This window comes from Mus musculus, chromosome 6 (genome assembly GCF_000001635.26).
Source record: "Mus musculus strain C57BL/6J chromosome 6, GRCm38.p6 C57BL/6J".
In the NCBI taxonomy this organism is placed as follows: domain Eukaryota; kingdom Metazoa; phylum Chordata; class Mammalia; order Rodentia; family Muridae; genus Mus; species Mus musculus.
The window spans coordinates 143,591,763-143,663,851 of record NC_000072.6 but is presented as its reverse complement, the minus strand read 5'-3'; the positions used below and the strand labels follow the sequence as shown (position 1 = coordinate 143,663,851).

Below are 72,089 nucleotides of genomic sequence, written 5' to 3'. Positions count from 1 at the left end.
AATTTATAAACTGAATAAAAGGGGCCAGTGTCCTGACATCTCTTGAACACCCACGACTTGTTTCTAAAATAGTAAACACAAAACATTCTAATTAAGAGCCGCAATGCAATCCTGTTACTTGAGAGATTTTTTTTTCAGGTTGACAGCGGCGAGTGCACCACCTCACAGAGCAGAGCCTTACAGTACAGCAGATCTGCTCCATGAGTAAAAAGCAGAGATCGCCACATATAAACCTGGGTGTGTGCGTAATTGAAAGATACAGAACTGAAAATTGGGAGGGGAGGAATAAGCGGTTCCTGGAATTGATGCCCATTGAATCTCTGCCCATTTCTAAAAAAGAACTTCAGGGAAAAAAATCCTGGCAAAATCCTGGTTTCCATTGCTCTTCATTCCCTTGCCAGGATGAGAACCAGATGTTCTGTGATATCGCACAGTCTGTCCTACCGGCATTTTTGGTTGTATTAACTTCAGCAACTACTGGAAATTTTATGTGAGAAGATTCACAGGTGAGAATGATCCAAATTTCCTGAGACATCAGGGGCTTTTATGGGGTTGGACAAGAACCGTAAACGTGTCCAGACCTTTCTGTGACGTGCTCCCATTCAGATGGGAGCCGTGTGCTCCTGTAACTCAGATCAACTCACATGAAACCAAGCCACTGAAGACCATGTGAAAACGCCCACCCCCAGTCCTACCTCAGGACCTCCACCACTACCTCAGGGCCCCCACCACTACCTCAGGACCCCCACCACTACCTCAGGACCCCCACCACTACCTCAGGACCCCCACTAGTGCTCCCAACACCCCCCCACACCAAGGAAAGCAATTTTTATTGTTAACAAAATTTAGTCAGGGCTTAAGATGGGTGTTAGATCTGACGTGGTAAAAATAATCTACAAATGAGAATGGAAATTGGGGTGGAGGGGCTAGAGACACAGCCACTAGTAAAGAACACCCACTGCTCTTGCAGAGGACATGAGTTCTATTCCCTGCACCTGCTTCAGGTGGCTCACAAGCTCCAAGGGGTCAGATGCTCTCTTCTGGTTTGCTTGACTGTTTGACACCTAAGTTGATGATTCACACTTAAGCACCGAAGTGAAGTAGAGAAGTCAGGTGGAACCTAACATCTCCCACAAGATGACTCAAGCAAATACAATTTAAACGGGGGCGGCAGCGGGGGGGGGGAAGTGGCATGTATCAGAGAGGATGCTCACATTCATCCATGGTGTCAGATTCCACAAGAAGTGCAAAGTAATAGCATCACGTGACCATAGTGACCACGCCCCTCCCTTAGGTGCTATACCACCTAAACCCAGAGTCCAACAGAAGTCTGGGGGGGCAGGAGCAATACTAGTAAGTACCCAGGTTAGTATGACACACGCAGTATCTAAGTAATCAGTTGGAGAAGAAAATATAACTGCGAATATCCTTATTACCTAAGCTTTTCAAAGTTTATACCGATATATTTATTAATAACTCTCTTGGGTCTGGGGCTCTAGCTTGGTTGTCAGTGTGCTTGGCTGTCAGGAGCTAAGCACTGCGTTCAATCCCCTGCACAGGCTGGGGTGAATTCTATAAGCCCAGCACTTGGAAGGTGGAGGCAGGAGGATTAGAAGTTCAAAGTCACTCTGGGATACAGAGGACTCTGTGTCTCTAACACTCATTATAGAAGGGAGACCTTAGGTCGGCAAATCAACCACCGAGCCTAAATCAGACGATACACCTCAGTTTAGCCAAGATGGAGACAAGAGTTCAGCTCACATGGGTCTTTCCAGTGCTCTGTTCTTTTAAGTCAGACAGCCAGTCCTGAAGCCTAGCAGTTTTGGTAAGCCCACAGCGGACTGCCGACTCCGTTCAAATACATTCCTTTATAAATGTATCCAAATAAAACGTATTGACTGAGCAACGGCTTATTGCCGCTCTCTAATTGATAGAAATGAGGAAGAGAAAATATAGACTCTCTGGCCTTTTAGAGTTTTGCATTCAAGGAGCATCTTCTCCTTGCTCCCTTGGGACTTTTGAAACTCTTTGGTTTTTCTTCTGAAGCTTCTTGTTTGTAGAAATGAAGAAGACCTGAGAAAAGGACTGTCATGCTACACACTGACAGACTACTTCAAATTCACAAGAGCCATACTTAATGATTGGGGATTACTCTGATTTGATTTGAAGTGTCTCCCACAAGTTTATGATATAAATGTTTGGGCCTCACCTCATTGTGCTATTTTGACAGATCGTGGAGTGGCGCTGGTAGCCATAGGTCATTCACGGAAGGCTTCTGCAGGTGACAGCCTGACCTCTGTTTCCTGCCTCCCCCTCTGCTTCTTCTCTTCACTGATGTGAACAGACTCTACCACATGTACTCCTTCTAACCATGTCTGTGGGCTTAGATCTTTGTAAGGCTACTTTTAATAAGGGTTTTCAAACTCTTCAACCCCCTTCAAGGCCACCATCCAAAGGTAGAGGGGAAAAGATGATAAATAGGAAAAGGGGGTGTGGATCTGTTTAGAAGTAGTTCCTTGGGACCATTCCAGTCTTCACTGTCAAGATACCAGCAGTGCAATTCAATGGTGTCAGGACACCAAACATGAATCAGCAGCAGTGGCGTGATGTAGCAGAAATAGCCAGGCTTCTGCCCAATCAGCACAAAGCACAAGTCAGGGAGCAACCAGGATCAGCTGGGATGCCGAGAGAGGTTCTCTGCCATGCCTCTCTCAAAGAAGTAAAGATCAGCAAAGACATGAGACCAACCAAGTATTGCAAGGCTAGCTGTGAAAACATGATGTCACTTTCCATGGAGTCCTATTTATAGACTCTCCAAATATCAGATGTCCTCCCATGGGTCTTGCCTCAGCAAAACATCATGTGAGTCTGCATCAATCACGTGACACATCCAGAAACTTCCACTTTACACGTCTTCTCTGGGATGACAAACTGAAACCCTCTGAAAACAGGAACCCAAATACATCTTTTCTCTCTCTGGTTGTCTCTTCCAAGTCCAGTGGTCACAGGAGTGGAAGCACAGCAAACATGCACAGTGCAGTGCAACGACCTCTCAGGTCTGCTTGTAACTAGCAATGCTGCTCTGCGTTGGGACAGTAAAACATAATTGTAACATGATTTTGCTCTACCAGAGAACATTTGCCACATGGCATGGAATCAGATAAGCATCAGCAAAGAGCCAAATCCCAATGTGTTCAAAGTTTGTTTCTGGTACCTGTCCTTTGACATCTGGGTCCCGTGATTTACTTATTTCCCCAGTAGTTACTGTATATATATCTCTTTATGCCTATTCCTAAATAGCTCCCTGCTTTACTAGTTGTTAAGCCTACATCCTCTCCTTGATATAACTATGTGTTAAGGACAAATAAGAAGACAGGTCCACTAAGTTACCTTCTTCAGCCCCTCCCCCCACATGCATGGCTGCATTCATGTATCTCCATGCACATAACATGCACACGTGTGCATCACAAGCATGTTAATAAATGAAGAGATTATTTTAATGTATGGTGAGATTTGAGATGTTTGTTTGTTTGTTTGTTTGTTTTTCAAGACAGGGTTTCTCTGTATAGCCCTGGCTGTCTTGGAACTCACTCTGTAGACCAGGCTGGCCTTGAACTCAGAAATCCATCTGCTTTTGCCTCTCAAGTGCTATGATTAAATGTGTGTGCAACCAGTGCCCGGTGAGATTTGAGATTTTTTAAGTACGTTAGACCATGTGCTTGGGCTGAAACTAGACTTTTAGGAAGGAAAAAAAGTCTACTAAAGTTTGAATCCAGCTACTACTAATATTGGGATGTCAATCAGAGTTTGGCAGGAGAGTTAGATGAGGGATCACAGGGCTATGTGTAGCCTTCAGGGCATCTCTCTATGTCTGAATTTGGGACCAACATTACTAATGCCTTTTTTATGTTATAAAATAGTGATTTTATTACACTGATACTATATTATAAAATATGAATTGGTATGAAATATATATTAAGGTATAACTTTTCACTTTTGATGTTTTGGTAGATCTTTTGACTTTTTGGTAGATCCTTAATTAATACTTGCTCATCCCTTTGGAAAATGTCAATGCCAAAATTAAATTTCTGCTACACAATTATACGTGGATTTTGTAAAGTTTTCTAAAAACACCACAACCTGGACCTAGGTACTTGGTCTCGACTTTAGATCTTGTGAACATCCTCACCAACTCCAGTTTTACAAACCGAGAGATGGGCTGGTGAGAGGGCTCAAGGGGTGAAGGTGTCTGCGGCCAAGCCTGGTACTCCAGGCTTGATCTTCAGGATCAAAGGTAAGCAGAGAGAACAGACTCTCACAAGATGTCCTCTGACCGCCACACAGATGCTGTGAGACATCTGTGTATCCACTCCTAGCATACATAAATTAATGTAACAAAACAATTGTATAGCAGGAGCTGAAGACCAAAGACTCAAGAATGTGGATGACAATAGAGAAAGATAAACATGAGTCAGAACTCTGGAGACATGCCAGCAGAGGTACAGCCAGCAGAGGTACAGCCAGCAGAGGTACAGCCAGCAGAGGTACAGCCAGCAGAGGTACAGCCAGCAGAGGTACAGCCAGCAGAGGTACAGCCGATGAAACCCGAGTTGAGAAAGGCCACACCCAGCGTCTGCTGTCGAACAGATGTTCCTGGGGCAGCTAAAGGTGCTTTGGGCCTCACTGACTTAGTACTAGCAGCTATGCTGACTAAACCCTCCACCTGAGGAGGTGACCAATACTCTTCCTACCTGGCTTTTCCATCTTAGTTATTCACATCCTCTCTTGTTAACAATCTGCCAAAGCCACAGGACAGTAAATTTAAAATAACCTTGCTTTGCAGCCTGATACACACTTCCTACAAGCAAAGTGTGTCAAGTCAAATAAAAATTAAAAGGAGCCCAGAGCTGTGCCAGCTCTGAGGAGTAGCATTTTACATGCCCCGCGTATTATTAAACAACATATTCACACCTTCCAAAAATATATATTAAGTGAGTTCTAGGCAAGTCAACTGGAATCTCAGCTAAAAAGAAAAACAAAAGAACCCCGATCCCATACTTTAGGAAAGCCAGACTCTCAAGTTCATTGGTAAGTAGGAAGTTTGGAGACACCTTGCTGTGTGTGTTGTGTACCTCTGTGTGTAAGTATGTCTGTGAGCGTGTTTATACAAGTGTTTGTGTGTGTATATAACTGTGTGTAAGTGCACATTGTATAAGTGTGTGCATCAGTGTGTGTGTGTGTGTGTGTGTATATATATGTGTGTGTATGTGTGTGTGTGTGTAAGTATGTATGTGTGAGTGTAGAAACAATAACTTTGCAAAACTGAACTAGTCAATGGGATAGTTTCCAGATGCACACGAATGGAGAAAGCAACCATCCTTCGACAACCTGAGACAGCACAATGCAGAGGGGCAGAGCAGAAAATGAGCCCTTAGTGAACACAGCTTAAAACATCCTTATGTACCAGAGAGAAAGGATAAAGGCATGAACATAAGAGGTTTGGACTCCTGTGAATACAGGTTAAAGTTTAATCAGAAGACAGACATTTGAACAAGGAGTAGAAATGGGAGACCCTTTGGTCATGGTCAGAAACACAGCTGAAGAAGAGCCCCTGGACTAGAAGTGACTGACATTAGCCAGTGCATAGCTTTCCCACATCTTCCCTGAAACCCTGGAAGAACCCACCATTAAACATTTCCAAAAGAAGTACTGCAAATTCAAAGATCATGAAGACCCTTCACCTGCTGCTCATGCCGCACCTTGAGATAGAGCTTTTCATGTGTGGTCTGCATCCAGAGAGCTGGGTAGAGATTCCTATGTAGCCTCAGAGAGCTGTTCTCTCTGGTGAGAAAGAAAAAAAATTACACGAGAACATCAAAAATGCAACGCTTTCTACACAATTTTGTTAGAGATGCAAACAATTCAGAAATAAAATTTTAAAAAAATGATAAATTTTTTTTGAACACACATTGAACAATTAAGCCAAACGCAGGTTTATTTTAAATGACATGTATTTAAGCTTGAAGTAAATGTCACATGTCTAAATTCTTCTGAAAGGAGCATAATATAGAATGATAATAAATAACAGTCCCTTGATCTTGATACAAACATGCCCAAGAACAGGTCTCAGGCTCCATCAGATCTGAAGCTGCTAAATGTAAAGTAAACCCAGAAAACTAACAAAAACCCCAGGTATGTATCAGGAAGCCACAAACTGTGCAATGGTTTCTCTGGAGTGTTCTAGCATTCTCCTGCTAGGGAAACTATAACATACAACATATCGGAGCTCTTAAAGTTCGTTCATTTATGTACTAAAAGTCAAAATTCAAAATGTTTGAAACTTAAAATGTTCATCTTCATCATTTTAAAAATAGTCTAAAACAATTTGTAGAAAAGCAAAATGAAGCAAAATTTATTGTCCCTCATAAAGCAGGTACTACAGTGATATTGAAAATAGGCTGAAGCGCAGTACACAGTTGCATAGGAATTAGCAGAATTACATAACAATAACAAGGAAATCAGATATAAATAAAGTACATTTTACCTAGCAGATAATACATGGATGATTAGACAAATGAATCTAATTAGTTAAGTATTTGAGAAAAACGTACATTACACTTGTGTCGGAAACTAAAACATACTCCAGGTTAATTAAAGTTCAATGATAAAAAAGAGAGCCATATTAGGTGAAAAGAGACCTAATTATAGTAAAAGGGTAAAAACGAACCAAACGTAAAAACAACTAAGATGAAGGGAACTTTTACCAGGGAAGGAAAAGAGCGCTGTTCACTCCTATATCAAATATGGGAATATCTTGATTTTAATATGGTTATCTAGCTTTGGTCGCCCTAAAAGGAAATCTGTTTAGCCCATGTTCTAAGAATAAGTCGTCCTGTGTGCTCCAGTGGTGCACACCGGCACGCCAGGCATTTATGAGGACCTCATTTCCCTCTGTCTATTTTAAATTATTTTGTGCAGAATCCCTCTCCTCCTGCATGGAGGTTCTGTCTAGTGGAAACAAATTACGAAAAGAAAGAAGAAAAAAAAATGTAACAAAGGTTTTCCTCACAGCTGTGGTGGCCAGATGGCAGGTTTCAGCTTCTGGGAACAGTGGAAAAACCTTTTAAATCTAGTTCAGGCAAATATGTCCTGGGATCTTTGCAAGGCATTTTCTATAGAGAAATCACTACTTTCTACAGCTCTCCTGTCCTGAACTCCCGGGGTCTGTCTGGCACTCTGGCTGCCATCTTGACACCATGCTCTAAGCTGAGCACACTAGCTAGGCTATCCTGCTTATTCCTCTCCATGTTCGTACTCCTTATACTAACTGTGGTGCTTTTCAGAGAACCTGCTAAGCTGCAGTTCCCTGTGTCCTTAGTGAAACAATGTATACAGAGACTAATGGAAACAGCTTAAGTCCAGATATTGTTCCAGACAGTCTGGGCTTTTTAGGGGTTTGAAAACAGTGGGCCCTTTCTTCTGGACAAGCATTGATTGAGTTTCTCTCACATAGATACCAAGAACTAAAAGAATCTAAGCATGTGATTATAGGATAATTATCATCATAATGTGTCATCTTTACTAAAACCAGTAAACAGTTGCTGGGGAGAGGAGACCCTTCAATGGATCTGCCTACATATTATGCAGGAGTTCCCAAGGGTACAGCTTTCGTGAGTCACCTGTGCTGCAGTGGGCTTTGTAGTCATGTTACTATCTTTGAGGCCTCCATGCTCCATGTTTCTGTGAATAGCCCTTTATCCATTCTCTTATAAGTAACACCCATTAATGTGATGGCTTACCATGTTTGTCTTAGATGGCATTATAGTCCAGGACTGTTACTGCCATTTTTATCTAGGGTGAATAGGTGCTTCTTATGTATGTCTCTAGGAAAAGTAATATAACAAGAGGCTGAGGCAGGAGGATTGTGAGTTCAAGGCCAGCCTGAGCTACATAGCAAGACCCTGTCACCACACCTTTCCCAAGACAGTGACCTAAATAAATCTTTGGTCTGAATGAAAGTAAGATGCCTCACAAGCTCTTGCCATGTCAGTCTGACAACCAAAGATCCACCTCTGGGACCCATGTCAAATTAGAAGGAGAGAATTAGCTGGGCAGAATTGGTTTGTGATATCTCTCTCTGTGTTGCATAGCAGGTGTGGGTGTGAACAAACTCATGCATGTGCCTGTGTGTGCTCATATAATACACATTCACACCACAATATAATAACGGATGTAGTAAATGGTGAACATAGAAAGGATGCTGCCTCACCCATGTCTTTGTAGAGATAGAGAGTTAGGGTACCACCACTTTCCATCACAGTGGCCCTTTGCCCTTCAGAGTGACTATTTCTTACAAGTCATCACATCACCTTTGCCTTTTGACCTTTATTCTCCCCCAGCACGTTCCCCATGAAAGCAGGAATATCTGAGCAACAGAACAGCTAGCATAGTGTGGAATGAGGAAACATGAGCTCGGTGATGGAAATGGAAGCCCTTGCCCATGACGCTACCAACCACACATACGTCAGGACTGCTATAAGATATGAATGGGAAGGAAAAGCCAGAATGGAGCATTCTCTCTGTGTGAAGGAAAATCTCAAACACTCCCTGTGCATCTAATCTCATGCCTATAGATATCTTATATATTGCTCACCCAAGTGTGCATGCTCATTTTCATACAAAATGAGAGACCAATCAGGTTGTGGTCCTGTTCACTCTCATCTAAGTGCCAAGCCTGGATTTGACTGTACAGCCTATGCTCTTTATTTTAACTGCTGTAGTCACTCAGGACATGTCATAAATTAGTTGTTTCTCCTGTACTCTTGGTGTACTTGTAATATTTTTGAGTTGCTAGATGTTTGAAAAAATTACCCTTTCCAAAGTATGAAGTTCTTAAACCACCCTTTATATAGTCTCACTTTTTAAATTCTGCAACTCTAGCAACATGTCTTATACAGAGAAATGTGTTTTATTAAAGGAAAATTATGTAACATTCCACGATCTTACCTCACTTGAAGGTTGAACTTCCCAGGTAGCTTTCTGAAAAAAGTTTTCCAAGCTGGCTTCTCAGTCTGGGTTGCCTGAACATCATGTTTCTTTTAAGAGATTGACTGAGTGCCAATGATGGATGTATTTTAGTGTTGCATTTATTGTGAGCTCATCTCTGGAAATTATATAAGTAAAATTACTTAAAAAATAATCTACCTTGAGACAAACACTGTCCTTGGCTTCCTGTTTTAGTTAGGGTTTCTATCACTGTGAAGGGAAACTATGACCACAGCAACTCTTACAAAGGAAAACTCAGGGTTAGTCCATTGTCATTATGGGAATATGGCAACATGCTGGCAGACATTGTACTGAAAAAGTAGCTGAGGGCTCTACATCTGCAATGAAATGCAGCAGGAAGAGAGCTTGCCACTGAGCCTGAACAGAGCATCTGGAACCTCAAAGCCCATCCTCCCCGGTAACACACTTCCTTCAATGAGACACCTCTTCCTAATAGTGGTATTCCCCATGAACCTACAGGGGTCAAACCGAAACACAGAAAGGCAAGCAAAACCAAGTTAGAAAGAGTCTCAGGAAAGCAATGTGGTATATGGGTAAAAAGGAAGATCTGCATGGTTCTCAAGAGGGATGGGTAGACTTTCTTAACTTCAGGAAGCCCTGCTGATGTCTAGTAGACCAGATCCTGAGACTATGTCTGATACTATGACAGCCAATATTTAGCCATGGCCTCTCATTCTGAGACCCGGGTTTGGAATCCAGGTTTTAACTTAATAATCCTACTGTGACTTGCAGCTATTTTTTATTAGGCAAGCTATAATCTGAAAGCATTAATTTTGTATAATACATTCCACTCCTACTAATAACATACTAGATTTTATTAAAACTCAGGCAGAAAGCTCTCATATGCCTTCAGTAATAGAAACAGAAGTGAATAGTCTGTGTGGTAACTCCAAAACTATGTCTTACCAAGTCCTGCGTGGTCATGGAAATTTCAGTGTAACACAGTTCCTGCCCCTGAAACAAAGCCAGAAGATCAAGGTCTCCATGAGTGTTGATACGGGCATAAGGCTTGTGTGTGTGTGAGTGTGTGTGTGTGTGTGTGTGTTTTAACTTAATGTTTCTCTTTCAGAAAATATTCTCTCTGCCAAGGTTATAAGGAATGTCCTCTCTGACAAGATTAATGACTCTGAGATAATCAGAGTCGGCAGGAGTTCAGGAGGCAAGGGTATGTCTAATGTCTTAGCAAAATTGGCAAGTGCCATGACCTTCAGGACAACCCTTAAGGCTGTGGGAAATAACTCTGAAAACATGAGTTCAAAAATATATAATTTCTCAACCATGCAAAATATAAGAATGTAATATGAATTGTATAAGTGGCTTCATAGACCTAAAAGAACACAGGCAGCTGCACTGTGAGCTGGCTCATCAGAAAGACACAAAGGCAGTCAGATTCCTGAGTTCAAGGTCAGCCTTGGACAGAGCAAATTTAGTCTAGGTGTGGTCAGAATGGTAATCTCAGAATGGGATCCCACCCAGCTAAGTTTATTGTTTGTACTTACAAAGCCAGGCAGATCTCAGATCTCTGAATTCATTTGCCATGTAACAAAAAAAAAAAAAGTGCTTGCCTTTTCTGTGAATCAGAGGTCTAGCATCATAAAACACTGATTTCTAGAATAATCAAAAGGGAACCTGGAGTAAATGACTGAATTGATATGTAAACAAAAGACTGGGCCTTGATCTTTAAGAGCTGAGCTATCTCATTGAGCTGTCTGTAGAGCTCCAGAGAAAGCTGTCTCAAGCAGAATAGAGACTGTCAGCTCATACCCCATGACTGAATGTGAGGCTATTCCTCTCAGGAACCCCTCATTAAGCCAAGGCTGGTCCTTGGCATAGTATCTACTTGCCAACAATACCATCATTGTCCTTAACTCATTGTGGGGCTTATACAGGGTCTTATACTGCCTAATATACTACTTCAATATGATAATGATCATTGAACCTATGAAAATGGAAGAAATTGAGCAGTACAACTGACAGAATCATTTATATCCATTAAGGTTATTAAGGAATGAATTGAACTTTTTGGAATATTATAGTAATGCTACAACTCAAGTATTACTATTTAAGTTTTCCTTGACAATTTTTATATTTATTGTGTGTGTGTGTGTGTGTGTGTGTGTGTGTGTATGTGTACGTGCACGTGCGTGTTCACGTATGTATATGTGTGTCTATACATGTGCCACAACACATATACATTGAAGTCAAGGGACAACTTAAAGGGTTAGGTTCTCTCTTGCCACCATGTGTGTTTGGGGGAATCAAACTCAAGTGGCCAGACTTGGCAACAAGCACTCTTTACCACTACGCTGTCTAGCTGGCCTTATGACAGTTTCACATATCTCTAAAACACTCTCTGATCACTCTCCCCAGTCTTTGTCTTACCTTTCTCCTACCCTGTTAACAGCTATTCCCCTCTAACAAGTTCATAACATTTGGTCTTGCTCTGTGAGCCATTTAGTTTAACCAAGGACATCTGTAGAACTTGGCATTGAACCGTCCTCTAGAGTTTGACACTCCAACGGAAGGATGCATCAAAATGATCAAACATACAAAAATAAGAAAATAAGTGTATATAATTTATATATTACATAATTATGTATATATAATTTATACCTTTAAAGATTGAGATGAATAAGTGTAACAGCATATTATAGTAAATTCTACAATCAAGCATTTTTGATAGAACTTTTATATCTTGAACATCTAGCCTCATTATTCACTGACAATCATTGATGATTAACTTTGCAATTACTATGGTGGAGTATGGCAGTGGTTTGAACATGCTTGGTCCAAGGGAAGTGGCATTATTAAGAGGCATGACCTTGTTGAAGGAAGTGTGTCTCATTGTGTAGGCAGACTTTGAGGATTTCTAGTGCTCAGGCTTTGCTCTGTTTATAGAGTAAGTATCCTCTTGGCTGCCTTTGGGTCAAGGTGTAGAACTCTAGGCTCCTCCAAGACCAAGCTACAATGCTTCCCACCTTGATGATAATGGACTAGACCTCTGAAACTATAAGCCAGCCCCAAATAAATGTTTGTCTTTATAAGAGTTGCCTTGGTCATGGAGTCTCTTTACAGCAATGGAAACTGTAACTAAGACAGAGTCTGAGATGCTAATTAATCACGCTAACTTCCTTTTTGGTAGCTAGGTTTCCTCAATGAACGTGGCAGCAGACTCTTTAATCTGCTTAAAATAAAAATCCCAAATATTTTCTGACACTTCAGCTGTCAGAGGTGGCCCTGAAAAAACCTCAAATACAAATAGCTTTTGTTGCTTGTGTGATTTATGCAATTCTACAGATATCTGTTCACAGATTATACCCCTCACTGGTCACATAGGACATGTGTTTGACTCCCTCCAAGGCTCAGAGGAAGACTATACAGGAGTGTGTAGGCTGTATGAAAGAGCCAGAGGGATGGAAATGGTGAACACTTTCTGCTATTATGACATGGCCACCCTGTGGTCACCTGCACAAGATCTGCATGAGACTGAGCCTGTCAGTATCCCATCTTAAATGGCAAGTGGGCTTCGGAAGCCCTATATCTGCCTGAGGAACCACTGACAGGTATGGCTACCAGGGGAGGAGATGGTTTCTTCAGGGGCACAGCCATTGCTTAGTTCTTCATTTTTCAACAAGTAAACCAACTCAGCCCTCATGATCATGAAGAAGGAGGTGGGACTCAAGAAGAAGAAACTTAGTGGGAGTAGAAAGAGAATAAAAAAGTAATGGGAGTTTGTCTGTTCAAAATGCATAGTATTCAGGGGCAAGTTCCCAAAGTATAAATAAGTACCTCCAAAAGTCTTTCTCTTTTTCTTACCATCACGTTCTTCTGAAAGAAGTGTTTTTCCAGAAGTAAGTGTGTAGTTGCCAGGTCACGAGAAAAATGCTTTGCTGGATTTCTGGTTTTTAGTTGGTGTTCCATGCCAGCAGATAATTCCTAAAGGTTTTGAGACATGGCATCATGGGAGAGTGGCACGTGAGCTTCTTTGTGATGTGTCCACTGATCCTAAATAAAGGCAGACTTACTCTAGTCTCATGGCCTCTATCTACGATTATTTTAGTTACCTAATGTCCTTCATACAAACCAGCTTGATACTATAAAATGATGCCCACTTCTGTCTCTTTAAATCAGCTATGAATTCGTTGAATTCTGTTGGTTTGGACTGATGTATATTTAGTTTTACTTTGGGTATTTTTTTCTTTTGTTTGTTTGTTTTACTTTGAGTTTTTTTTGTTTGTTTGTCTATCTGTTTGCCAATTTGGTTTTTGAGACTTTGCCCTGTAGCCCAAACTGATCTTGAACTCCATGAACCCCTACCCCCACCTTTTAGTAGCCACATCTAGCTTGTTTCACTGGGTTGTTGAGACTTTGGGTTGTTGCCAGCCTTACTGTCTGTTGCCCAGGCTATACTGAAGTTGCAGCAATCTTTTTGACTCTGTTCCCCAAGTGTCCTGTAAGGACTTCTAGATAAGGCTACAGTGCTCCATGATATATATACAAATAACTTGCAACATTTTAACACTTCTGTATTAATGATAGGTACATAGTTAAACTCAACCTATGACCATTTGTACTTCAAGGAGAGATAAGGACAAGTCTTCCTGCTTGAGCAGCAAGAATGTCACCAGCTGACACTTCTTTTCAGGACATGTCCTATATGTCTTAGTGCTGTTGCTTTGTTTGGTTTTTGAGACAGGGCCTCATGTAGCCTAAGCTGGCTTTGAGCTGCCATGTAGTCAAGGATAACGGTAACCTCTTGATCTTCCTGCCTCTACCTATAAATGCTGGGATGATAGGCATGTATTACCACATTTAGCTTCTCCCATTTTTAATGAGGAATTCTCAATATATCCATAATTGTCCTAGTTAGCTTTCACTGTCAACTTGACACAGCTTGAATCACCTGAAAAGGAATCTCGGCTGATCCTAGGTCATACTAGCCAGTGGGCTCCTGTTGAGGTATTGTTGTGGTTGTTAACTTATATACGAGGGCCCAGCCCACTGTGGGTGACACCATTCCTCATGCAGGTAGTCCTGGATTGTATAAGAAAACATTTCTTCATGATTCCTACCTCCAAGGTCTTGCTTGAGCTCCTCACTTCCTGTGGTGATGGACTGTGACCTGTGAGCTGAAACCCTTTCCTCCCCTAAATTCATGGTGTTTGTCACATCATGAGAAAGAAACATAGAGCAACATTTAAACATTCCCTCAGCTTCCAAGGGCACACAAAGGATTCAGCTGCCCTATCCTATTCAGATTAGAATATTGAGGTAATCATGTGGGAAGTTTGGCCTGGATGCGATGAGTTCTTCATGAGAACTCCATCGTGGGTAACACAGCAGAGCTGAGTGAGTGTGCATGCAAATTCAGTTCCATGATTGGAAAAGCAGAGCCTGCCTAACCCAGCTAATGATGGCCCTGACTATGCTGTGTGAGTGCTGGGCCAATGCCACCTTCCCTCTCTTTATCTGTGTTATCCATCAGATGGCCCATGAGGGAATGCTGGAGAACAGGGTCACTCTCTGTAATAAGCCCTACCACTAATGAGGCATAACAAATTTAGCCAGTATCATGGATAATCTTGATCTCTCATTGACACTATTACCCCTATTGATTGTGTGCTGCTGTTTGTTATCTGCCTGACACAGATGAAGCAGGAGGGTAGACCCCAGGTACTTCCTTCCCCAGTTAAATATTTAACAAATTGCCATCCTCCAAGACAAACAAACAAACAAACAAAAACCAAAAAACAAAAAACTTGCCAGTCTGATCTGCTCCTATTGCCCCTGCCTCTCGGCAGGACCGCCTGGCAGGTTTTGCAGAAGGCCAGCCAGAGTCTGTGTTTCTCACAGTCTCACTTTCCTCCTGGGATCAAGAGTCTAATATATTCCTGTAACACACCAACAGATCCCAAGATAAACAAGTGCTGGGAGAAGCAGGGCCCTAGCATAGTCTCTCTAGAGTTCAACGATTTAGATGTCAGATGTCTGCAGTGATCCTTGTCTGCGGAAATGGCTGAGCATTGGACAGCAGAAGGGGATTGTGGTAGGGCCATGCATCAGTGAGCCATTAGAGATTAAACTAATGGCAGTTGTTATAGAGGCTGTGTGTATGTGTCCTCTGTATAAGAGGTTGAAAAAGGTCAAATCATTACCCTCCCAGTGACTGCTTGGGAGGAGCCAACACTTAGCTCCAGTTTATATGTCAAAGTGTTTCCTAGTCTAGTCCTCACAGAACGGCCATGTGCACATCCTAAAACCCTGTGTAAAAGAAACCAGCCCTAAGTATAAGCACGAATGTACATGAGAAAAACATACAGTGTATATAAAAAGTCAATTCCTGGTGCTCCTATCTGATACGACCTTTACAAATATATCTATGATGAAGCTGGGGAGACATCTTGGGGGTTACAAGCATGAGTTGCTCTCGCAGAGGACCAGGGTTCAGCTCCCAACACCTACAAAGTGGCCCACAACTGCCTGTCACTCCAGTTTCAAGGGGGCTGATGCCCTCTTCTGACCTCCTTGGGCACCATGCATGCAAATAGAACACTTGCATAATGCAGAAAAATACTAGACACATAGACATATGGACAGATGGACAGACAGATATTTTATAAATGAGACTTGTGGGGGAAAAAAGAGAAAACAATCTATGTTTTTTCATAATATATATTATGCCCCGTGCAGTATTCTGTGTAGGTTCAGATAGGCATGACATATATGGAACCTACCTGATCATATGGCATGAAAGAGCCTGAAGGAAGGTAGACCAGTACAGTATACTTTGAGGGTTAATTTTGATTGTCAGCTCCATGGGATTCAGAGTCTCCATGGAAACAAATCTCTAGGGGAAGAAGAAAGGGATAATCTGGAGCTACTTAACTGACTTGTGAAGACCCTCCCTGTAAATGTGGGTGGCACTACCCCACAGGCGGAGGTTGTAGACTGAGGAGAAGGATCGAGCCCAGCATTCAAACATGGTCTTCCCTTCCATGATATTCTCTGGCACCGTGAGCCTAAATAAATTCCTCCTTAAGTTGATGTCATCGGGCATTTTGCTACAGCTATAGAATAAGAAACACGTGTATCAGGACAGGAGAGGCAGGAAGGGAAATCCAGTTAGCTGCAGTTCCCCATGGCAGGCAAGATCTCTGTACCCAGCAAAATCCCTCAAATTTGTTTGTGATGGTTTGATTGAAATATTTAAAATACTCATAAATGATGCCTGGACTTTGTTGCTGTACCCAGTAGATGTACTCCCTCGCAGTATCACTTTCCTGCTAGCCCCTCCCCCAGGATGCAACCTGGTCTGGTCTCATCCTCAGTGCTAGGGTTGGAGGTTGGCACCACCGTACTGGTTCTCAAGTCTGATCTTACCACAAAAGAATAAAAAAGATAACGGGTTTTGAATAAATCAGTTGACCATGTTGGATTCTTAGAAATGAAGTTCTCATGAGTCATGGCTCTCCTCCACAGAGCATCACCAGCTGCCACAAGTCTCCGGGTCTTTTAGTCAGTACATCTTCCAGATTTGTGGGGGCCTACTATGTGCCAGGGTTCTAAAGAGTTCCTCTAGTGGATTCAGTGAGTAAGATGAAATGTTTGGGCATGTAATGACAGAGGCTGGTGAAAATAAAGATTTTAAAATAAGAGAGGGGCTAGGGAGGTGGCTCAGTGGTTGAAAACACTGGCCACTCTTCCAGAGAATCTGGGTTCAATTCCCACCATACACAGAGTGGCTCACAACCATGTGTAACTCCTTTGCAGGTGGTCTACCCCAGCCTCCAAAAGTATCAGGCACAGACATGGTACACATACATACACGGAGCCAAACTACTCATGCATAGAAAATAAATAAATAAATCATTTTTAAACTAAGAAAAAACTCCATCAGCTGAAAGAGATTTTGTAGTTTTCTATGTCCCGGTGTATAATCTCACTGTTAGTTTTGTTGCATTTAGCAAGCCTTCCTGTCATTGCACTAAACTATGTTTCTACCTGGTGTGTTTATTTAGGAATGGTCTGCTGGCTGGGTGTGTATTCCTAAGGGAAAAACAGGTGAGATTAGTGAACTAAACAAACAGGAGCACAAGTTTTCAAAGCCCAAACATTAAGGCAAGCCTGACTTTTACATAGGCTTATCACCTCCTGCCTGTTTGTTTTAACGTCTATTTAATGATTATTTTTTTTTAATATTTTATAGCTGAGACATGTTGGCTAGAGTAAACTCCCCTGCCAGCTACAAACTGACAGACTTGAAGATCTAATTATTTGCTTAACTATTAAAGAACATTTGATATTTTAAAATTAAGTTTATTTTTACTTTAAATTATATTATATGTAGGGGTATTTATGTCTGTGTATGTGCATGTACATGTGTAGGGGTGTATGTATATGTGTGTGTGTGTGTGTATGTGTGTGTGTGTGTGTGTGTGTGTGTGTGTGTGTGTGTGTGTGTATGTACATGTGGGGGAACATGTGGACACACGATGACAGAGCCTGAGGGCAAAGGCATCAGATACCCCTGTAGCTGGAGTTTACAGGAGCTGGGAGTCGCCAGATGTGTGTGCAGGGAATCAAAGTTGGGTCTCCTGCCAGAGCAGCAGAGCCTTCTCCTCCAGCAGAGCCAGTTTTCCAGCCCTATCATACACTTTATATGGCTGAGAAGACGCTCGCTCCTCCTCTTTGATGCTATGATAAGCTTTTGGTTCAGAAATAGTTTTAGGTTTAACTTGGAGATTTTAAAATGGATTAACAGAAATTCAATTAAAGTTGTTTCAAAGAGCATGGAATCTTAAATTTTCAGATTGCAAATGTTTATCAAAACACTATTAATCCTTAATTAGAACCAGAAGGCCCCCATGTTTGAAAATGAATGAACGTAACTTTTCATAAAACATACAGCCATATAATTTAAAGTGTACAGCCAACTATAACTGAATAGATTAATTCTTTTCAAATGAAAGTATTATTTTTTTAAAGGCTGGGCTTTTTCTGAAAAAAAAAGGTCTCTTAAAATACATAGCTAATACTGTTTTGGGGAAAATACATTAAGAAAGGAAAGAATAGGAATATTATTTAAGAGTGGCTAATTCTTGGGGTTTGGGTTTATATTAATGGAAATTGATTCCATGTTAATTTTTGTGAACTATCAAGTGGCCTATTTCGAAGAATTATCTGAAAACGGTTCAAGAATGTACTTACAGAGAACTGAGTATCGCTGGATTCAGATTTGTTTTTTAAATCCCTGAACAGTTTGCGTACATTGAAACCAACATTAGCTTTCATTCTACAAAGGCATCCTGATTTATTTCAGCTCTGCTTCGCACATGATCATTCGATACGTTCTACTTTATGACCATTTGTAAAAAGGGCCCATTTTAGAAATTTAAAAATGTCTTACATTCTTTGTATTAATTAGGGGACAGGGTGTTTACTCATGTCTGGGAATCCAAGAACAACAGTGATATTGTTAAAAATAATATCTCAACATAGCTGATAGATTTATAAGCCCCAGTTCACTTATTTTTAAACAGAATGCAGTTAAATAGAATTCTCGTATGTTTATAAAATTTTGTCAGTCTTTTGTTCTTGGGTAGAAGAGAACACAAAACTTGGCATCAGAAATGTAGGAAAATTGTGCAGATCCTGCAACTAAGTAATTCTGCAATCTCTTTGTGGACTCTACAGCCGAGATTTCTGGGCTCTCTGAGAGTATGGTGTTGGGGTTGGCAGGCAAGTGCTAACTCAGGGCAGCTTCTCCACTCCATAGTGATAGACTTTGCTGCCCTATGTAGGTGTAGTGAACGTGAAACAATTCTAAGATGGTGGGCTGGCCTGCAGTTCGAGAAAGGATGGCCAGCGTACTATCAGAGGGGATCTTTAGTGGAGGAATATTACATTCTCAGGAGCATTGTGCTGGGAGGGACATTTGCAGGCCCTTGGGTGTGATGTGACTTCTGCTTGGGCTAATGTATCACCTTCGTGTGGGACACAGACAGGGTCTATGTGACAGGAACGCTAATGCTACACCTGCTCTGTCATGAAGACCGCTGAACTCTCTTCAGAAATGCTGGCCTCTTTCTGTAATTCTAGAGCATGTGGGGGCTCATCCTACTGTTTGCGCGTGCATCTCACGTTTCAGTTTGGATCTGTTGCATTTGAAGTTTGTTTAAAATAGCAGTTGTGGCTTTTTTCGAAGGGTGGCTTTCATGTCTGTGTGAATACCTGGATAGCTAACGTTTCCTTTACTGTTCATTGTTGAACCAATAAAGGCTGGTGAACCTTAGGGAAAAAAAATAACAGTTGTAGGCTGGTGAGATGGCCCTGTGGATAGTGGTTCTTGAGAAAATGAGTTTGATACCTGGGACCCACATGGTGAAAGGAGAGAATACATACATACATACATACATACATACATACATACATACATACATACATACACACACACACACACTCACACCACACACGCACCCATGCACACACACACAAACACACTACACACACATACATACGCACACATACACACATGCGCGCACACACACATACACACACCACACACCCAATTACACACACCACACACATACACACACATATAAACACCACACACACACACACACACACACACACACACACACACACACACACACACAGCTGAGCATGCATTGCTCTCCCAGAGAACCTAGTCAGTCACCGGCAAACACTGAGCTGATAACAAACACTGAGCCGATAACTCTAGCTCTAATGAGCATTCACGTGGCATGTGTACACACAAGCACACATACAGACACACTTAAGAAATGTAATTATCAGTAACAGTAGTTGTCCTATCACCTACCCTTGAATTGTCTTTTGCTTTCCCATAATCCCCAGGTTTGAACTTTTCTCCTTTCACAAGATAAGATGGTTAAAGATTACAGCACCTGGATTGCCTTTGAATCCTAACACACTACTGTTATTCAATTAAAAAATATGTTTATAGAAGAGTTATCTTACTCAGGATGATTGTTGTTGTGATTAAACATCATGACCAAACCAACTTAAGGAGGAAAAGATTTATTTGGCTTCCCCTTCCACAGCACCGTTCATCATCAAAAGAAATCAGGACAGGAACTCACACAGGGCAGGAACCTGGAGGCAGGAGCTGATGCACAGGCCATGGAGGGGAGCTGCTTACTGGCTTGCTCCTCATGGCTTGCTCAGCCTGCTTCCCTATATAGTTGACATAAAACTAGCCACCACAAGAATAACTCATCCTGACTATATCTTAACACAGACACTATGCCACATCTCTCTTGAGATAGAAGCTTCTAGATTGACATGAATTTACAGAAGTGTTTATTTTATAGAGTCCCTAGTTGTCAAGTTGAGCTCAGGAGACACCCTGTCAGATACCTAACTAGAATGACTAGACCGAACCTGCCTGTGGCTCCTGATTGCCCCACAATCCAGAGCCTAGATAGAGGCTCATTCTGGAAAGAATGGTGTCAACCCCTAGCCATCCTCAGAGTCCGAATATTTGTGTACAAAATGGCACACGTTTGAGCATGGCAGGAGTCAGTCCGGCTCACAGAATCCTCTCCACATCTATTCTGCTCTCTGTGTGTCCCTTTGATTCTGGATAGAGGGAAATCTTCTGAGAAAGGACTGGAATTGCACTCTGGTGAACAAAGTTGAGGATGGTGGTGATGTGGGAAGAACAACAGAGACTTAGAACAGGAAAGTAACCTAGGAACCAGCAACAGCACAAGGGCAGGGAGACACAAAAGAAAGCGTGGTTTCACCAGGACCTGGGAGCATGGAGAGGTCTTGTGCTTCACCAGCGCTGGACCCTGCAGGAACGGCCAGAGAGAGCAGCTCAGCAAAGTAGAGGAAGAACCTTAGGATCAGCCAGGATCAGCCAGGGGCCACCAGACGAGAGAAAACAGAAGATAGCTCTGCCCGGAGCTTCCGACACTCGATCAGCAAGGCACAGCTAGTGGACAATCAGCAGGGGATTGTTTTCACATTCCACCCAACGTGCCAAAGCTCACCAAGGCGAGCAGAAGACCATGAAAAAAATAGGTGAGAAAGGACAACCATATCTTCTTATCTTCTAGTTGTATAGTTAAATAGTGTCTGCCATTTTGCTTTTTTGGTGGTCTTAGGCGTGTGTGTGTGTGTGTGTGTGTGTGTGTGTGTGTGTGTGTGTGTGTGTATCAGTGTGTGATGACATTAAAAGAAAAGCGTTAGTGAATGTGGTTGTGCAAGCAATCTCTCTGACTGCTGTCACAGTCTGCCATTTTGACAGCATCAAGGGTCAAATTCAAGGCAGGATTCTGTCTGTAGACTTACTTATTCTGAGTGAGCCTGGAAGTCTATATGACTTCCCTATATGATGGGGTATACTTTTGAATCCATCTGCTCAGGTGCAGTCTGGGATGAGAGTGGGGGTGGTAGAAGACAGTACTTGACACTAATAACATTAAACAGCGAACATCCAGAGTCTGACTCATCTGACCTCACATTTCTTGTCTAACTAACGTCATGCTTAAGCAATGACCTGGGAGGACTCAGAACATGTGCTCTGAGTATGTCTGCCTCACGTTTCTTTTTTGTGATAGTTTTGTGTCTTTGGATAGTGACTCAAACCTCCCTGAAATTCTTAGGAGATGTTAATCTAAGTACATAGAAATCACTGCTGAACAATGTAGAGTGGTCCACACAACCTCAGGAAAAACAGCAGCTAAAATTTGACCTTAAAATAAGTGAATGAAGTAAGCGCCCCTCCCCAAAACTCAGAGTGTAATGAACATAGTGTCTCCCATTCTAGGAGCTAGGAGTGATTTCCATCTCATGAGCTCTCTCTCTCTCTCTCTCTCTCTCTCTCTATATATATATATATATATATATATATATGAAGAAAACTGTTTCCTGCTGATCTTAACTTCTTGCCCACAATTGGTGGGCCATTTCTTAAGCAACTGCTTAAGAAAATCTTAAGAAAACATATGGACTTCCATAGGATCTCTAAGACTTTCAGATGCACCTCCCCCTGCCTCGGCCCCTTCTCCCTGTGCTAGACTGAAGGCACTGTCTTCCCGTCCCCTGCCACCCACCATTTGGGATAAGCCACAACCTGCAACTGGTCTTATGTTTGCTTGAGCCACAAGTGATACGGGTCACACCACATTAGTAAAGTCATCCTCAGAAGATGCTGCACACTCCTCATCCATCCTGCTTCTTCAACGCACATGCACGGAAGTGGTCCATCACACCAACCATGCCTCCACCCACCCTGGTTGTCTTTGTCATCATCTCAGACATATCCGCAGACACAACGGTTCTAGACGTAATTCTGAGGCTTTTTCTTAAAGCCTCATGAACTCTATCAAGTTCACGTTTATATTCAAATAACTTCTAATTCAGTCAAGACCAGCTGTCAGTGCAAGTGAATACAGATCATCAGGCACATCTGGAGATGAGACTCTTCCTGAAGAATTCCACCGCTTCACATGGATGCATTCAGTTCAGATCAAGTTCCTCAACAACGTAACCCCTTCGTTATAGTTAACTCACAGGAGAAGTCAAACTTTTATACCTGAAGGAAAGTACGGATAGATTCTTCTGTTTGATGACCTGTGTTTGCAGCAGTCCTTTCTCCTGGGCCAGATTTTTAGAGGAACGGATAGAACCAGTCTCAATAAATCAACAGGTACATATTTTATTCCTGAGATTAACAGCTGTGGGTTCTGATTGGGAAACTCACCAGGAATCTACCTCTACTACTTCCCTGCCACTAGGGCCAGTTTGGGCCACTCTGGCCTGCTCCTGGCTTCCTCCTGGGCTGTGGACACTGGTGAACAAATATTGCCTGCTTGGACGTGAGGCTGGCTTTGGACTTCTCGCCCCATGGTGCTTCTGACTCAGTCTGACCTTACAGATTCTTGGCCTGAGTTTGTTTGACCTCGGGAACACGCTTATTCATTTCTTTGTTGAGCAACATCTTGGTTTCCAGAGCCTCTGCTGCTGTGACTCACTGCTGGGTGAGAATTCCCGGGAGCCTGGCCACATTTCCAGATACTGCTGACATTGGGCTGATCTATGCTATTTAACCAGCAGCCTCACTTTCCATTCAGTCCCTGCCTGGCTCCACCAGGGTTCTTCAGGGTGTTTCAGTGCAGCTTCCATGCCTGAGAATGTGGACAGGCACCCTGGGGCAAGGGAGCGGTGTCAGGGGTTGATTGGTGGGTCAGGTTTGTTTGCCCTGTGACTTCCCTGGACCTGGAGGGGCTGCCATTTGACTCGTTTTATCTGCTCTCAGAGACAGTGTTTCAGTCTGTATTTCCCTTGTTTAGATGACTTTTGCTCTCCTTTTAGATCACCGATTTTGGTATCGACTTACCTTTATATTTCACCAATTTGCTTATGGATTAATTATACTCCCCTTTCAGGTGTTTGCTTTTTGTTTGCAATTCCCCTTAGCATTAGCAACAGGTCTTGTAGTTTGCTTGCCAGCCTGTAACTTTTTCTTCATCATTACACCTTGGGTGCACATTTTAATTCCCAGGAACTCAATATTCCCACCCATAGAAAGGGAAAATGGCAAAACTCCTTCCCTAACCATCACTTCAGGGTAACAATGGCTGCTGTTAGGATCACGATCAGGATTCAATATTTCCCTGCAGCAAGTTATGATGATTTGGTTTAAAAACATGTGAGTTGGAGAGTTGTCTCAGTGGTTAAGAGCACTGACTGCTCTACCAAAGGTCTTGAGTTCAATTCCCAGCAATCACTTGGTGGCTCGCAACCATCTGTAATGAGATCCCATGCCCTCTTCTGGTGTGTCTGAAGACAGCTACATTGTACTCATATACATAAAATAAATCTTTAAAAATAAAACCAAACATGTTAGTAATCATCATTAAGTCAGTTTATTTAGTCCATACCTGGTGTTTATATTACACACCTACGTGCATTTTGAGATGAGCTTTTTAGGTTTGAGCAGCTTCCCAATAGATTCCATGGTCCACAGAAGGATGTCAAAGCAGGCCTCACAGAGGGACAGAACAACAGGCCGTGAGGAATGAGCACCCAATAGAACGTCTGTCTCATACTTTTTCCTCAGTAGTACATGAAAAAGAAACTCTCTTTTTCCAAACTATCGAATTGTGCATTCTCAAACCTGCTTTAACTGGAATCCTAAGTCTAAATTTTTGATGCATGAGTGCATTCTTGTTTTCTCCAGAAATGAATGTAGCAGGAGCTGGGTGTGGCATTTGGGGGCCATTTTGTTGCAGTAAATCTCCAACCCAAATAAGCCAAGGCAAGGAAAACACAACTCAATTAATATGAATACAAGCTGCAAGCCTAGATTGGGTAGATCTCCCACTACACTACCATCTTCCCCATCTATGAGATCCCTTTTAACTTGCGGTTTCTCCGGGCCATGTGCTTCTGCTCCACTTTCCTTCCACCTCCTCCTCCATCTCTTCTTGATTCCCATCCCTATAAAGCTGTCATTTCAAGGACATGACTCAATCCCCTTTAACAGCAAATGCTCCCAATGGGAAGAGAAAGCTAGTCTGACGGCTTGTTTACCTTTGAAAGTAACTTCTTCACTTTTCCGGAAGCCTAAAGCAATTTTCTCTTGGTGTTTAGACATGAAGAATTCTGCAGGTGCATAAATGTTGTCACCAGTTCCTCTGGAATACTGAAGGCTTTTCGGCCTCCTTGCTTTTTCCTCAGATTTGGATGATTTTCTTTTATTATTTTGATTAACTATTTCTGTACTTTTTCTTTACCTTTTTAGAATCCAATCACCTTCTTGTAATATTTCTTGAAACTGTCTTCAGGTTTTCTAAGTTTTTCCTCTAATAATGTGGACTCATACTTTGCTCTGTGTTTGTGATTATTGCTGCATTAATTTAGCCTCAATACTGATCATCAGCTAAGTTTCCACTCTAGCTAGAATACTGCTCTTCTTTTCTACCTTTGTATTTGATCATGTAAATTAGTGAAAAATAGGTGTTATAAATGAGAGATTTCAGAAAAAATAATTTAGAGGGGATACATTTAATGTTCCAGGAAGACATATACAACTTCAAAAGATAAGAAATTCCAGAATGAGTAGATCAGGAGTTGGGACAAAACAGAGAAAAGAGTCAGTGGAATGAAAATCATGTGAATACAAGTCATTGACTGGCAAAACAATGAGGACAAACAGTGAGAAAAAGAAGCCTTCCAAAGCATTGCAGACTCACGGGAAAATGTCAGAGAGCTTCATTCACTCAGACTGACAAAGGGAAGAACACCGGGAACAAAAGAGAAGAAAAGCTCTGGAGAAATAGCACCCAAGAATTTCCAAAATTAATGAAAGACAACAAAACATAGGTCTAAGAATCTCAGTCACAACGCTGGGGACACGTAGAGGAAGATCAGACCTGCTATTTAGATTGCTTGGAATTATTAAAGATTGAAGTTCTGGAATTCAATAAAGGAAAATACGTCAAATTGAGGGCAAGTCAGCATCAAGCTACAAGAGAAGTATATTCAGAAAATAACAATGGAAGTGGAAGACAGCCAGAAGGTTCTATTTATCTGGATTCACACACACACACACACACACACACACACACACACAAACACACACACACAGAATACACACACTCATGCACATACACTCACATGCACACACATACACTCACATATACACACTCCTGTACACACACACTCATGCACACACGTACACTCATACACAAACACTCATGCACACCCAAGACTTTATCCACTAAGAGAGTCTTTAATAATTGAGATGTTAGAATAAAGTCAGACAAAAGGTAACAGGATTTGTCTCCAGAAAATCTACGTTATGGTGTAGGATTAAAGACCGAAGGTATTCAGAAAGAGCAAACTATTAAATTAAAATCGTGAATCTAAAGAAAGAAATGTCAAAGCATGAACAAGCACTAGGTCAGCACACATACGATTTGTCTTCATATTATCCCAGCATATATAGAATGTAGACATAAGATATACTGCAGATGCATGATTAAATCTCCCTGTGCAACTATTGGCTATTTAAAGTAAGAATTTAAATACCTAAGCCCAAGTTTTACTGTACATACAGACTACAATATATTATAACTAGAATATAAAGAATTGTACTGTAGTAATTGCATAAATGCTTGTGTAAGTTCTAATTTATATGACATAATAAAATACTTGCCAGTGTGGAAGGAATGTTTTAAAGTAAATAAGGAAACAGGAAACCGTGTGTGCGTGTGTATGTGTGTGTGTGTGTGTGTGTGTGTGTGTGTGTGTGTGTATGTGTGTGTGTATGTGTGTGTGCATGTGCGTGTGTGTGTGTGTGCATGTGTGCGTGTGTGTGTGTGTGTATGTGTGCACACACACACACAGTGCTGAAATCAGATGGCATCTAATCAGGCTGGGTAAGGCTCATCCCGCAGACTGTATGTGTCTGCCTAGTTGTTGACTCTACCTGACAATTCTCAATGGGAATTATTAATCAAATGACCTCTCCTTATGACTTAGCCAGCATGACATAGGTGATGTCGTTTAGGACCAAAAATTTATTCGGGTATAGGGGGGCGGGCATACACTTCTAACCTCAGCAAATGGGAGGCTGAGGCAAGAGGCTGGTAAATAACAAACCAGCTTTAGCTACATAGTGAGTTCTGGTCTAGCCCAGGCTATATAGTGAGACATTGTCTCAAAAACAAAAAATGGAAGGAGAATGACAGTACAGGATGGAGGCCATTATAATTGTCTCCCTTCTTCCCTCCCTCCCTCCCTTCCCTCCCTCCCTCCCTGCCCTCCCTCCCTTCCTTCCTTCCTTTCTTTCTTCCTTCCTTTTTGTTTGTTTATATTGTGAGACAGGGTCTCAATATAACCTAAGCTGCTATCAAACTTGGCAGTTGTGTCTTTCTGCTTCAGCCTCCAACGTGCTGGTATTTCTGACTGACAGAACACCTGCTTGCCTCTCTCTCTTGATAGAAGGATTAAGAGGTGGGGAGAGTGTCTTAAGGACCCTTTCTGCAGCATAACTTGGAAAGATACCAAATAGGAAACAGAACAAGGAAGAGAAAGAAACAGGAATCACATATTCTCAAAAATCCCCAGACCTAGGATCTAAAAGCACCAAGGACACCCCCAGGGTCCCACCGTAAGGATTCTCAGGGGCTCCTCTTCCCCTTCCTTGCCCTGGGTGCAGGAGGACAGCAGTACTGGGACCCTCTATGGACTGTGTATTCCAACTCCGTGTCGGGGCCTCTCATCTGTTTCTCACTGTCCGGTGTTCTGGACCTCTGCTGCCCTGTGATCCTCTTAACTCCTTGGATCTGAGATAACTAAGCATCTCTGGGGAGGAGATGAGCCTGCCCACCAGCCAGCCATCTTTCTGGCCATTTCTAGTCAGGAATATTTCACTTCATCCTTTCCCAGTACCCATGCAGTGGAGGCTCGTGGACACAGCCACCAGGCTGCCAGCTCATTTTGCCATTCTCACTCATCAGTACTAATTGTTTTAAAGACAAAAGTCCCGACATGAGCCCAAGTTCGTGTCTTGGATTCTGCTGCTGCCAACATTTGCCTGCCCTGTGCTCTGCCTGCTCTGTATGCCAACCACCTGAAGCCCAGACCTCCAGTTTTGACCTGTTGCCAGAGCCCTGAGACAGCCATGCTGCCATCCTGTTGGCCTTCTCCAGATGCTGGGAACATCTCCAAATCTGCTTCTCTCCTGCTGTATCCATTTTCTCCTTCTTCCAAGGACCAAAGGCCATTTACTTTTCCCTCTGATGGCCTCGGACTCCAATGATCTAAACCTGATGAGTTCCACAAGCTCACTTACCAAAAAAAGGGAACAATTCTCTTCCGCCATAGGTCTGATGTGGCCAATTTGTTTAAAAATCCTACTTGACGGCTATCTTCATTGTCAGCTCTGGTAGAGAGTAGAGAGTGGGGCGGTTAGCATCAGTGTAGAATTCTACCAATGCTTGACAGAGATCTACCAACACATCCTTCCCAAAAGGTTAACAGAGGGGGGAAAGCCCACCCTGGCAATAACATCCTATGGCCCAGCCTGCGTTCCTCTCTGCTTTCTAAAACGGATGCAATGGGACCTCCCGCCACCATGTCTACACACTATGACAGACTATGCCCCAGGACTGTGAACCAAAATGCTCCCCTTGGGCTGCATTTTCAGACATTTGGTTACATGGGTGACAGACACAACTAATACCTATGGCTTGATTTGCCCGTCACATAATGCTGTATTCTTTCAAGACACCATGTTGAACATAACATATACATTGTGTGTGTGTGAGTGAGTGAATTCAAGTTTACATAATTTTACAAAATATGTGGTCACTCCCTTTCAACCTCTCTATTGTTTAACATCGAAGAACACCCCAATCTGTCCCAGCCTTCCTCAACAAACTCCCATGAGCCATGAGCCTCTTTTTTTTTTTTTGGCTTGCTCTTGGCTACCAAGACCTGCTAACTCTATGCATATGGCTGGGTGCCCTGGATTGCAAATCTTAGCTTCTCCCACATTTTAGCAATTCTCTAGCCCTCGACACTTAGCCTTCATCTTGCACACTCAGCTCTTTGGTCCCTGCCTGGCCAGGCTGCCAAGCTGCCACCCACATCTGGTGGGGCTTTCTTGTCACACCTGGAGGAATGGGGAGAGAGCTGGATCACTCAGCTGCTGCAGTGTAACCTCATTTTGTTAGTCACTATCCATACTGCCGATTTTCAAATGTGTAGCAGACAATAGAACATTTGCTAAATTTCCCTTGACCTCTGCTTCCCTCAACAGAAGCTCGAGACTCGACTCTGGGTTTGCGATATGTTGCTTTCTATTCCCCGAGACTGCTCAATACTGGCATGCATTTTGATGGAGAGGAGAAAATGGTGAGTGTGCTTATAAATTAACAGTCAAGGATGTGTTCAAACCCTGAATTATTCCCACAGGAAACAAGTCACTGGCTCCAACATCCCTTCTCTTTCTTACGTTGCCAGAAACAGATGTTGACAGCTCCCTCATTTGGGAATCGATGCGGAAAGATAGTTATTACCCAGGAGAAACAAGCTATACTGCACATGACTCCTTAGAAGCAAGAAGCAGTTTATTTAAACTTAGAGAAAGTCCACGCTGACAACCTGCGTGCAGAAGCGAATGAAACTCACACCGAAAATCTCACGGTTTCATAGACGGTTTTTGAGGCTAGTTAAAAGTTGACAGAAAGCTTAGAGAGCTGCGGGGCAAAGTCAGATCTGAGACCAAAGTCCCCTCTCTACACAAAGCCACTGAAAAATATCAATCACTCAGCTGGCTATTGGGCCCATATCGCTCAAAGGAATTCAATTTTCTAAACACATTTTTAGAAGAAAAAAAGCCATAATTAATGTTTTCACTTAAAAGGCATCTATATGTCACATATATGAAACCTTATATAGGCTATACTCGTATGTGTGCACATAATGGCAGGTGAATGTTGTTTCAAAGAGACTTCAGAATGAAAGTTATTAGATTCTGGGGGAAAAAGAACTCTGGAAAATACTCATAATATTCTCATAACTTGCCCGCTGGTACCTGCCCATAGACTAATTGTGAAACATTCTTAGGGTAGGTGCCTTTTGTTTTCTCTTTGCTTTTTCTCTGCAAGTGGCATTCCTGAGTCTGCTGAGGGCTGCATCTCTGACATGTAGCCCTGAGGAATGTATGTGTTGTTGAATGAATGGAGCTGAATATGGGGGTGAGGGCAGATGCTCCAATGGATGGGGAAAGGGCTGAAGCAGGCAGAACCCACAGTACGTAGCAATCAGCGCTGGGATGAGTCTCTTTCAACAAAAATGTCATGCTGACCTGGTAGGGAGGGTGGCAGGATAGAAGCCCTGCAAGTGGGATCTGGCAGCCGCTATCAGAGGGACAGAGTCAATATATAATCAGGGTGACCTGAAACCGCCAATCACACTCCCTGTCTTCAGAGACACAGGCTCGGGAAGTTTCAAATGTGCAAGACTGCCCTTTTCTGTTCATCGTGCTGAAGGAGCCAAGACCTCCTGAGGTCACCAGGCCTCAGCACACAGCTGGTTCAGGGACACGATACCACTGGTCCATGTGGCTTTGATGCCTGTGGATGGAACCCTACCTGACATTTGATGGTCTGGTCATTAAGACCTGTGTCATGTTTGTTCCAAATATACCATATATTGAGAGCTCAAGGCCCTCTCTGCTCAAAAGTTTTGACAACTTTATTGCCTTAGAGAGAATGGACTAAGAATCTGATCCAGTTAATGTTCATATGTCTGTCACTTATCTTGGGGTCACCAGTGAGTCTATTTTGTTAACTGCACCTGTCAAAATATACAGTAAACAAGATAACCTTATTTTACAAACTCATGCATCTAACTTCAACCAGTAAGTCTGTGTTTTATGAATTGTTCATCATTTAGTGAAATCTCATGTAAAAACAAAAAGAAAGAGAAAACAAACAAAACAAATAAATAAGAACCACACACAGTTTGTGAAAACAAGATGCTGGTGGCAAATAAAAAGTCCTACAAATTGGAAATATGAGGGGATGTCTTTACAATAATGACTTTAAGCTATACCATGAGTCTTCCAGGAGTGTGGTCTACACCACAGTGGTGACCGTGGGACCGAAGCAACACTCTAGACTTTCAGGATTTATAGGAACTGGATTTTAATCACTTGGGGCAGAAACCTAACTTTAAACAACATAGCTAAATCTAAAGAAACTGCCAACCAAAAAGGGCAGCAGGAACCCATTTGGGCCTTAGGAACGCACCTTGGCTACGATGCCTGTCTAATGACCGTGTTTGCTCGGTGTGACTTATTTCTCAGTGCCCATTTCTCACAGGCAGTCTGGGTCTACTCATGGCTCCCTTTCCACTAAACTGGAACTATTCCTTCACATAACTGCAGTTTCCCCATCTATACAGAATTTACTCTCAGAATTGTTTGTTTATCTGCTGTCTTCTCGGTGTTAGATACCAGACCTAGTGCCTCAGATGTCTAAGGCAAGGCCTCTTCCACTGCAATGTTTCTGGATTTGCTTCGAAATCCCATCCTCTCATTTATTTCCCATTTTCCTTGGACTTCCCCTCCTTTCCTTCCTTTCCTTTAAAGATTAGTTTTAGTGTAAATTTAGATCCTCAGTCCCATGACTGTGGTATCACTTTGTTCTCAGTAGCTCCTGAGTTTGCAACTCATAGCTTTAAATTCTCACTGTCAGTGTTTGGAAAGTATCTTTTATTGTGGATAATATACGAACCTTTAATGTGTGTGTGTATATATGTATATGTGTATGCGTATGCGTATATGTATGTGTATGTGTATGCGTATGCGCATGCGTATGCGTATGCGTATGTGTATGTATATATATGTATGTATATAAGTATATATATTTTTACTGCATGTTGTTATATATATTTCACTGTATGTTGTACTACAGTCACACGGGTAACATGTGTGCTTGCTCCTACCCTATTCGATATCACTGTTCATTTTGTTACATATAGTAATTGTCTTTTAAGTTTTGGGGGGAAATCCCTTTGATATTTACCAATATATTTGCTGTTTCTCGTTTTTATATCTTGCGCTGAGTTGCACTCCCATCTGATCCATTTTTTCTCAGCAGATTTTCTTTGAACATTTATGGTAGTGCTCATAGATGCTCATAGATGCTCATAGATGCACCCTCTCAACATTTTCCGAGTAAAAAATGTGATGTCTTTTGCTTTCACTTTCGGCAGATGCTTTTATTAGACATATAATTCCAGGTTGATAGTTATGCCTTGCATTCACAGTAAATTGCCGCTCTATTGTCCTGTGGCCCGCATTGTTCACAAGTTCACATCAACAGTCCCTGCCTTTGCCACTCTGTGTGTCATGCCTTGTTCCCTTAGAGAGTGTTGTTATTGTTAAATCACTGCAGTCTCGTGTTGACTCTCTCCCCCACTTCCTGTGCATTTCTGTTTGGCTTGGTCGCCTGCCTTTCCTGAGTTTCACAGTGAGTACTATGTACCAAGTCGAGTACTGGCATCTATTAACCCAAGACATCATATCCTCGTCTGAGTAACACGTATCCTCCTATGGATATTAAAATAATATTGACTTCTCTCACCCACTCATTCTTTTTAAAACCACAATTGGTAGTTTATTACATGCAGTGCTTTACGACAGACATTTTAACAGCTTTTAAAATTTTTATGAATTTCTAATTCAAATAGAATTACATCACTTCTCCCATTTCCTGTCTTCTTTCCAGTCCTCTCTGGCCCGCTTCCTACAACTCCTCACATGCCCACTTGCCCTCAAGCGGATACCCATTTCTTGATTGCTGTTATGTACACTTAAGCACTGAGTCCTATTGTGGGTGTTGTTTGTGTGTACACAGTTTGAGGGCTGATTACTTTGTAGCAGATAATAATTAAGATGTCCATTATCATGGAGCAGGCTAATATACTTTCTCCAAACACCCAGATGCCCACGATTGTTTTATTTCTTTTGGTCTGGAGTGGGACTCTGTGAGATGCCCCCTCCAGTGTTAACAGGTCCATTGGTAATCATTTCCAGGAGTGATCAGTTCACAGCAGACTTCCCAGAGTCTTGTCTTTTAGAATCTTTCTGCCTCATCTTCCACAGTGTTTTCTGAATCACGGGTACAGGATCTACGATGTAGCTGCAGCAGTTAGGACTAGTCTTCCCATGCTCTGTTGTTCTTTGCATGGTGTCCCCAGCTGTGGTTTTCTGTGACAGTTTCCATTTACTGTAAAGAGAGGTTTCTTCGATGAGAGGTGGTTGCTAGACTTGCATGGATAGGATTGAGAATATAGCTAGGGAGTCATGCTAAGGTAGTAAGGTGGAAGTGGCAGATGACTTTATAATGCCCACGACTGGCACTAGCCCTGAGAGGAGGGCTCGCTTCCAGTCCCAGGGACGAATGTGCTCCCTGTTGCAGAGTGGGCTTTCAGTCCCGTTACATAGGCGTTGCTTATCACAAGCATGTGAGTGCCACTTATTGAACCACTGTAAATATCTTGCATGCTGGTCATTGTGTTCACAGTGTTGCGGCTGGGTAGGACTGTTCCATGCTTCCCTCCCTCGGTGGCTTACACAGTACTGGCTGATACTATGGAAGCTAGACTACACAGTGTTACTGTGTTACAGTGTTCACAGTGTTCCAGCTGGGTAGGACTGTTCCATGCTTCCCTCCCTCGGTGGCTTACACAGTACTGGCTGATACTATAGAAGCTAGACTACAGGAAGCTGGGTTTCAGGTTAGATATGGGCTCGTCATCCTCATCAGTATCCTATCTGTGTGGGTTCTTCAGCAATAGGAGTCTACACTCAACCCCTGGAAGATAACAGAGGGCTACACTGATGAGATAGGTAGACAGACAGACAGACAGACAGACAAATGTAGAGATAGATAGAAAGATAGATAGACAGACAGACAGACAGATAGATAGATAGATGATAGAGACAAAGATAGAGATAGGGTGAGAGAGAGAAATAGAAGGCAGAGAGAGGGAGGGAGGGAGAGAAAACCACAGAGGAAGAGAGAGAGATAGGGAGAAAGAGATATAAATAGATTGATAGAGATCAGAGAGGGGGAGGGAGGGAGGAAGGAAGAGAGTCAGAATCACTTGGATTTTGCTGACCGATTATTGAAAAGTAATTTTCTCATACCTGGTGATGGGACATTTGTTAGTCTATGGTTCTTATAGGATGCACTGTCAACCCAAGTGGCTTAGTATGTGTGTGTGAGAGTGTGTGTGTGTGTGTGTGAGAGTGTGTGTGTGTGTGTGTTGTATTTGTGTATTGTATGACAGTACATGTATGTATTTCTATGTGTGTGTGTGTTGTATTTGTGTATTGTGTCAGAGTACATGTATGTATGTCTATGTGTGTGTATGTATGTGTGTGTGTAATTTTAGGTAAACATAATATGATCCCTCCGGCTTTATCAACTAACCTTGGTGGTGTTTGTTCTTCATCCCTTCTCCCGCTGTATTGAGCTCATCCCCTTCCACCTTCCCATTCTGCCCTTTCTATCACTTGTTTCCTGCTATTCCTGTCTCACCAAATGGTTCCTGCATGTTTTCCTGCTCCCTTTAGTTACCTCCCATTACATATTCATATATGAAGATTGGTGCAGATGAGAGAGAACATGTGGGTTCTGTCGTGCTGGGTCCATGTTACCTAGCTCAATATGATCCTTAGTTCCCTCTGCTTATCTACAGATTTCATAATTCAATATTCTTTATAGTTCATTAGTTTCCCATTGTGTATATGCACCAACTTACATTCCTACCAGCAGAGAGCAAGAGCAAGAGCGAGAGCAAGGGTTGTCCTTCTGCCATAACCTCACCAGTATTTGTTGTTTTGTTGATGGTAGCCATTCTGACTGGGGTGAGCTGAAGGTTCACATCTTTATATATGTATGTATTTGTGTATTTGCAAAGATTCTCTAATGCTGCAGTTTCCTCTTCACTTGACTGGTTATTTCCTTTGTTAGAGATACTCAGGTTTCCCAGCACTATTTGCTGAAGATGCTATCTTTTCTACAATGTGTGGTTTTTGCCTCTTTTTCAACTATCAGATGGCTGTGATTATGAGCACACTTATTTTGGGGTCTTTCTATTCTATTTCATTGGTCTACATGTTTGGATTTTATGTCAGCACCACACTGCTTTTAACAGGATAGCTCTATGCTACAGAAGTCTAGGATGCAAATCTCTCCAGCATTTTCCTTTTTGGTCAAGATTGCTTTGGCTGCCAGGAGTCTTTTCTGGTTCTGTTTGAATTTTACAATTTTTTTAATGTTTCTGTGAAGAATGTTATAGGTATTTTGATTGAACTGAATCTGTAAATTGCTTTTGGTAGGATGGTCATTTTCAGCAATATCAACTCTACCAAAACTTAATCGAAGTGATATTATCTGGGAAGACCTCTAGGCTTTGGGCAGAGACCGACTAGAAAAGAAAGTGTAATTAAGGCACAGCTAACCTGGGCTGGAGGGGTCTCTAAGCAGTTAAGAATATGAGTTGCTCTAGTAGAGGAGCCAGTTCCCACTGCCCAGTTCAGACAGCTCACCACTGCCCGTAAAACCAACTCCAGGGGATCCAGAACACAACTCTGTCCTCTGAGGACACCTGCATTCATACTGCACACACTCCCACACTGACACACAATTAAAAATGAAAAAAACTCTAACAATATCGAACAACAAGATGATAATCTAAGTCACCAAAAAACAAACAAACAAACAAACAAACAAACAAACAAACACAATTGGGAAACAGCAGAAGATCAGAGTCCGCAGAGAGCTAAATCCTCCTTCACTGGACCTCTAACACGAGCGCTTCCTGATTGGCTGCTGTAGGAAATGTTTAGTCATTTGAAACCTGTGGATTTTTACATTCTAAGCTCTGGGATTTGACTTAAACACACTTCTCCCCCAGGCAGCCCACTCGGTAGAACATCACACTCACAAGGAACCTTCTTAAGGGGCAGAGAGTGTGGCTGCTACCTATAAATGGCTAGAGTGACTGAGCAAACATGGGGCTTTATATTTTACCTAAGTTTAATAAATTCAAATGCAAAACTCCTGACTAAGCCATTGGCAACCATATTAGAAACATCTCTAGTGAGGTTCTGACTAACACTTCCATGCACAGACACACAGACACACACAGGCACTGACACACACACACACACACACACACACACACAATTACAGTGAAATCAACCAGTGCTTACACACAGGAGGGGTGTGGGGGAGCTTCCTGGATTACCATCAGAATTCAGGATTCAGAAAGCAGCACCTAACCCAGTAGGAATGAGAGAGCTGTGGGCAACAGGGGAGTTGCTTGCATGTTAAGATATTTGTATTTTGAAAGAAAACAATAAATGCTGACCCATAATGTGAAAACATGTTCTTGAAATAAGGAAATGATTTGGAAAATTGATTTTTTTTGAGGTTTTGTTTAGACATACACATAATGTTGAGAGGAGAGGCACTATGGCGCTTGGTTAGCAAGGCAACTACTGGGCAGAATAAGTAACTGTGACATTTGATACTTAAAGAAAGACGTTCCAGAGAGTATCAGAATGTATTATCTAGAGTTTCGGAGAAGGCTGGGCAGGGATACAAGGTATGTACAATTGGCACACAAAAAAGAAAAGAGAGCTTGGAAAATCTACCTGGGTGATCTAGTGAGCAAGGTCCTAATATTTTCCCCTTAGCATGAATCTTTCCACATCTACAAATATTCAAAGACTTAGAATTTTCAAAAACCTATCTATGGAATATAAGTTTCAGAATCCTAAATGCCTAACAGTACAGCATCCCATCTCAGACTTCAAGTCCCTGGTTCCTGGCTCATGGGAAGATGGGGAGTTGGTGGTACTCAACCCTTCTTGACCTTTGAGTCTTTCTGTCTGCGTCCTTGCTACCACCCTGGGCAGGTAAGCAGTATTGGTACATAAACCCCACCTATCTTCTGTATAGGTTTTGACGTGCCTTCTTCACCATGGACGGCAGAGCAAATGATGATCTGTACACTTGAATTCTGGTTAAAGGCCCCTACACCAAGATACTTACCTTGTCTTCGCTATTATTATCTGGCTACTTTTATTGAGAAAATAAAATCACTCTATACAGGTCATCTAGAAGGAGTGAGATTTTGAGGTGTTGTCTTGGAAGCTAAAAATAAAATCAGATTAGCAGTAATTAGCAAGGTGGGTGTAATTTCATACCTTTGGCTGTAATCATTTCCTGAAGTGGTTTTCTCTTGATTTGACTTTCTAGTGAGCTACAGTCCCTATTGAAAGAATGCATGCATTTTGTACCCCCTACAGGGGCGATTTTAAGGAAAGTGCAGTAAACATAAACTAATGTAATGATGGCCTACACAGAACGCCCTGTTTTCATGAAATAAACCACTAAAAATACTTGTCGCTGTAACAATGCAAACCTGATGATAGTGTGGTTTTTAACCATAGCACACTATTATTTTATTCTGAAAGTTGTTGTTGGCAGAATCTGGTCTCAATAATTACTTTTTTTTTTTTTAAGAAGAAAGAGGAACGATTTTATTACACTCAAATACAGACTCTAAAAATATCAGAGAACCAAGTATACAGGGATCAGACTATTAATAGCTTGAAAAGCTATCAGTTGCTGGGGTGGGACACATGGGTTTTTTACATTGTGAGCCAAAAATCTAGAGTTTTCTGCCGAGAAATACATTTTGAATCCATAACACATTTAAAGGTGAGAAAAGGCTTGTGAACGATTAAAGCCCTTGTTCTTCCACACCCAAAGGAGACATTAATTCTTCCAAGAGTTGTGATACAAATTCTCAGAGCCTTCCATGATGACTGATCTGAGGATAATTAGCCTAAGACCAGACATATAACACAGCACTCTTATGAGATTAGTTAAGAATCGCATGCAAACTAAATTATGGTTTGTTGTTATAATGATAAAACCCCATGTCCTCTTGAGCTAAGCTTAGCACGTGGGGAGAGAGGGCTTCTCTGCACACGGACATGCTGTTCATTTCCGGGGGGAGGGGCTTCTCTGCACACAGACTCACTGTTCATTTCCGGTATCTATTTGAGAATCACCTTGGCCTCTATGCTACTTTTTGGTGTGAAGTTTCAACTCCCTTCCCTAGCCCCATAAATCTGACAGCACAAGAAATATTAAAGGGCTTTTGCTGATGTCTTTAAAGAGAAGACAGGAGACTTCATAAACAAGTTGGGGAACATTAGGCATTGATTCCAATGAGGGGCCAATTGTAGGTCTGACCATTGACACGCAAGCACACACACACACATGCATGCGTCTGTGCGTGAGCATGCATGTGAAGGCCAGAAGTTGATTCCGAGTATCATTTTCAGTAGCTCCCCATACTTCTTTTCAAGCCAGTGTTTCTCAGTGAGCTTGCTGCTCACCAGTTAGCTGAACTGGACAGGCAGCAAACCTCAGGGACTCCAACTCCCTGCCAGCTCTGAAATAACAGGGGTGCACCTCCATGCCCTGCATTTTATACGGCTTCTGGGGCTCTGAACTCAGATCCTTGTTCATGAATGGCAAGCACTTTTCCAAATGTTAAGAGCACATTTACATTTATTTTTAAATCAAGATTCAACTTGCACACTGTAAAGAATATATTTATTGTACGTCTTAATATATACTTACATAAGCTATCTGCACAGTCTCTGTCAGGATCCTGAGCATCTCCCCCCACTCTTGTCTGTTTGCTTCAATACTGTCATCTCTAGCCCCCTAAACCTGTTTAATCTGCTCCTGGATATAAATCAAATACTTTGTAGTATCCTAATTTTTTTCACTCAGCATAAGGCACACAGATCTCATTGTTGTTTAATGTATTCGTTAATTTTCATTCTTATTCAGCTTTAGATGGTTTACATGTAATACGATTTGTTTATTGTATTTTAATGTATTTATATTTTATTATATTTGGATTATTTCCAGACATTTGCTGTTGTTAATAATGTTAACATAAACATTCTTCTATTTATCTCTGGGTAAAACATAAGCACTTATTTTTCTGGAATACATAATCAGAAGTGGAATTTCTGTGACACGTAGGATAGTGTGTATCTGTGTGTACTAGATTCCTTCAAGCGATTCCTTAAGACAGTTATAACTTAGGGACTATGTTGTACTATGTTGCCAGCAATAAATGAGTTTCTCCTGGTTTCTAAGCCACACAGATAGTAGGATTTGTCTGTTTTAATTGTGACATTTTTGCCCACTTGCTGAAGGAAGTGCATTACGATCTTATTTATTTTGCATTGCTCTGTTGGCTCATGATACTGAGCGTATCTGTATGTGTGCTGTATTCTTAAATCTCAATCACCAAGTTCTTCTTTGTTTCTGTACTGGCTGATTTTATGTGTCAACTGGATACAGACTGGAGTTATCATAGAGAAAGGAGCGTCCGTTGGGGATGTGCCTCCCTGAGATCCAGCTGTGGGGCATTTTCTCAATTAGTGATCAAGGGGGGAAGGGCCCCTTGTGGGTGGGACCATCTCTGGGCTGGTATTCTTGGTTCTATAAGAGAGCAAGCTGAGCAAGCCAGGGGAAGCAAGCCAGTAAAGAACATCCCTCCATGGCCTCTGTATAAGCTCCTGCTTCCTGACCTGCTTGAATTCCAGTCCTGACTTCCTTTGGTGATGATTAGCACTATGGAAGTGTAAGCTGAATAAACCCTTTCCCCCCTAACGTGTTTCTTGGTCGTGATGTTTGTGCAGGAATAGAAACCTAAGACAGTTTCTTTCGCATGTTGTTTTCTAGGTCCCCAGTTGCATGTAGGATGTGGCATGTACCAGGCAAGAACTCTAAGCTGCACTTCCCTTCCCATTTGTATTTTCTGTTTTTGAGATAGGTTATCTCTAAGTTGCCTAAGCTGGCCCTGAACATAAGCTCTTCCTGCCTCAGCCTCCAGAGTAGCTTAGATTACAAATTTATACAGCCTGATACATCAATATTTTTTCCCTCTGTGTAACAGCCCTGGCTATCCTGGAACTTGCTTTGTAGACCAGGTTGGCCTTGAACTCACAGAGGTCTGCCTGTCTCTGCCTCCTGAGTGTCGGGATGAAAGGCATGGGCTGCCACCACCACCCAGGTAGTGATCCAATTTTGAAAAATTTACTTATGTATGTATTTATTTAAATGTAGGCATGCTCTGTCTGGATGTACACCTACAGGCCAGAAGGGGCATCAGATCCCTTTATAGACAGTCGAGAGGTTGCTGGGAATTGAACTCAGAACCTCTGGAAGAGCAGCCAGTGTTAACTGCTGAGCCATCTCAGCAGCCCTAGTGGTTCAATTTTAAATAAACTACTAATTTTTAATAAACATTTTAAAAGATTAATAATATGTCTACATATTAAAATAACAAGCTTATCTTGACTTTAAGAAGTAGTAAAAGAGTTAAAATGAGTATTAAGAGAAGAAATGTATTTTAATCCTTAAGGGTAGACATATTTTAACTGCCTATTCTTGATAAACACAAGAGCTGGGTGTATTGCTTTCCCAAGACAATATGTGGTACTTGGGATAGACTATGGTGCTGAGAAACAGCCTATGAGTAAATGCATGGATGACATCACCAGTGATCAGCATAGTTACTTCTACTTAACGGTATATACATTAATAACTACTGATAAGCTTTGTTTCCCATATGCTATTGCTGATTTGAGCTCTTCTTCAGAGACTCATGTGCTGAAAGGGTGTTAGCACCAAGGCATTTTGACATTCAAGAGGTGAGGTCTATGGTTAGCTAGATGATTCAGCGGATAAAGTTGCTTGCTGCCAAGCCAGAGGACCTGAGTTGGATTCCTGGGACCCAGGAAGCAGAGAACTTACTTCTGTAACTTGTCCTGAGGTAGGAAAACATATAGATCAGGTTGGCCTGTGTACTTCTCTGCAGGGGACAGCCTTGGGTGTAAATCAACATAGAAAGTCATACAGCCCATCATGGTGACACCATTCCCTAAGCAGGGAACCCTGAATTATATCAGACAGAAGTCAGCTAGATGAGAGAGACCCAGTTAGCAAGCAGGAATGTATGTGCTCTCTCTGCTCTTGGCTTCTTCTCACTAAGGATTGTGACCTGGAAGTAGAAGATAACAGAATTCTTCTCTCCTGGGCTGCTTTTGGCCAAGGCATATTATCACAGCAATAGTAAGCAAACTAGAAGAGACACCAAGATTCAGAGAAAACTTAACCTTTGTAAGAATGGGAACTGCAAATGTCCCTGATGAAAACCAGGCCCTGAGTCAGAGACAGATTCCTAGTGGGTGGGGTCTGTTTCCAAGTCATCTGGTGCTGGAACGCTGACTGGGACACAATGGAGAGCCAACCAAAGATATAACTCAGACAGGGAAAGTTCGCTGGTCTCTAAAAGAGGGCACAGAAGTCTGAATACATGGACACGGGGTCCACAGATGAACAACTTCTCCTTCTCTCTTTCAGTTTCCCCAGTTGTAAAATAAAGGGTTCATCCGTGGGTTCTCTGGAGCCTCCTAGTTCCAACTGTCTCTTGATCCCCCAAAGGAAACAGCTTTTCTGAGGAATTTGGTGTCTCCGTCCCAGGTCAGGATGACCTGAGTGTAGAGCTCATCCCAGGCCCCAGAAGGTTCACATCCCTTTAGACTTCATCCAGACAGTCTGACTCGTGGGTTAGCCTAGCCCCTAACTGCTCTCCTCACAGGCTGAGATGAAACATGAAATCCCAGGCTTCCGTGGAAAGAGAGCCCAAATCCAAAACAACAATGCACCTTGGATACAAGCAATGTTTTATTCTAGAAATAGAAAATGTCCTCTAGCTTAGTTATAATTTCTGCAATCTGTTCTGCCAATTGTGTGTGTGTGTGTGTGTGTGTGTGTGTGTGTGTGTGTGTGTGTGTGTGTTTTGTAAAACTGCTATTCAGAATTCTTTGGGCCAAAATGAAAATCTAGTCTGTTTCTAATAGCTTGATAATTTTGATGGGATGTGTCATTTAAGAGCTAATGAAGGGTGGGCAAAGTGGCCCAGATGGGTAAAGGTGTTTGCTGCCAGGACTGGTGATCTGAATTCAGTTCCTGAATCTAATATTGTGGGGGGAGAGAAGTGACTATGGGTGATTCCCCTATGTAAAAGAGAAATGACATAGTTCATAGTGCCATGACCACTGTTTCTTCTTTGAAAATCCCCCTGAATTTTCCAGAATGGAAGCCCTTATTCTATAACCCAGGATGTTTGATAGAGTATATTAATTATTTTGCCTGTAAAAAGATTAGCTTTTAAATGTCACTTATCAGAGTTATTAGTAGAAGAGACTCAGTATATTGTCCAATAAGCAAACTTGGTCTCTGACAGAACAAGAAAAACATGAGTGACATGTCAGTATGTAACCAAAGCAAGGAAGGAGCCCAGGATGGGAGGGAAGAGGGAGGGTGGATGCCCAGTTTGTAGGATGAAAAGTATACTTTTGGGTTCTGTTGATAATCTTATATTATAAACAACGAGTTTTACGTGTGTGTGTGTGTGTGTGTGTGTGTGTGTGTGTGTGTGTGTGTGTGTACGTGTGTATGTGTGTGTGTGTATGTGTGTGTGTGTATGTGTGTGTATGTGTGTGTGTGTGTGTGTGTGTGTGTGTGTGTGTGTAGCTCACAGCAAAGATGCCACAGCCATCACTGTTCATCTTAAAACTTAATCTCTGACCCCAGATGATGAAAGAAGAGCTAGGTGACGTCTACAGGGCATAACTGAACAGAACTTTGAAAGGCATCACTTAGAATCTCAAACCACCCTTCACTGAGCTTGGTCCTCATCTCAGCCATAAGCATTCCTAATCTGAAAATCCGCAATGTTCCAGCACCCCTCAGTTCTTTGAACAGTAATGACTCAAAATCCCATCTCTGACCTCGTGTGACAGACCAGTCAGAGTGCAGGTGCTGTAATAATGGTGTTTAAAATTATCTCCAGCCTATTTGAATGAGGCATATATAAAACATGAACTTCACCAATCAGCCCCTGGGGAACATTTCACATGCAAGTCATTAGGACAATAATGGAGGGCTTCCTCTCCACAGAATGGAAAACAAAGCCAGTCAATAACATCTCTCGGTGCAAGAGTGGGGAAGGCAGGCACTGAAAGATCATCCAAAGGAAAAAACTCAAGATCCCTTCCAAAAGCCAGGGAGGTCCTTACACCACGTCTTAAGGTGTTCCCCAGGAAAAAGTCTGTGGTGGTTTCAGTGGAAGGTTCCCCCACAGGCTCATGTATTTGATTGAACACTTGGTACTCATTTGGTGCTGTTTGGGGAACTTGTAAAATCTCAATGAGGTGGAGCCTTGCTGGGAGAAGTATGTCACTGGGGTCTGATCTGAGGACTATAGAGCCCTATCCCACTTCCTGCTCTGTCTCTGCTTCCTGTGTGTAGTCATAGCATGATGGAACCAGCTTCCTGTTCCTGCTGCCATGCTGTGCTGCCCCAGCCATGACAGACTCTAGCTTTCTGGAACTGAAAGCCAAGTTAAAACTCTCCTTACGTTGCTTTTGGTCATGGTATTCTTTCACAGCAACAGAAACGTGACTGATGCAGACTCCTCATTTTTTTGCCTCCTGGCATGATACTGCTTCCTGCATGTTGTTCTCTATGGTCACACCTAGTGAGGGACCAAGATCTAGATGGTGTCTCGTCAGAATACAAACAGAAGCTCATATGGGAAGGGCATATGAAGAAATTTATGATATGAGAGAAGACCCTGGTACCAGAACCAAGAGATCCTCTGTGTGGTCAAAGCCACTTTCAAAGAGACAGGAGCCTTGGGCAGACTTGCAGGTCTAACACAGAAAATGAGAAGCGTGTTCTTTGGTCCACCTCCATGTCCTGCTGGCAGATGGGCATCCCCACCTTTCTCCTTGTCCCAGCAGTTCCCCATCCTAAGTAGCTCTAGGAGAGGCATGAGGTGCCTGAGACTCCACTTTGAATTCTGAAAATGTTGTAGATTAATTTTATAATTTAGACATTGGTGTCGCTGGGCATTATGGACTTGATGTGTTTTGATGTCTCCTGAAAGGATCTCAGATCCATTGTTCTAATCAAAGTTTTCTCCTAACTCCACACAGTTGGAATTAGAGGTCCATACAATGAACCTCTACAAAAATGTCACAGACGATGGCCATCTACTTCCGATTACCATATTTATGCTGCAGACTGGAACACTTCTGACACCCTGTGAATAGAAAATTCTGCAAGAATCCTTTCACATAGCATAAGTCTGTCCACTTGAAAATACATGTGCCTACTTCATATTATCACATGCTTTTCCATTCAGAATGCTTTACACATATAATTTCAATTAGTTCCCCAGAACTTTGATGGTGTTAGCATTGTTTCTCTCAATGGTCAAATGAAGGTATCACTTAATGGATAAATTACCAATTCCCCAAGGACTGGGGAAGAAAGAATGGATCAGGGACTCCCCAATGCTATTATGTCATGATGCCAGGTCTACATTTATAAGCAGCAGAAACCTTAACATTCAAGGGATGTTCTGGAAACTAGAATGGTAAACTCTCAGATTCTTTTTAGCATCAGGTTCGATCACATTTGACTGTTGGTTGTTACCTCTTCAGGTATATCTGGTGATCAGTGACAGAGGTATGTCTATGTCTTATTACTAGGAATAGAAACAGGCCAGTTATCTTTCATTTGGTGCCAGATACACAGTATTCTTTCAATACAGGCTACTAAACAGAACTTAAAACTCCCATTAAAAATACACATATAGCAACACTCTCACAAATAGCCAAAATCTCTCGGTCTCTTTCTCGTTTCCAGTAGTCTCTAAACTTGAAAAGCACATCTCCTTTTTATTTAAGTGTATTAAGAAGAACCTCCAAATTTTAGCTCTGTATTTGACTATCTGAGAAAATCTCATTTAAGTCACTCTTCCGGTTAAATTTTCCCTGCCTCCTAAAGTGTCACTGGCTGTAGCCACATATTTCCCAGTAAGCCTGTGACTCGGTCCATTCCACCCTTCTGCAGGAACCTCCTCCCCTGTGAAATTCTACCTGGACATTTTTGTCTGTCTATGGATAAGCCAAAGTCCAGTCCAGGCAGTAGAGAGCATCCCAAGCACTTCGAGCAGAAACAGATTCAGTCCGTGGAAATACTTTAGAACCGAAAGGACAGGAGGTTGCCTCCTCGCTGTCTGTTACGATCCAGTGGGAAGAGGATGTTACTCCTGATTGAAAAAACACAAAAGTTAATGTTCTTATTCGGCTACAGAGCCCAGCCACCAGCAAAAGATAATTGCATCCCCACGTCTGGCATCCAGATCTCTTTGGGGAGGTTATAGAACCTTCATTAAATGGAACATTGCTGGAGGAAGTGTGTCATTTCGGGTGGGCTTTGAGAGCTTACAGCCTCACCCACTTCCTATTGCCTCACATTTCTGGTGTGGATGAAAACACGACTGCTCAGCTTCCTGTTCGCAGCCTGCTGGGCCTCCCAGACACTACACTCTTTCCCTTTATAACCCTACATAAACACTTTCGTCTATAACTTGTTTGAGGGGCCATGGTATTTACCTCGGCAGCAAAAAGCAACTCGTCCAGGGTCTTTCCACCCTGGACGCTCACTGTCTTGCTGACACCGACTGGCCAGCAAGCCTCTGGGAGCCGCCTGTTCCCTTTCCCAAACAATCCCAGTCCAGGTTCACAGCTGAGGGCCACAATGCCAAGCCCTGAGAAACTCAAGTCCTTATGTTTGTGCCACAAGTGTTGTCCCCACTAAGCCATCTTCTGAGACTTCCACATCTGAAATAGCTAACAATCAAAGCCATGTATTCTAAAGATATTCAAGCTCTATAGAAATTAATTTATGATTTAAGATCCTCCCCTCCTAAAATCTAGGTTATATTCGAAGTTTGCAGTGTGTATCTAACCTTCAAATATGCACACTCACATGCACACTCACAGACACCTACATGTGTGTGTTCGTGTGCGTGCATGTGTGTGTGTGTGTGTGTGTGTGCAGTATCCTCCCCTTAAATGTGGCTATATTCTAAACAGTAAAGACAATTGGACTTTTTACATAACTAGCCACAACTCCTGACTTACCCACATCAGCAGAGAATCACATTCTGTTAGGTTCTCAGCATCTAGTTTCTCATTTCTGTTCCATAATTTACAACTTCCAAAAAATCTTCACTGCCCTCACTGCAGACCCCCCAATGCCCTCAGACATACAGATTTAATAAAAATGGAAGGGTCCTGTGGACCTCTGTCTCTTTAGCACCCCACAGGAACATGACCTAAGACTGCTACGAGGGGCTGAGTGGTGTGGTCTGAGCTTGTTGGCATTCTAAGACATCTTTATGAGTGATTTAATCACAGCTAGTGAATGGAAATAAAGATTCAGTTTGGTCTCGGTCTCCTGCGATCCCAGTGGGCTTCTGAGCACAGGGTGGGGGGACTGAGTCACACACAGCCCACGGATGACCAGAGGACTGGGTCTTCTGGATGACAAGAGGACTAGGTCCCCCCAGATGAGTGACTTCATCTGTACTTTGTCACTTTCCCTGACTTTGTAGGGGACTCCATGGGGGCAGAGAGGGGTTGAAAAGCCTGCTCAGTGTTCACTGAAAGTAAATCTACTTTGTGAGGCAGCCATCTGGGGGATGGGGTGAGGGGGGGGGCAGACTGTGATTTTAATACCTGTCCCACTCAGCCTGCTCAGGTCTCCACCAGAACGCTCAAGGTCTAGGCCTGCATCTGTGCTCTGTAACAAATTTACTTTATAGTAGAAGACACATCTCTCATGTGTGGACAATAATTCCCTCTTCTTCTCTCAACCTGTTTCCTGTTGGTTCAGCACCCAGCCTTACTGATGCCCAATATCTAGCATGAGAAACACACAACTCAGCACCAAGCACTAGAGACACACAACTCGACATAAAGCACTAGAGACACACAGCACTAGAGACACACAAGTCAGCACCAAGCACTAGAGACGGGAAACTCAACACACAGCACTAGAGACACACAACTCAACACCAAGTACTACAAACATACAACTCAGAACAACACTAGGTCTATACAACTCAACACTAAGCACTAGTGATATAATACTCAGTACCAAGTACTAGACACTCACAACTCGACACCAAGCACTAGCGTTATGTAACCGAGTTGCTGGTAAACAACTCAGCACCAAGAATAACTCACCACCATGCATTTTTAATACACAGCACCATGTGTCAGTGACACACAACTTAGCCACCAGCAGAAATGACCCCAAATTTGCAGACTAAGTGTACCCATGAAGTCATAACAAGATAAATAATTCCCAGAGTCCTAATGTTGCTTCATGCATGGATCATATGTAGCCACTGCTCATGGGAGGAAATTCTACACTACAGAAAATACACGAAGCAACAGGACATAAACTCTCCCACAGTCACCACAGACAGCCTGCAACACGTTATCAGCTCTCATCTCCTTACAGGCCAGTAAAGGAAGAGTCATCTAACCCTGACAACAGAGTTTCCTTCAGCTGACCCAGTGCTGACACACCAGGATGAAATGTTCTTTTTCCCAGAATGCTCCATGACACTGTTTATAGAAGGTGCTGAAAGTGCCAGAGAGAGTAGCGCTGGCCTCCCCCGCCATCTTGGGGCCTCAGCCAATGCAGTGAAAATGTCCTAGTATCATGTCCATTGTTTAGATCTTTCATTCACCGCAGTCCCTCACATAAAATGCAGTACAAAGTCTCCTCCTTTGACTTCCACAACTAGCAAAAGCCTCAATTAATTTGTCCATCTATCCACAAAAGCAACAAGGAAAACAGACACATGGAAGCCTGGGCCTTAAAGCTTAGTGGAGGTGGAGATTTTCTCAGGGTAGGGATAGGTCTCCCTCCTCAAGTCCGTAGACAGAAGCTCTTAATGTGAGACTGGGGTTCAGTAAGCACAAGCTAACACCGATGCGCTCCACAAAAGAGAGCTGAGTCTGACCGGATGGCAAGATGCAGCCCAGACATTTGTTAGAGGAGTTAAAGAGAAGCAGAAGACCACTGTGGTGGGAGAGGCTCAGAGGCCGCTTGAGGCCCTTCCAGTGGGAGGAAGCACTGGGGATCTGGGCCGAGTGGGCATTCACGGGAAGAGGAAAGGCAGGGAAGAGGCAATGTGGGTGAGGGAGGGCTTTGGCTGTTAGCTATCATCTCAGTCTATGTGCACGTATGCATGCACATGCATGTGTTACTGTGCATGTATGAATGTATACGTGTGTGAATGTACTAAGTTGGGCACGGCAGAATCGCCTCAGAAATGGTATTTTTATATGCTGTTTATAACAGGTATGTGTGTGTGCATGTGTGTGTGTGTGTGTGTTTGTGGGTATATATAGTTGTGCATATATGAGGGTACATGTGGAAGCCAGAGGAGCATTTTGGGTGTCATTCCTTGGGCACCATCTTCCTTGAGTTTTGAGTCAAGGTCTCTCTTCCAGGAACTGAGGCTCTCCTGCAAGTCCCACGGATCCACATGCGCTATGCTGATGAGCAGCAACCACCACACCCAGAATTGTTTCATGAGGTCCTGGAGTTCCGTCTCAGCCCTGGCCTTGCACAACAGTTGACTTGATCGGCCTCTGCCCCAGCTTCAACAGCTTCCAGGATTGTTGAGGTGGCTCACACAGGCGGGCCTCAGGCTGCTCTTCTTTGGAATGCCTGAAGAATGCTGTGGTATGTACCACAGCTGGGGTGGTCTGGCAGGAAAGGTAGGACAATCGGCAGTGCAGCCTCTTGTCAGCTTGCAGGACGCATCCAGCCCACAGGTAGCAGCATCACGGAGCTCTTTGTGATTTACTAGATCTTCCTGAAGATTTCCATCATTGTGAAAGTAACACTTTGTTTAGCCTCCCTCCCAAACTTTAGGAGCACTAATCTGTCACAGTAGGCTCTGTCTTGTACATGTAAATGGAGGGAACTTTGTAATCAAATCCTAAATGTGTATTTGTGCCAATATGGCTTTTCAGAAGGATGCGTGATAGGAAGCAACAGACAGAGCAGGGGACAATTAAAGGGGACAGCACCACGCAGCCAGAACCTTCCACTCCCTGAATGGAATTTCCTGGGCTGCACTGAGCTGCACTGATTTCTGAATTTTCATGTTGATTTGCAGCCAGCACAACATGATTGGGACCCCACGCGCCTCTTCTTCCCCGTCACCTGCAACGGAGACTCGTTTAGGCAGCAGGACCCTTGCAAAGATGCATTTCCAAAAGCATCCTAATTTCAGCACGGGCTGCAATTAGGAGTCAGCTCTGTGTTCCAAATCGTTAAAGGGAAACACTTGCAGCTCTAGGGCACCAGGGCAGGCCCCAGCTCTGGGTCCTGGGAGCTGTGCCTGCTGCCATTCCCACCCAAAACGTCTCCCAAGAGACACTCAGAGATCTGCCAGGCCCGCTGGGCATGTGCCAATCCTTTGCAAGATTGTGATTTATTGAGACTTAAATTTCAGTGACCAGGAACAAGCCCTTCACCAGAAACAAAACGAAACAGAAATCTCAGCATTCTCTCGTGTAAAACTGCCATTGCCAAGGGTCAGGGCAGAGTAGGAAGGCACTAAAGCTAGATCTGACTTCAGAGGAGAGGCCCCAGGACACATTCAACAGAACTGGTATGGATAACATCAGCCCATCCCTGTCCCTAAAACGAATCTTTGCACGATTTGCATACATGTTTATTGTGAGATGTATGTGCATCTTGCCCGGAATATATTTCATTGTGTGACATATGGTTCCTTTCAGCAGAAGATACTAAATGACTTTAGAAATAGACCTGCCTCTCACTCCCAGGGAGGAAGGTGCCATGCGCAGGCCTGTACTCCGGCCCTGCGTAAAGGTCATGGACCTTACCGGTCCTTCCTGATTTTCCCTGTTATTTTCTCCTGGCAGAGCAGGCTGGGCTTAAACGCCCTTGACATCCAATGCCCAGAGAACCCAAACACAGAAAACAGGAATGCCACTTAGTCACAGTCTACTGTGGGATTCTGGAGGGAAAGGCTGAAGAAACCCTAACAAACCCATGTGTACCATGGGGACAAAAGGGAGCCTGGCACAGGACTTCTGGCCTTTAGGAATTTTAGAAGATCCACTCAATTGAAGGAAGTACTATTCTAATATGTAATTAATTCTAATGATACACATGAGCTATTTTACATGTTGTGTGGAGTCTTAGGCCTTCTAAATTCCACATGCATTCTGTTCTTGCAGCCCGAGCTGGGACTGACCACAGCTGTCGTTCCTGATACCACATAGTGCCCGTGGCTCCTCTATCATGCAGTGAGTTCCTAAAGAGGTCACTGAAAGTGAGCTACTGTATCATGTTCATGTATGCGTTATTCTATGTGAAGGAGGCAGGTGTTGGGGTGGTATAGAGGAGGAGGAGAGTGGTAACTCATATTTATTACTGCTCTTCATTCCTTCACTTCTTCTCAATACCGTGGGCTGCTTGACTGTTTTGCCTGTGTTTTCTCCATTCTACCTTGTTAGTAAGACAGTTCAGCAGGGAGAGGTGCTTGCTGCCAATGCTAGCAACCTGAGTTCTATTCCCAAGGACCCACATGGTAGAAGGAGAGAACCGACTTCTTGGAGTTGTTTGTGTGGTCTGTTTTAATGTCAGCTTCACACAAATTGGGGTCATCTGGGAAAAGGAAACTATATTGGGACAATGGTCTCCATCAGACTGGCCTGTGGGCAACCTGAGGGACAATTTCTTAATCATTGACGTGGGAGGGTCTATCCCACTGTGGGTGGTGCCACCCTGTGCAGGTGGTCTAGGGTGTATACTGTTACTGGAGAAGGGGACACACGGCTTTGAGCAATGGCCTTTCTTTTCACAATGTCATTCGGGGTTACAGTGTGAGTATTGCAGTCCTCACTTAAGAATGCGACCTTGAAATTCACCGAAGAGCTGGGTGGGGCAGCTCAAGTTTAAAATCCCAGCACTCAAAAGTCTAGGGCAGGAGGCTAGCTGTAGGAGGAGGTGCTGATTCCCTAATTGCTTCGTGGTTGCCTGGAGCCAATTGCTGCACAAAAGGGACAGGTGGGACTTCCGGGTCCCAGGGGAAGGAAAAAGAGACTCAGGAGAGGGGTGGGGGTGGGGGTGGTCGTGGGGGAGGGGGAATCTTTTCGGCTTTGGAAGAAGCACGAAGCAACCATGTGAATCTTGGGGAAGCTAGAACCAGCGGCCTCTGCCACCAGTGGAAACTGTCTGCTATAGGCTAGCTGATAAGGTTAGGGCAGGAGATTCTACCTGGCAAGTTCTAAAATAATAAAGCCATCTGAATATTTTTCATCTGCAGAGCAAAGGCAGAGAAAGAGAGATAGGGGAGGTAGCTGGAGGCTTGGCGAAGCTGGTTGGCGTGGAGGAGCAAATGAGAAGCTGAGAGGGAGCGGGTGAAGCAGCTTTCCTGGGTTGGAGGTTGGTAGATTGATCCTGGGCTAAGACAGATGGAGCTAAGGGAACTGGGAGAGGTCAGAGCATGGGCCGAGCTCCTGGGAAGGCAGTAGCTGTGAGTTTGAGAGCAGCGTTAACTACACAGAGAGTTTAAGGCGAGCTTGGGCTACCGAGTAAGACCCTGTCTCAAAGGAAGAAATGAGGCGGTCTGGTTGGAGGAAGGGGAGGGCTGGAGGAAGGGAGGGGTTGAAAGAGAGAACGATGCTAGCTCACAAAGGAAGGGAAGAAACAGCTCGAAGGCAAGAGGCAGACTGTCAGCCATGTTTTAATGCCATGCCCCTTGAGTCCCCGTTCTTCCCAGAAAGCACTGGACGCTAACTATGAAGAGGATGGAGGCTGCTCAGTACTTGGGAGGCTGTTTCCGCAAAGCAAACTTTAGTTATGTGAAGAAGTGGGCAAATATGATGTAAATGTATTAACACATTTGCTGAATTCTGCAAATATATTTTTACACAATTAGCTTAATTATTTAGATACATATTAAACCTTGCTTGCCTCGAGCAATTTAACATGGAATGTAATTTCACATATTATCGCAAGAAAAACACATTTATAGAAAATCTGTGTCTCTCCTTTCATAATAACACTTCAAATCCTCATTATTTAAGACATAAATAAATATATTTCAAGGATAATGAAAACTGTGTTTCCAGAGAAAGTGTCTCTTAACCTACTAACCAAGTGGTGTCCTAAACACTCTGGTTGATTGTGGAGCTGCTTGAGGCCTTGGTGGACTCCGCATTTTATAACAATGGACACAGCAGGGCACCTCCAGACTTCTCGTTTAAAAGTGAAAAAGATGAATTTTCTTTGGTTCTGGAAAAAATTTTTGAAGAGCTTATTAAAAAAAAAAAAAAAAGAACCCCAGAGAGTTAGGCCCAGTGGCTTGAAAGGTAGATGCAGGAAGATCAGGTATTTAAATCCAGCCTTGGCTACATAAATAATGAGTTTGAAGCCAGCCTGGGCTATAGGAATCTGTCTCACAAAAGAAAATGGGAGTTGCCAAGGAGGCAGCAATGATCATGGATTTTCATGCTCTAGCTTTCAGAGAACATGGCTCATCTACACTGAAAAGCCTGCTTGGGAGCCACTGTCTGATGTCGCCCACTAACTCCATACAGTGTTGAGGACTGTGTGTGGTAGGACCTCCTGAGAGGTCCAGGTCTTCCAAGTCCCTGTTTCAATCATCTAGCATGGAGAGGAAAAGAAGACGCATACTGCTAAGGGTGGTTATGTTAATAAAAGGCTTTAAAGATTTACTTTTCTTCTAACTATATGTGCGTGTATACCTCTGCGAGGGGGTATGTGCACGTGAGGACAGGTGCGTGTGGAAGCCAGAAGAAATCAGAACCCCCTGAAGCTGGCTGGAGTCAGGGGTAGTTGTAAGCTGCCTGGCTTGGGTGCTGGGACCCTAGCTCATGAACTCTACAAGAACAGTGAGTGTTCTTAACCATGGAACTGTGTCTTTACCCCCAGTATATTTAAAAGAACTCCCACATGATCATATTCTACTATAATAATAGTAATAGAGGTGGCTCTTTGTAGCAATGGTTTGCAGTCACAGTTTTATAAAATGAGAAAATGGGTCACACGAAGAAGAAACTTTTCATGGCCACTTGAAGCAACCAAACTGTTTAGTTATTTTGCTAGTAATTAGCAATCATTGTGGGGAGAAGGTGTGTGTGTGTGTGTGTGTGTGTGTGTGTGTGTATACAAGTGCACACGTACAATTATCTTTTTGCTATAGCCTCTGATGTTAAGAGTCAGTAATGGACACCACTTGACATTAAATATTGGCCAGTGGTTAGCAGTAGCCTAGGCGTCTACTTGGCAGCACACTTGGGATTTCATCCCCAAAACTCACTGCTAATCTGTCTTCTGGCAGTGTGTTCAAGTCAGCTATCACATGCAGATGACAACATTCATTTGAAGTGTTCTTTTATCCACTTGCTTCAGCTCGGCCCAACTTCTTGTCACTTGAATGTCATATCTTTTTAATAATTTCCTAGTGTTCTCCATATAAAGTGAAGAGAAGGAGGAGGAAGACAAAGCAGAAGTAGAAGCAGAAGCAGGAAGAAGACAAAGAAGAGGAAGAGGAAGGGGAAAGGAAGAAGAAGAAGGAGAAGGAGAAGGAGGGGAAGGGGAAGAAGAAGAAGAAGAAGAAGAAGAAGAAGAAGAAGAAGAAGAAGAAGAAGAAGAAGAAGAAGAAGAAGAAGAAGAAGAAGAAGAAGAAGAAGAAGAAGGAGGAGGAGGAGGAGGAGGAGGAGGAGGAGGAGGAGGAGAAGAAGAAGAAGAAGAAGAAGAAGAAGAAGAAGAAGAAGAAGAAGAAGAAGAAGAAGAAGAAGAAGAAGAAGAAGAAGAAGAAACAAATAACAACAGCATCCTAACAAACAAAGCTGAATACAGCAGCTACCGAAACCCTAGACAATCAGCCATGGAAGACATCAACCCGCATGCTTCATTCAGGGTCCTGGATTCACAGGGGAAAAAATTGCTTATGTCTCCATCAGTTACTAGAGAGTTGGTTTTGAATGTTTGGCAAAAGCCCACTTGGTATCTACCAACATGTGCTCCTCAAACTATGGAGCCATGACGGATGGGTTGTGGTTCATTTCCATCACAAGCCTCCACAGAGTCTGGGGCTTGTCAGCGTGGTGAGCTGCAGAAGGCCGTGTGTGCCCTGCAAGCTCTTGGTGTTCTTGCTGTTTCTTACACACAAGGTTTGCATGGCATTGCCTGGCGCTTCTCCCTGTCTCTCCAGCACCTTTCACATCTGTATGCCTTCCTCTTGCCTGGAGACAGAGAAACCGGAGACAGCTGCCTGCCTTTGTGTGCTGGACTCTCTTCATCACTGCTTCCTTCGGAGAATGTCGCAGGCCCTCCCCAAGATTAACTGAGGTGTCATAGCAACCAGTTGAGGTTTGAGCACATGGTACTGTATCTGGCCTTACTCTCGTTCCATCATAGCCCTGCCACTGTGCGTTGCTGATGCTGTATCCCTGACATATCACTGTATACTTCCTGCTTCCTGGACTATAAGATGATGCATGAAGACAGGGACTCCACATTGCCTACTTCTATATTTCTCTCTCTTCCTCAAACTTCTAACATAACATTGAGTTCACATTGTGAACTTTCCGTTACTCTACATATATTCACTTTTACATAGTTCAGAAGGTATAACACGCACACACACACACACACACACACACACACACACACAAACTCCAAATAACTTACATCAAAAGACTCATTCAAATACCTCACCAATTAATGACTATTTAGAAAAAGAGATGCTATTGTGTAGCTGCCACCACTGTTTCTGAGGTTCCCCAAGGTCATTGAAGGCCAGGAGGAGTCATAAAAGAAAATTGCTGGGTGCCCAACTAGGGAGAAAGAGCTACATGTGCCATCTAGTGGTCATGATGTGTAAATGCACTTGGACTCACCATCTCCAGGTCCATCCTGCAGAGTGAAACCAAACCCCAACAGGCCTTGATTTTCCTTTCTTCAGGGCCCTGTGGGTAGTGTGGAGGGCTCTGCATGGATCACGTTATAGTTAACATCTAAGATAATCATACAAGCTTGATGTTGCCCTTCAACCCATTCTAGGGATGACAAGTTTGAGGAATTGAGTGACTGAGTTTTCTAAGCCTGGCAGTCTAAACACGCAGGCAACATCTTCAGAAATTAAGCCATCATCAACATTAATCTACCCAGTCATGCAGTGCACAGAGCCATCAACCCTTGGGCCGAGTGTGGTGCTTATGTGCTTATGGCTCTCAGGGTTAGAGATTTTACAATGTTAAAATCTTAACACAGCTCAGTGCTGTTTATTCTTGAGAAACTACGACCCAAGGGAAATGTAACAAGCACCTAAACTTCCCAACACGGTAGGGATTTAGAATTTGACACCTATTCATGTTTTCAATTAAGCTCTACATTGGATTTGCTGCGTTGTTTTCAAGTACAGTGATTATATGAAGCTACAAAGTGTCTCCCGTGCTTTTTTTGTTACAAAAAGCAAGTTTTCATCCTTTACATGTTTGATGTTCCAGTTTTCTTGACACCTGGAGCCATCTAAAGTAGAACCAGGGACACCTGTGTGTTTCCCACATGGAAAAGCTCCAGTATTCCATGATTCACCTTCCAGAGCATTCCAGGAACCAGAGCACCAATCCCAGATTCCAGGGCAAGTAGTGAAAGTCTCCTTGTTACATGAGCGGCTTATGCATTTAAAATCTGACGCTTCCTGAATCCTTGTTACCACTGAGATATTGGTGGGTTCCTCTCCTAGCACTCCAAACATCTCAGAAACATGACGGACGCCCCTAGGCTCCACACTTTAAGAGCTCTAGAGTGTGTGAATAGAGAAGCTAAAGTGGACCCTTTACCCAACCCATGTCTGCAGGTGCTCAGATCAGTACACACTGCAGCTTTGTAATAAGAGTCTCAGCAGCCTCTAGTTATAGAATATATTCTGTCCCTTCATGCCAATACTCTCTGCCTCTTCAACCCTTGCAACATTTCCTCTGCTCTATAGAACACATTCTTCCCTCCTTTAATATCTTTATTATGAACTGAGTTTGCAGTCCCTTGGCTCAGACAGCTTCCAATCTCATGGAAAGAAGACTGTGCTAAGTCAATGGAAGGCAAAGAACGATGATGGTGGAGGAAGACAGAACCTGGAGGCCCTGGATGGCACAGGGAGCCCGCAGAGCACCTTATAATAGGCGGGTCAGCGACTGAGCACTTCTCGGACCCATCCCAGAGGCTCTTGGCATTGCACCACATGGTATTATAATTCACCTTGCTGGCATTCCATCTCGTCGTAGTTGGAGTATGTTGCACGATTGATGCTGTAGCCCACAGCAATGTTCACGCATGCTCAGACTCCCCTTCCGCCCTCCTTTTTTCCTGTCTTCTCGTTCCAATCGCTCCCACTGGCAGTCTTGAGCACCCTTCTCTTTAAGTAGCTCTGTTTTATAAGTTCTTCATATTGGTATCTCTCTTGACCCCTGTGGCGTGGCAGAGGATGGGGAGAAAGGAGCAAGAGGCAGGTTTTCGTGGACAGCAAAAGGAAATAACCCCAGCAATGGCTCTGGACAGACAATGTGTATGAGTCTGGACAGACGCAGGTAAGAGGGAAACTATCTCAACAGGGACACGTCGGATGTTCACCGAGAGGCTGACAGCTCCTCGCTGTTCTCTTAGCACATGGATAGTTTCGAATTACTCATATTTCGTGACATTGGCTGAAAACTAGACTATTAACCGTCTCGCTGCCCACGGAAGCTTCACCGCAGCAGTTATAATGTGGGCTGTTCTTTGGTGAAGTGCGCAGAGCCTCAATTACTCTCACTTGATAGAGAGTGGATCGCGTGAAGGACTCGGAGCAACTCCCTGATCACAGAATTTCTCTACTGAATCATTTCACACTCTGTGTGTTTTCCAGCATTTTCATAATCCTTCCCCCAGATACACAAACAGACATTCTTAAAAGACCAAGGGGTGGGGGCGGGGCGCGGTGCGGGGTGGGATCGGGGGCTTTCCTTATTCCTCTTGGACAGGCAGACTGAAATCCTTCACAGCAGAGACCAGCTAGATGTTATTCAGGCTCACGCACCATCAACACGGTTGTCAGCCATGTACCGTGTTCATTATGGGGCGGCATATGAGACAGAGCGAGCACAGCTGGCTCTCCAGATCTCAGGTTGAGGCTGCGGGGCTGACTGCTAGAAGCATCATCTTTTCACTTAGACGCTGAGGAAATTTGATCTGGAAGTCACTGGGGGAGACCGTGGAAGCCCCGCGATGCCGTGCTTATTGAGTGACTTTTCCATTTCCCAGCTTAGTTCGATACAAACTTCTAGCAACACAAGCAAAATGACTATTAAAATGATATTTACGGGCCTGCCGCTAGTGTTTCCAAAGCTATATTGCTTTCAAATAATTCATAGTCCTTAATTATTTCTCAAAATAATTAATACCCCACTCTAAAATTTTATATATTCTTTCTTCTTCATTAACACCCCTAAAGCCAGTGTTTTTATTCTCTTATGAAAAAAAGAAAAAAGCCACTGTAGCTAAGCAAGACTCACCATGAGAGAGAGGCAATTAATAGTCAGAATAAGAGCAGTAAAAGCATTGCTTTAATCATTTGTCTCTGATGGATCTTTGGTTAGAGATTGAATTTTATTGTGTTTGTTTTTAAATGCCATATTTAGAATTATTTTGTTTGAGACCTTAAACAAGTAGACCTTTGTTTATGCTCCAGAAGGTACCAGAAGGCAAACCAAGGTATCCCATATGTTTCCCTCTCAGTTAACTCTTTAATTATTCTGCTCCCCCACACAGAAGCAGGTAGCTAGTTCCATTCACTCTTTACTGCTGATTTAATTCACCGTTTCTCCCTGCCACAAAGCATGAGGCTGATGCTTGGACACTATTTTCCTTGTGGGGTGAGCCTCTTGTCTACATTTAATACGTGTTCCTTGTTACCTCCTGTGCCTCCCTCCTCTCTAAGCGTTAAGAAGAGCTGGCCTTGACCAGGCCAAATCACAAAACACCCTTAGTGTCTTCTGAATGTCAGATCAGTGTAGTGTGTCTCTGGATTATGGATTCTCCAAATGTCTAAAGACTTTTTTATCTTACCTAACTCCTAGTTAGGTATCCATCATTCCTTAGAATTGGATTCTAGTTTTTCTATGCGTACTTTTCACCAGGGAAAAGTGGTGGAAATGTAACAACGGAGGTCTTTCTATTGTATCTTTTGTCATTGAGATACTATAATTCTGAAAATCGTTATGATCCTGAATTAGGACACCAGGACTCTCCACGTTGATTCTTTTGTTCCTGGAAGAGGAAATTTACTTCTTTTCCCTCCCACTACACTGTCCTGTAAAATCTTTAAAGGAAAAAAAATACAATCAAATATTCAGTCGGTGTGTTGTTCTTCACTGTGACTGAACCATCATCTCAGAAGCCAGATCTCCACACACGGTTAACTGAAACGGCTACAGGTTCAGTCACTCCACTGATGTCGGTCGTCTGCTTGGGAAGTTTGCAATGAAGATACTTTAAAATAGTCATGTGTGGCAAAAAAAAAAAAATGGAGGAAACAGAGCCAACAAAGAGCCTCTGTGTATCAAAGAGACTAAGCTTCTCCATGCCTCTGTGTATATCCATGGCGATGGCCTGTCAATCTGCTCTGTCCATGTGGCTTGACTGCCTAGGGCCAACCGGTCATGCACTCTACTCAATACACCTCTTACTTAGAGATTCCGCCAATTCTGTATTATATGGAATATATTCCCATTGCAATCACAAAATAATTCTGATCACATGCAGCCAAGAATTTCCAGAGAATAACGCCCCATGGTGAACCCTAAGTCCTGAGTCTGGGGTGAGGTCACCTAGAGAAACACCTTGCATACTAATGAGATAGGAAGCCTTTTGGTGACCCACTGACCCTCTGAAGTTCACTGGAGACAGAGGTAGAGACATCATCAAACACACCACACATGTTCTGTTCCTTCAGCCTCTCTTCCAACTTTCTCTTCCATGTGCCTTGAGTTTACATTTACCAGTAAAGATTTAAGCATTTAATCCTTATCTCAGGTTCTAGGGAATCCAGGAAAAAGCAATTCCAATAAAAGCAATAAGATTTACCTATCATGCTCAATTGGAGAGTCTACAAAAATTTCTGAGAAACTTAGCCTCCACATTGATTGCTAAGAGTTGCCAAGTCTGAACTGATAAAAGATGGGGATCCTGATGCAGATGAGTCTAGTTAACTTCCATTTAGCTTTTATATTTGTAGCAGTAAAATTTCTAGAGCTTCTGTTAGTCATTTAAAGAAATTATTTGTTTTTATACACATAATACCTAGGCTAACACCAACTAACAAACCTGTAACAAACCCAACAATCTCAAAGGCTTACAAAGCACTAATTTATTTTTAAATTGTTTTTTACATCCTGACTGCAATTTTCCCTCCCTCCTTTCCCCTCCAGTCCCTCCCTGACACCTCCCCTCTGCCCATCCCCCAATCTACTCAGAGAAGGGCAGGCCTCCCATGGATATCAACCAAACATGGCGTATCAAACTGTAAGACTAGGCACCTCCCCTCCTCCTGAGGCTGAATGAGACAACCCAGCAGTAGAAAAATGGTCCCTAAAACAGGCAAATGAGTCAGAGACAGCTCCTGCTCCCACCGTTATGAGTCCCACGTGAAGACTCAACTACACAACTGTCACATTTAAGCAGAGGACCTAGGTCAGTCCCAAGTAGGCTCTCTGGCTGTTGGTTCAGTTTGTGTGAGGCGCTATGAGCCCAGGTTAACTGCTACTGTGGTTGTTCTTGTGGTGTCCTCGGCCTCTCTGGCTTCTACAATCCTTCCTCCCCCTCTTCTGCAAGATTCCCTAGGCTCTGCCTAATGTTTGGGAAAGCACTAATTTATTCCTATAGCAACCCATGTGTCTGCTTCCAATTGATTCGCAGCTCTCCTCTTTATGGTGATCCAGGCACCTCTGCATCTCCATCCATGGCTCTGCCATTTCTGAGTAATTCACAGTCCTGTCTCGGATTTAGGGTAGTAGAAAAGGTACAACTGCATCTGTAATTATTGATACATATAACTGCTGCATCCTCTACTCACTTTGCATGAACACAGAACATGGACATGCCCAGACAAAAGAGGAAATGAACAGGACACTTTCCAGGTAGGTGCTTGCCTCCTCCCAGAAACCAAGCTTTTTGGAAGATGGGATGCAGTTTTTCAGTGGTTGAAGAGACAAAGGAAAAACTTTCTTAGTATCATAAAATTTTCAATAAAGTGCCATTCATTGTGAATTTCTCATGTGTCAGAATAAATGTGAAAACCTAACTTTTTCACTCTTACAAAATCCCCCCAAAACTAGAATCACTGTTTCCATCCTCTCGGTGACAGCCAGAGAAGCTCTTAAATGAAGACTACTTGTTGGAGGGATCGTCGGTAGGAACCCGAGTCTGTTGTGCCACCTGGGCGCGTATGCAGTGTAATGTACATGATCTAGGGTTAAAGGCTTAGCTCTGGCTCCCGGGTTCTGTGATCTTCAGCATCAGTCTTTATGACCTGCGACTTCCACTCTGTTAGTAGGCATCTGATACGTACAGTTGTTTTAAGTGGTAGTGCCTATGAAGTGCTGGCTTTGGTATTTTACCAGATTCAAGGTGTTCCTATCCATCAGGGATCTCGGCTCCAGTTCTACGATACCCGTGAGTCTCAATCTCTCTGCCCCTTGACTTCTTCATCTCTTGAAATGTGTACTGTGATTGTTGCGGTTCACACCGCAAACACTTAAGAACAATTGACACGAGTTGTTCACTTCCCTCTAACAAATTACCACAAATGGAACGGCCCCAAACAACACAGATCGGTTCTCTTACACTATTAGAGGCCAAAGGCCCAATAAGAGCAGACTGGGACTGTTCTCGATGGTATAGTACTTACTAAGCTTATACCCAGACCAGAGTTCAGTGCCCAGCATCCTTCCCTGCAGGAAAAAAACAGTTGAGAACCAATGTGACTGGACCAAAACGCAATACGAACAGGTATGTCCTTCTCAGCCCGGAGCTAGGTCCTTACCTTTTCTGCCAACAAGAGGCAACTTGCATCCCTGGCCACAGTCTTGACTTCCAGGTGCATTTGCATACTTTTCTTCTCTGTTTCTGCACTTGGAGCCTCTCTCTGACCCTCTCACCTTCTCCCAGATAACATGTCATTAGATAGTACCAGGGCCATCCCACCCTCTCAGGTACAACACCTTGACCATGTCCCCTGCCAGGTCCCTTTGACTTTGTCACTTGTCATCATTACCATTTCTGGGAAGTAGGTTCCAGACAGATGTGAGGAGTGTTATCACTAAGCCTACCACAGTGCTAGCAACAGCCCTTGTAAGCCAGAAGTTAATCCAAATAACTTGAGGTCACACGTACAACCAGCCCAGTGCCTGGACTTGAGTCAGAACATGGTAAGGATTCGGGAAAAACAAAATTCTTAAATAATAAAACAAAGGAATCACCAACTGATTCGACTAAGCGAATAAAAAGCTGAAAATATTAATAGATACCTGAGTGACCAACACCTCTATGGGTAGCAAATACTGGAGGACTTTGAGAACTTTTTTCCTTTGTAAAAACCATAGGCTTCCTCGTGAGAGTTCTGAGCAGCTGGCTAGGGTTACTCTGCAGAGAAAGTCTGACTTGTCCTTTTGTTTTCTTACAGTTCTGCTAGATCTATTGCTTCCTTAGCTTTTTATGTTGTGCAATGAGCCTGTTACAAATTGTTAGGAGATTGTGGGGGCTCAGCCTGGGGCTTCCAGTTGGCAGAGTCATCCACAGTGGCACAAAGCTCAACGTGACTATTTTAGAAACTTCCATGGACGTGGAAAAGGATCCTAGCTTGAAGAATAATGCTTTTCTTTTAAAAGCCCAATTTCTAATCTAAACCTTAGCATGTCCCGACTTTCGTTACTTTTTAGGTACATTTTAGCACACTGACAGGATTGAGACTGTATGCTACTCAGCCCAGAGAGAAAAAGAGTGCCCTAAAATCTAATCACTTCTTTCACCAATCCAAAGGAACTCTCTCAAGGCTTGGAAAGGTTGGGGTAACAACACTGAAAATATTTTTATTTTTCACACTTCTCTGCTTTTCTTGGTTCCATCTGGGACCAGAAGCCAGCAAGCTAAAATATCAAGAAAACGGCGGTCTTCAGCGTCCCCCGCTCAGCGGTCTTCAACTTCCCCAGCCTGACAGGAAATAGCAAGAAGCACAAAATGACAGCTTTCCCTCTGCTCCTCCAATACTTCCAGGTGAATTTAGGATATTAACAAGTCTGCCCAGGCATTGGTCTGTGTGGCATGAGATTCAAAGTCTGTGATAGATTTGGTGCCCCAGCAATGACCATTGGTCCTTTTGAGTAACTGATAATAGAGAAGATGACCTTAGAATTCACAGAGTTGCCTTTGTGTAGAAATTCTGACATCTTTAAACAACACAGTCTTGGAAAGTCTCATTGAAAGTTCAGTGCGGAGATGAACATGACAGCATCTGAACACTCAGGCAGGACACGGGTTCAGTTCCCTGACAAACACAGAGAACACTTCCTGTAGGAACAAATTCAACAACAACAACAGCAACAAAACAAAAACAAGTGTGCAAACACTTTGAAGGAAGACACAATGATTTAGCAAAGATTGTTTTTTAATCTCAATATTTTGTGCACTTGGAGCAAGCTTACCCACTGTCAGGTCCCCAAATATGGCTTCAAAATACCGCCAGAGAAGTGTGTGCTGGCTCTCCAGAGTCAACAGAACAGTACTAGCTTTGGGGGGTTACTGGATAGCTAATTCCCATTCCTGGTTGTATAGAAGAGTATCAATCATTTGTTTTATTTACTTTAATCTACAAGGCATTGTGCAACCAGGCTTTGGTGCTTGGCTCTTTACATAGACTCCTACTCCACAGAGAGAAAGACCCCGGTCAAAAGTCATAAGGAGATGCTGCTTCTGAGCTGTACTGAACTTAGAGACAGAGCAATCAGTGAGCCCTAACTTACACAGGAGCCAATGGGTTTAATTCACACCAGGAAGTTATTTGTTAGATATTTGCCTCACTCATGTTTCAGATCATTTATAAGCTCATGGAAGAACTTGCATCTGTAAAGGGCTTTCAGCCTGTCACAACAGACGGCAGTTGTCACTGGACATCATCCCCATCCCACAAGTGTGGCTTCCTCAGATCACAATGACTTCAGAATCATCAGAGCAAAATGACTGATGTGTGAGCTTCCTTGTAAAATGGTGTTTTTATTTATGTGTATGTATACATGTATAAGTTGAGTGTAGGACACATGTGCCAATAGAGATCAATAGAGGTGACAAATACCTGGTGACAAGTGGTTGTGAACCTCCCAACACATGTGTTTATAATGAAACCTGGACCTCTAAAAAAGCATTACATACTCTGATCCACTGACATATCTCTTCTGCCACAATTTACAAATTTCATCCTCAAGCATTTATTGACTTTTTGCTAGAGACACCTCTCCTATGCAAAGTGTTAGATATTCAGCAGCCCACAGCTTTCTGGAGTGTGTGGAATCACGAAAATGAGTAGACTATAAAAGAGTTGATAAGTGTGCAATTATGAGTTGAGTAACTTGGTGAAAAATAACGAGAAAGCATGCGGGTTGAGGGGCAAGCACAAGAGAATGGCGCAGCATTATAAAAGAAAAGGCGGTGTACAATTTCTATTCAGTCCAAGAATAGAAGAGAACAATTTCAAGAAAGTTATACACCATGTGCAGACTGCAGGCGAGTGAAGACATTGACTGGATCAGCCTCCAACCCTCTGATCAGCAAAACCATAGAGGGATGTTATCTATTTCCCACCTCAGCCAATTTGGCTTTCTCAAGACCATTCTTGGCCCCAAAGCTTTGCCTTGTGATATCACTCTCTCCTTGCTCTTTGGCTACCACCATCATTGAGACTGTCACGTTTATAGCAGCTTTAAGTGCCCCAGTTCACATATGACTCAAGCCTCTTCTCACTAAATAAGACTGTGTTGACTGAACCAGGGTAGAATGGCTCTAAAGAAAGTGACAGTGGGTCTCTGGGGAAAATATGGCTGCTCCCCAGAGCATTAAGTATGTAAGATCTCCATACAGGGCACAGGCAGGGCAGAACTGTGCTGTGGATGAGACTGTAAGCCTCCAGAGGACAGGATGAGGTTGGTTTCTAAGGGCCCCATTACCTCCCGATTTATTGCTTTTTGTAACCTTGCTTCGGATGCTTAAGCTGGAATCTCAAGAATGAAAATGCTTCCTCAAACTCTGGAATTTATTTTTCAATATTGTTAAATCAATGTTAAAGAACAATATTTGCAAGCACTGTGAAGCATTTACCCGGCAAGTGATGCTGAGGGCCAGAAGCCTTTTGTAAGGAATTATGATTGATGTGCAGCATCATAACCGGTCTCTTGTTAAGACAGGAGAACTGAACAATTCTGTCTTAATTATGATCCACCTCTAAGAAGAGAGCAGCAAAGAAGAGGGGCTTAGAACCCTTTAAGAAACAGTTGTTGTTTCCTGATCTCAGCCAAGCTCCTTTTCTCCCAACCCTTCCCTAAAAGGTTCTCAAAAGTATTTCTCAAGATGTAAGCCGAATTGCCAAGCAACCTTACCTATCTTGGAGTCAGCCAAATTCTTTCCCCTGTGTATGGTTGCTATGTGAAACACATTTACAGTGGTGTCTTTTAAGGCTTAGGCATACCCAGCTGTTTCTGCCTCTTCTACAGAACCCTTGCAGATATTTATATGCTTTATATAATTTAATTCCTGCATTTCGGGTCCCAGAGCTTTATTGAGCCATAAGGCATGTAATTTTGAATGGCCAGCCCTTCTACCAGCATAAAGAGATTATCATAATCTAACCATTCACCTATTTCTGTTCCTGGACTGCCTTGCAAGCAATGAGTATAATCTTATGATCTTAGTTTCATACCACGTCCAGTGAGGGAGGGTGGTTATATTTAGCTCTACTGTGTGGGCAGAGTGGTATTAAGGCTGTGTCAACAAAGGTAAAACATTCACTGTATTTAACAAACTTGTCTGCTCAGAGCTGGGGATAAGATAAATAATTCAGAGGCTACAGCGAGCAAGGAACTCAGATGCTGTGAATGAAATCAGGGGTGACAGACTATGTTTCTGAGACTGTGTGGGACTTGGCCACGGTTCCTCTACTTGAAAACTGGTTTAAAAATCTGACCAAAAGAGATGGGTGTTCCAAGAGGAGGTGATAGCTTTATTAAGAAGGAGATTGAGAAGATTAGGTATGCCTCAAAGGGACTGTTGGATGAGTTTTGTTGGTTGGTTGCTTTTGTGTCTGCATGTACATACACCTGTTGAGCTCATGTGTGTGAAGGCCAGGTGACATTCATACCGTTTGCTTATTTGCTTGTTTTCGTTTCTTTGTTTTTGCTTTGTTTGTTTGTGAGACAAGGTCTATCATTGACCTGGGACCTGCCTAGATGGCTAGGTTGACCAGTAAGCCCCAACAAGACACTTGTCTCTACCTCCTCAACCCTGGAATTACAAGTGTGGGCCACAACCCATGGCTTTTTATAAGTAGGTTCCAGGGATCTGAATTCAGGTCCTCTTGCTTGCAAGAGATTTCCTGACTGAGCTATTTTGTACAAACCACTTGAGAATCAAAGGAGGACGTGTGCTTGAAGAGCGCTGTGGCCAAATTTCTACTGTAGAATAATGTCTCTTCTGCCAACATAGAGGAGGAGTGGGGATGAGTCACCTGGAGGGTGTTTGTTTGTTTGTTTGTTTGTTTGTTTGTTTGTTTGTTTGTTTTCGGACATGATACAGGATAGTGATTCAGGCTAGAAATAAGCCAATGCATCAGAAGTAGAGAGGTAATTAATATGTTGAAGTTATGTGCTGTAAGGTTCTCAGACATTAGCACAACTGAAGCCATGATAGAAGTATCATTCAGACTCTGGGACCCAGCATGCAGGCAGCATCACCTGCCAAAGCAAAATCAAAGACTTAATCAGTCAAAGTCCATTTCTCTGGGAATGACCTAAATATATTAACCTTGCTGTCTGGTTTCTCTTGTTCTGCTTCCAGCTAACCGTTTTTGATAATTGATGTGTGTCGATCCAGGATGTGACTTTTGTGCTTAGAATCTAACCCTGAGAAAGGTTTGGTACTGCATTTGGGCCCCAAACATTCAATGTTCAGCTGTTCAGCTAATAGAGACTTTCTATTGGCTTGAACCTGTGTCTGAATGGTCTTCTTTGGTGGATGCTTCATGACATTTCAATCGAGTGACCAATCAGATGTAAAGCCAATGGAGTCAGAGGAATCCCACATAGCTCCTGTAACCTCGGGAGTGAATTGGATGCAGATAAGTATGGTAGTGCAGTTTGTTATGGGTACAATCTGTGTTGTGACCAAAGTGGGTAATTAGAACAGTGCCCAGCCTTGTCTTTGCCAGTTCACAGTAATAGCTAACAGGCAGTGTGGGCTGGCCCCACGCCAAGTGCTGGTTTTGGTGTGTTCCATGTGTGTATGGGGAGAAGTGAGAACGTGTCCTCAGGGCCCATGCAGTCTAAACACAAATCTTACCCTTGTCATTTGCTGAGTGTGTGGATGTAGACAAACTAACCCATCTCTACTTCAGTTTCATCACACAGAAAGTGAGCAAAGTAATGTTTAACCCATGTGGCAACATGGTATACAAGTATTAAATAATTCATCATAACTCTAAGTGGTGTAGGGTATGGAGAAAAATTTTGTTGGATGCAGTTGCTATTGTTAACACAGATACAAGCTCATTTAAATTGCTCAAATTCTATAGAGAGTATGGTCAGCTCCATCCTCTAGAAAAAGAAATGGAAGCAGAGAGAACAGGCAGAGGCACGAGCAGTCAACCCCAAGGGTTGCCATTCGTAAGTGCTTTAATTCCCCATGTTGTGTTAGGAACCAGATGAAGGGCAGTGCCTAGCAGGCTCTGTTCCAGCTGGCAGGTGGAGATAGAATTACATAAAGAAACTGCTCCCCTCTAGTCAATGTAGACCTAGACATCGGACCTTCTCTGTCTTGTCTCTAACAGAGAGAGGCACTGCCAATGTCCGAGCCAAGGCCAGTATCACTCTTCCCTGTGCACTGGCTCCTCAGTGCATTCTGCTGGCCCTTGCTGGCCCAGTCTGGTCACTCTCAGAAGCTTCTCCATTCTACCTTCACTGCTGTTTTCCAATCTAAGTGAGAAGCTGCCTTTGTTAAGCTGGGGTTCCCAGCCTAGATCTATGTAAGATGCAGTTGAGTGTTGCTTTAAGTGGTCTTTGCTGGAAACGAGAAAACCCTGTTTGGCTTTCCCAACAACTTGCCTCATTTAGCCATAATTAGACAGTTGGGTACAGGGCTAGTTCTAAACTTCAAATGTACAAAGGTAAGTTTTAGTATGGCAATATATCTAGGAGTCAGCGGGAAGGTTCGGCTGGTAGGGAGCTTGCAGCCAATGTGAGTTTGATCCAGGTTCTACGTGGTGGAATTATCCTCTGACCTCTACACATTTGCACATAACCCCTGCACACACAAAAACCCACAACAAACAAGGTTCCATGAAAATTTAAATATACATGTGTGTATTGTATTTTCTAGGATGAACTTATACCCAGAACTTGTAACTTCTCTGGGAACCCTGTGTGGGATGGTGTGCACTGGCCACTATTTTTTCACCTCCCTGATAGGGATGAAGAAAGAGCATCATAGGCTCTAGAGGGAGGTCTGGCAGTTAGGAGCGCTTGCTGCTCTTTCAGAGGTCCCAAGTTTGGTTCCTAGCATGTGCGTGACACAGCAGCTCACAACCATCTGTAGCTTTCGATCCAGAGGATCTGACGCTCTCTTCTGGCCTCCACAGGTAGCAGACACACAAACATAATGCAGATTCTTTTAAAGAGGTCCTCATAGTACCCGTGGTTGAGATTCACTCTACAGCTTACATGACACTCTGTGTTTCTATACAAAGAAAATGCTCAAGACATGGTCATTATTGTTGTTCTATAGGGTTAGAGTCACTGGGCCATTTGAGAGACTCTTAACACTAATTCAGTTTCCAACATTTTTTAAAAGCTTTAGAATAGAATTGAACATAGGGTGTGTGCCCCCTCTCCTTCCCTAAGATAGTTTTGTACATCTCCAAGATGGAAATAGAAATCAAACTTGATTTTTCACCATTTTTTTCCAGGAGACATTGGGTAAATAGCTCTCATTTCCCAAAATGATTTCTATATTTTCTCATACCTCATCTGCCCATACACTTCCTGCCAAGCTAACTTTATAAACAAGAGCTGGGTCCAGGCACCGAGGCCTTTATCATTAAAAATAAAGTAGAAACCAGATGAGGTAGGGCTCATTAATTTTCCCTTCTTTCCCTGGGAAGAATTTGGCAAAAACAGATTCTACTAACTCAGCCAGCCATTTGTGAAGGCTATTTGCCCTGGGCCAATTATATATTACACAATAAGGGGGTCCAATAATTAGCTAATGAATTGGTTTCTTTGGGAAATGGTCAGACATGTCAGGGGTTGAGGAATATTTAGATTGCCTCCACGAGTCTTGCTAGAAACATCTGGCTCTTTTTTCTTCAATCAACATGCACCCTGAAGGGTCCCAGATTCAAAAAATGATTATATTTTATGTCACTTATGTGCCTTAACAGTTTGACAAATTCAACTTGTGAGAATAAGTGATTCCGTGCTCAATTTACGTTGATCCCATTTTCTTCCAAACTTCCAAAGAGAGAGAGCCATTATAGATTGATAAAAGCCACTGATTGATCTATTGATTTCCAGACCTTAAATCTCCTAGGGAAGTCTTTGTAAAGTTCGTGTTCATAAAATTCTTGTTCTGCCACAAAAGCTGCCAGTGGATTGTGTTTCTCAACTACAAGGAGAAACGTCAGGGAAAACCCGTGAAAATGTTTCTTTAGTATACAGCAGGCAGGAGGGCCCGCGGAAATCAGTCTCAATCTGCTGTCTTCAAAGGTTTATTTTTATTTCATTTTTGAAAACTTTTAATTTGAAGAGGGGGGAAGAGTCCTTTCAAGCACAACAACCCGCAGTGATGTAAGTGCCTTCCTGTCTCATATATAATCATGTCTGTTTGGACGTGCTGTGTGTCATGTCCGGGGCTATGGTGCCACGTTGAGAACAATATTGAACTAAATAGTTTTGACAGAACAGACAGACCTTTTCTCGGGGCTCCTGCTACATTGCATATCTGCCTCTTTGTACACAACGGGGTGAGCGAGTGATGGAAAGCGGAGGTTCAATGGCAGCTGCGGTGGGCAAAGGCACCATCAATGGGGCCTCTTTATTGATTCGCACTATCGCCAGGAACAGAGGACAGATGACTCTATTTTCCAGGTTATCGGGTACATAAAAAAGTGAAGCCGCTTTCCTAAAATGTGAACTCTTGGTATTAAAAAAAAAAATGCTTCAAGTTCTACCCATGCAGATTAATGTCAGCATTTGAGGGCTCTGCTCAAAGAACTTCATTAATCTCTGGTCCTCTTCCTGCTGCCCCAAGGGAGGGTTGTTTAAGTCCACGGGGTTGGGGTAGTGAATGCTGGATGCGTTTGTCTCCAGGTGAGTGCTGTCTGTATTTTTTGACAAGAAGCACATCTGACTGCAGAGTTTTCTGAGATAAGTTAGTAAGGTTTTAACTCAATAATGTAAGATGTAGCTGCAGATGTTCTGATAACCCCTTCCACCGGTGAGTCCCCGATTAGGTAGACACTAAGAGGCTTTGTCCTTAAAGAGAGCTGGATTTAACAAGAGCAAGTAATGACTAAAAGAACAAGTTAAAAAACAAACAAACAAACAAACAAAAAACCTGTCCAAATGTTTTCTAGGAGGCAGGGAAGGAAGATGGGGTCTGCAGGGCTACAAGACTGGGGAAGGGGTGGGGAGGTCACCCACCCAGTAAGTCCTTGCCTGGTAAAGAAGAGGTCCTGCGGTCAACCCCCAGTGCCATATACAAAGGCAGTGAGTGAGGTGTGCACCCCAGTGCTGGGTAGGTGAGGACAGATGGGTCCCTGGGGCACAGCCAGCCATCTAGCTAAGTGTATGAACTCCAGGTTCTGTGAGAGGGCCTCTCTCAGAAACTAAAATACCACAGAAGGCCACCTGGCACCAGTCTTTAACCTCCACATGTATATTCAGACATGGGCATGGGCATCTGCTGGCAAATGTGCACATACCAATATGAACACACACAAAGAAAGAAAGAGGGGAGGGGAGAAGAGCAATGTAAAGACCTGTATGTAGCAGGCTCACAAACAGCCCTGTGGTAGACACCAATGGCCTTTCATCCAGACATTATCCCTTGGAACTCAATGAAGGGCCATGGTGCTCATGCATAGTACAGGAGGACCTGCTGGAGTTGTCATACTGGCTCAATGTCAATGTCCAGGGTGTTCCACTCACTTGCCACATAGACTTGCCCAATGGCTGCAGTGGCCTGAAGACTGAACCACAATTCACTGAGGTGGCAATTCCCTTGCACCAGCTGACATTTTTTTTTTTGTCTTGTACTCTTTTTCAGAAACTTTCTCATCCTGGTAAAATGGAAGTTTCTGTCCTGGACATTAGCTCTTCACAGCATGGATGGTCACTCAGAACTTACGAAGACTTCAAGTGGATGGCTTGTGGCTAAGAACAACCCCTGTGCGCAGTTCATTGAATTTATATAACATTACTCAAATTCCAGTAGGATTTTTTTCTCAAGTCAGTGTGTTTCTTATGATTTCTAGAATCTTCTAAATTAAAGGGAAAAAAAAGGTAATCTAGGATTAGCAGGCTGATGCTCTCACTGTATCAGCCTCCCAGAGAGGGAGAAAAAATATGGCTGGGCTATCCATTGTTAGGGTTCTTTTCCATCTGAACTTCCCCCTTAGAGCTGCATGATTTCTTGGCATTTGTTTCATGGTCATTTTTCTTCTATCTCTTCAAGCCAAACAAAAAAGCAGATGGTTTAATAGAAATCAGGGATGAAGCTCAAAGACAAACTCAAAGGATGGGCTATGATTAGCTTTCTAATAGAACCTAGAAACATGGAGATGGGAATCCATGTGGACAGAGATGCAAGTGTGTGTTGGTAAATTAGTGTGCTGCTCCACACAGGAAACAGTGCTTGGTGACTGAAACCAGCTCCCACCACTCTTGAACACTGGGAATCTGAGAACACCGATGGAGCAACTCTTGGTTGGGGTCAAACCAAGAAGTGACAATCAGACACTAGCTGGGGACGACAGCTTTGAAGGCTTCTTCACTCATGGATCTGGAGTCTAGGCAAGTCTCTCAGCAGGGGCAGCAACATCACAGACTCTACACCATCTTTTTACATAATCATCTAAGAATAGGGACCAACCTCTTAAACCAAATGCCCCCTTGTGGACAGACTGGTGGAAGCAACTTGCCGCGTCTTTCCTGTGTAGATATGTGTGTGTATAATGGTCACTTCTCATGCAGAGACCAGAGATTAATAGCAGATGTCTTCTGAAACTCTTCACCTAACTCTCTAAGACAGGGTCTCCCACTGAACCTAGACCTCACCACCAATTCAGCTAGATCAGGGGGCTAGCAAGTTCCAGAGTCCTCCTGCCTCCACCATCTACTACTAGCAGGTGTGCACTAAAGCCTGCCTTTTACATAGGTGGCAGGAATGAAATCTAAGGTCCTCATGTATGCTCAGCATGCACTGTATCCACTGAGGGATCTCCAGCTCAAGCTGTTCCTTTTCAGATCAACATTCCAAAGCCTCGGTTCAGTCCTGACTTCATAGCTCACAGCAGTGGCCCTCTAGCTGGTGAGAAGACTCATCGGTCGCCTTGTAAACAGACAACTGAAGAGAGCCTGTACATTGGGGAATACGTTTTGGAAAGGGTAATTTGCCACAATGAAGAATCTGATCCAGATCACAGACAGCCTGAAGAAAAGCAGAACATATCAGAGACTCCTCAAGAAGAGGAGGGAGAAGAAAACGATGTCTGTAGATGGAAGTGCCTGGGTTCTGAGACCTTGTGGCGCCCCCCACCCCAAGCTGGATTATTTGATATTGATCGGTTCTCAACACCTACTCAGCAAGTTTTCTTCCCATCACCTCCATGTCTAACAAGCTCTGCAGGTTTGCTCTGGCTCCTGGGATCCAGGTTGCTCTGTTCCTACCCCTCATTCATCCTGTGCATTCTTTGGACATTAGAACTCAACCGACACCCAGGTTTTCTTCAGGTGACCTTGTGAGCCTCTGTGACATGTATTCTTTCACTGAAAAGTTATCTCCAGTGTGGTAATCAACCCTGTCCCATTTACATAC

At 43.1% G+C, this 72,089-nt stretch overlaps 1 long non-coding RNA gene across 1 annotated transcript; it reads left to right on the top strand.

Moving 5' to 3' along the window:
• The first annotated feature begins 12,563 nt into the window (after positions 1–12,563).
• On the top strand, positions 12,564–70,499 carry 1700060C16Rik (RIKEN cDNA 1700060C16 gene). Its single transcript, NR_045732.1, has 5 exons — positions 12,564–12,629; positions 28,886–28,980; positions 48,143–48,377; positions 49,910–49,978; positions 70,320–70,499. It is a non-coding gene; the product is annotated as an RIKEN cDNA 1700060C16 gene (long non-coding RNA).
• Positions 70,500–72,089: the final 1,590 nt, after the last annotated feature.